The 54805-nt window shown below is 58.4% G+C and overlaps 1 protein-coding gene and 1 long non-coding RNA gene across 4 annotated transcripts; one reads left to right on the top strand and one right to left on the bottom strand.

Annotated features, from left to right (window-relative positions):
* Positions 1-18451: 18451 nt before the first annotated feature.
* Positions 18452-32474, top strand: LOC142823100 (zinc finger protein RFP-like). 3 transcript variants are annotated; one of them, XM_075913397.1, is made up of 7 exons: positions 18453-18929; positions 19996-20091; positions 20674-20904; positions 21323-21345; positions 25456-25571; positions 28605-28652; positions 30146-32472. In XM_075913397.1, exons 1-7 carry the CDS (start codon positions 18513-18515, stop codon positions 30733-30735), a joined length of 1521 nt encoding a protein of 506 aa, XP_075769512.1. In that variant the 5' UTR covers positions 18453-18512; the 3' UTR covers positions 30736-32472. The 3 variants fall into 3 exon arrangements, with proteins under 3 accessions (XP_075769514.1, XP_075769512.1, XP_075769513.1); XM_075913399.1 differs by lacking the exon at positions 19996-20091 and having other exon boundaries at positions 18452-18929; positions 30146-32474; XM_075913398.1 differs by lacking the exon at positions 28605-28652.
* Positions 32475-46098: 13624 nt separating this feature from the next.
* On the bottom strand, positions 46099-51550 carry LOC142823111 (uncharacterized). Its single transcript, XR_012898439.1, has 3 exons — positions 50127-51550; positions 48092-48178; positions 46099-46569 (listed from the first exon to the last, which is right to left on the bottom strand). It is a non-coding gene; the product is annotated as an uncharacterized LOC142823111 (long non-coding RNA).
* Between the last annotated feature and the right edge of the window lie 3255 nt (positions 51551-54805).

Raw genomic sequence — 54805 nt, 5'->3', positions numbered from 1 at the left:
TTTGCCCCAGGAGCTGGGGGTCTCGTTAGCTCCTCTCCCCAGTGGCTTCAGCGGAGGGATGTGGGGAGGGAGGCGCCTGGCCCAGGGGGGTTGGGAGCTGGCAGCAGGACTGCCAAAAACCAGACTCTCCAGTAGAAAACTGGACACCTGCCATCCCTAGCCGGCTGCAGGACACTGATGGGCCCCGTCTCCTCCCTTCCATCCCAGCTCAGCACAGCCCCCACTAGGGAGCTTGGGGCCCAGCTGGGACTGTCCCTCAGGGGCCCAGCCGAGGACACCGGCCGGCCGGCAAGGGAGGGTCCTGACCCCTGTGCGCACTGCTGCTGCACTAGAGGTGAGGGACCCCGCTGGGCAACGGGCCCCCAAGTGCTGACACCGACAGACGCCAGGCCGGGGGCCCTGCTGAAGTGTCGCCCCCCCCGATCCCGCCCCCCCCCTGGGAATGGGAGCCTGGTTGCTACACACCAGACCCTCTGGGACCAGCCCCACGGGAGGGTGAGTCTGTCTCTCTCCCCTCCCCCACACTCCATGTAGGACCAGCCCCTCCCCAGGCCCCAAGGCACCTGCTCTTTGTGGGGCCAGGGATGCAGCCCGCTGGGAACCCAGCCCCAGCCAGGGCCCTAGGGCACCTGGACGCTGCAGGGGAACAGCTCGGGGGAGAGGGGCATCACCAGCTCCTGCACTGAGAGCCCGGGAGGGGTCTGGCCCTGGGGGCACTAGAGAGGTGCTGCGCCCATCCCAGGGCCCAGCTCCCCCTGCCCCCTGGTTCCCAGGCACCGCGTCTGACAGGCCCTTGCTCTCTTGGGACAGGAGGAGCCCGGCCACGGGGACACGCCAGCTCCCCTGGTCTGACCCTGGCCCCAGGTGCCTGCAGCTCGGCAGGGGCTGCCCCAGGGCAGGTGACGACAGCTGGGGAGGGAGCCGCCTGCGATATCAGCACCTCGCTTTCCCTGCTCACGCTGGGAGTGGAGCCGCAGCCGCGGCCGGGCACCGGGGAGAGGGAGGGGCTTCCCCCCCCCCCGCCGCTGGGGACAGAACCATCCACCCATCTCCTGTCTCTGGACAGGGACCTGCACAGCCTCGTGAGTCAAGGCCAGCTTACGGACTACAGCCGCTAGGCTGAACTGCCTGACTAAAGGGGCAAAACACTGGCCATTGGGCCACACCTCCCAGAGGAGAGGGGCAAGGGGCTAACTCCGGCCATTGGGCCACACTGCCCTTAGAAAAAGGGGAAGGTGGTGTCTGGCCATTGGGCCATACTGCCCAGAGGAAAGGGGCAAGGTACTGACTGGCCATCGGGCCACACTGCGGTTACGGACTCCACCCACTAGGCTGCCCTGCCCTATGCTGGGCTCTGCCAGAGGGAAGCTGGGAGCCTGCAGGCTTTGTGGCCAGAGAAGCTGCCGTCCCCTCGGCACCAGGCGCGAGTTGGACCCAGGGGCCGGATGGTGACGATTCCAGCCCAGGGACGGGGCGTGTCATGGCACAGACTGAAGGCTGAAGAACCAGCCCAGAGGCCAGGACCAGGCGAGGTCACACACGGGACCAGGGCAGCGGAGGAGGAAACCGATCGGCCAGGGGAGAGAGGCCAGACGGGGGCTGCACCTCAGGACCTGCTGAAGCCTGGATCAGATGAAGGGGCCTCCCCGTTGCGCCGCTTCTCCCAGAAGACGAGCTCAGCGCCCTTCAGCCAGGACGCCGGGCATAGAAGCCACCGCGAACCCGGTGCCTCGCAGCCCTGCCCTGGGCGTCGGAGGCCTGGCCAGGCCCTTCCCAGGGAGACTCCCATCCAGTGCAGAGCCCTACGGCGGGGGTGGGGAACCTCAGGCGCGGGGGCCGGATGCAGCCCCGGCTGGCGGGGATCCGGCCCCTGAAGGTCGGGGCTCCCCCCTGCATTGGGGGCCCACGCTGGGGAGGGGAGGGGGGCTGTTTCTCACTTGTGTGCAGCCCCCCATGGATTTCTCTGTGGGTCAGTGGCCCCGACCCAGCAAAGGTTCCCCACCCCTGCTCTGCGGGGGGTAAAGGTCCCTGGGAACCTGACTAGGGCCCCACCCATTTCACAGCCAGGAGACGTGCAACGGGTGGGGAGGAGGGGGGGTGGCGAGGGGAGTCTGAGCTCCCCACGTGGCGAGGGGTCTGGGGCACCAGCTGCTCACCTGACTCAGCCGGGATGGGACAGGAGTTGTCCTGCCCCGACACGGGCACTCTCGGAGGGGGCAGATCAGAGCCACCCTGAGGGGCAGGGAGAAGTGAGGGTGGAACGGCTCTAGCCCTCCCTGCAGGCTGCTGGGAAGTGAAATTGGCACTCTTGGGACGCCCCCACCCCCATTGCACACAATCCTAGTTAGGGCCAGGACCCAGCCGGTCAGAGAGCCGGGAAATTTCCCAGGGAAGCCCCCGGAAGTGTGCCAGGGAGCAGCGTGGACACGGTCTGGCTGTGAAATGGGCGAGGTTGCAGGGGGACGCGATGGGGCCCTAGTTCCGGCCTATTCCTTGGAAGTTGTGGGAAAGGGTCTGCTAGAAACTCCTGGCCCTGTTGGTATCCAGGGTCATTGGGGAATCCCCTAGTGCAGCCTTTCTCCAGCTGGGGCTCCCCACCCACAAGGGGGTCCCAGGGCCAGGGGAGGGGGCTCCCGAGCAGGGTCACTGGCCGCCTGGGTTTTCCCAGCCATGACCTTGTCTTCAGGCCGCAAATCTTCCTCTGGGCAGATGTTTGGAAATATTAAAAACTGTTGGATTTCTCCCGGCTTTCCCAGCTGAGTGGCTGGAGAGCAGCAGCCGCTGTCTGGGTACCCGGTTCGGATGGTAGGGCCACTGCCAGCAGCAGCACAGGGGGAAGGGAGGCCTGGTCTGGTGTTGCCACCCTTCCTTCTGCACCGCTGCTGGCGGGGGGGCTGCCTTTCCATCTGGGTCGCAGCAGAGCGGTGGCCCCTGGCAGGTCACCCAGCTCAGAAATCAGCGCCACGCCCAGCCGCAGCCCAGATACAGTCTTGGCTCGTCCCCTTCTGCAGGGTGTGGGGCTGGCTTTTGAGCTGGGTGGCCAGGGAGTGGTGACTGCTGGCCAGGGGCCCAGATCACAGGACGGCGTCCCTGCCAGCAGCAGCACAGAAGCAGGGTGGCTCCGTGTGGTGTCACTCCTACTTCTGCACCACTGCTGGCGGTGGCCCTGTCCTCCGAGCTGGGCACCCCAGGAGCAGCCACGACTCTCTGGTCACCCGCTCGGCCGTCAGTGCTGCCCCAAGAGCGGTGCAGCAGGAGGTGCAGGAGGGGCGGGATTGCAGCACTTCCTTCGGCACCGCGGCGGGTGTCAGCCCTGCCTCCCAAAACGGGTGACCAGAGAGTGGGTGCCACTGGCCAGGGGCTACCTCAGAGGGCAGCACCGGCGCCAGCAGCAGCACAAACTAGGGATGTCAATGTGTGTCGTCGGCTACACGATTAACCGATACGCCTGGGCTTAGTGGTTAATCCTGTCGACTCCACGCACCCCTCCCCCGGCTGCCTCATTATCAGAGGCAGCAAGGGGTGGGAGTTGGGAGCTGGTGTCTGGGGGAGCCGGATTTTAAGCTGCCTCCCCATAAGCACCAGATGCCACAGAGCTGCCTGGCCTCCTACCCCTGTGCGGCTGCTGATCAAGGTGCAGCAACACGGAGGGTGAGGGGGGCTGGCGGGAGCTGGTGCACGCGGGAAGTGGCTTTTAAGACAGCTCCCCATGTGTATCAATTCCCATGGAGCCACTTCTCGCCCCCCCCCCCCATCCCACTGCTGCCTCGCTATCAGAGGTAGCAGTATGTGGCGGGGCAGACAGGAGCTGGTATGTGCGGGGAGCCACCTTTTAAGCAGGTTCTCCACCCATGCCACCTCTGCAGAAGCCCCCTTTTCCCCCCTTGCTGCCTCCCACAGAGGCAAGGGGGGAGTGGGCATAGGCAGGGGCTGGGGCTCCGGGGTAGCTGGCTTAAGAGTTGGTTCCCCATGAGCACCAGCTCTTTAAAGCCGCCTGCTCCTGCCCCTCACGCTGCAGAGCAGCCTCTGTCCGGGACTGTCCCAAGCTCTCGGCACACAGAGGCTGCTGCGTGGGATGCAGGTGCAGCCTCCGTCTGCAGGGAGCTCGGATGCCCTGTGGACAGGGGCTGCTTCCACCCCGCACTGCTGCCTCGTTATCAGAGGCAGCGGCATGGGGTGGTCAGGGGCTCCCCGGGATTGGGGCAGAAGTGCACTGGCCCGGCAACTCTCGAATAACCATGGAATTGCTACAGCTTGATGCAGTGCCCCGATTATTCAATGACTCCCTGTCTGACATCCCTAATGGAGAAGGGAGGGCGGCCCTGGACAGTGCTACTCCTCGTCCTTCTCTGCCACGGCTGGCGACGGCGCCACCTCTCCCGCCGGCAGCCGGACAGTCAGCGCCGTGGCTGGTAGCCGCGCAGAGGAGAGGGTGAGCCTGGTGCGACAACACAACTAATTGATGGGCACTTTGAAATGTACAAGGGCCCCAGGGGGGTTGGAACATGCACAGCCAGGGACATCCGGAGGCTCTTCTGCGTTTCAAACAGAAGAGCCTTCATGGAGCCTGGGGTCCGCGGGGGATCAGAGTCCCCCATAGACCCCGCGCTCCATGCGGCGCTGAAGTTTCCAAATGCCAGGCAGAGCCCGGGGTCAGCGGCTCCGCACTGCATTTCCCCAGAACCCAGGATAAGCTGGGGACCCTCCAGCTGCCCCCAGGCGCTGGAGCCCGGGATCAGTGGGGGAGCCCCCAGCTGATGATGGGTTCCGGGGTAATGCTGCATGGAAACGAGGTCAGCTGGGGACTGCTAATCCCAGTCACCGCTTGGCATTTCCAAGCAGCAGCCCCACTCGGAGTCTGGGGTCTGCTTGGGATCCCCCAGCTGACTCCGGGTTCCATGTGGCGCTGCCGCTTTGAAGTCCCGTCTGTTCCCTCCCCTTTGCCACCTCTACCTGATAGAGGCAGTAAGGGGGGAACTGCCGAGCCGACGTGACTATCCAATAAGCATTTGCTTGTCAGCTAGTCAGCTAGTCCTTAACACTCTCACTGCAGGGCGGCAGCCCCTGGCCAGGCACCTGGCTCGGAAGGCAGCAGGGTCACCAGCAGCAGCGCAGAACACAGGGCGGCATTCGATGGCGTCGCTGCCCTGACTTCTGCGCCCGTTGGTGGCAGCTCCCTCTGCCCATGTGGGCGGGTGGAAAGGCAGCACCACCCCCAGCAGCAGTGCACAGGGAGGGAGGCCTGGCGTGGTTTTGCCTCCCTTCCTTGTGCACCCCTGCTGGTGGGGGCGCTGCATTTTAAGGGGGGGGCGGCTGGGAAACAATGCAATGGGTCGGGCACGTGGCCAGGGCAGCAACTCCGGCTCCAGCAGCAGCACAGAAGGAACGTGGCCTGCTCTGTGACTGCCGCCCTCCTTCATTGCCACGGCTGGGGGCAGCCCGACGTTCCGCGCCGGGGGCTGGAGAGTGGTGGCTGCTGGCAGGACACCCAGCTCGGAAGGCCACACGGCTGCCAGCAGCAGCGCAGAAGGCAGGAGGTGAGATCTGTTGTTGTCACTTTCCCTCCTGTGCTGCAGCTGGGTGTGTGGCCAGAGACGGGCCACTGGCCAGGTGCCTACCTGAGAAGGCAGCGCCAGCACGAGCAGCAGCGCAGAAGGGAGGGCGGCCTGGTGTGCGGGTGCCTCCCTTCCCTCTGCACTGCTCCTGGTCATGGCACTGCCTACTAATGGGGAGGCTGGGGGCAGTTACAAGGGTCCAGGTGCCCAACCTGGATGGCACCCCCACCGCCAGCAGCAACACAGGAGGGAGGGGAGCTGGTCTGATATCACCACCCTCCCTGCTGTGCCGCTGCTGGCCGTGCGTCTCACTTCTCAGCTGGGCAGCTAGAGAGCGCAGGCACCATGTGCACAAGGCTGCCTGACCCAGCAGAGCCACCCTCCCTTCTGTGCCACTGCTGGGGGCAGCCTGGCCTGCCACACAGAGTAGCCTGAGAGTGGCCCATGCTGGCAGGACTCCCAGCTGCAAAGTCAGCGCCAGCAGCAGTGCAGGAGGGAGGGAGGCCTGGTCTGGTATCTCAGCCCTTCCTTCTGTGCCGCTGCAGGCGGTGGCGCTGCCTTTGGACCTGGGCGGCAGCAGGGCAGCGGCTGCTGTTGTGGGGCCCAGATCGGAGGGGGCCCCACTGAGCAGCGAGTGAGGGGTGGTCACTGACGGGTCCCCCAGCTCAGAAGTCAACGCCGCCCCAGCAGCAGCGCAGAGGCAGGGTGGCCTGGCATGTTGTTGCCACCGTTCCTTCCGCACTGCTGCTGGCCGGGCTGCCTTCTCCGCTGGGGACCACAGAGCAGGGGCCACAGGGGAGGTGCCCAGCTCGGAGGGCAGCTCCGCTCCCAGCAGCAGCGCAGAAGGAAGGGGGTATGGCTGCCATTGCATCCTTCCCTCTGCCCCCCTGCTGGGGGCATCGCTCCCTTCCAAGCTGGGTGGCCAGAGCGAGCGGGATCCCAGCTGTGGGGTCAGTGCCAGCAGCAGCAGCAGCGCAGGAGAAGTGGAGGCAGCGATGCCGTTGCCACCCTTCCGTCTGCGCCGCTGCTGGCCAGGTTGGGGGCAGAGAGCAGCTGCCCCTCCAGCCGCCCAGCTGGGGAGGCCAGGAGAGATCAGGGACATTTCTTCTTATTTCCAAAATCCGCCGGGATGGGGACCTGGGGACTGAACACGAGGCCACGGCTGGGAAAGCCCAAACGTCCGGTGCCCCCGTGAGCGACCCTCCTGCCCTCGCCTTGCCGCCCCCTTCTGGGCAGGGACCCCCAGGGGGAGAAACGCTGCACTAGGGGATTCCTCTACGACCCCGAGGGCCACCACGGCCAGGAGTTCCCGGCAGCCCCTTTCCCACCACTTCCATGGAGGAGGCGGCAGGTTCTCAGGGGAGGTTTCCCCAACTCAGAGATCTGCCTGGATGAAGAGTGGAGGAGCAAAGGGAGGGCCTGGCCAGGAACGCCCAGGGCCAGGGCAGGGCTCACACGGCAGCACCCACGGCAGGGAGTGGCCAGAGACTCCTGGAAACCGACGGGTGTGAAAAGAAACCTGCTGCTCAGCCAGGCCCAAAACTCTGTGTCTGCCGGCCACTGGAGCCAGCCCAGATGTATCCAGCCTCCCGCTGACTCTGGAGTCCCTGCTGCCTTCTCCTGCATTGCTGGAAAGAGGAGAAGTGATTCGTGGTGTCCGAGAGATGCTCCTTCAGTGCCAAAATCTCCACCCACCTCAGGGGTAGCAACAGCAGGAGCTAAGTAAAAAAATTGTGAGACTGGTTTAAAATAAAGAGATTGAAGAGAAATCAACCAATAGTGGATTGTATGAGCTTTGATTTCTGGGCCTTAAGCGCACGCGGGTGGGTCTCAGCCATTCCCTGCAAACCGAAGGACTTGAAACACTTTTCCCATGACAGCCGAGGGGGCGGCTACATCCCAGGGCCTGTGGGGACAGAGCGGTGCCAGCAGAGCCCCTCACTGGGCCCACAGGCACAGCCCCCTCCCCAGGCAAAGCCCTCCCAGACTCCTGGCTGGAGCAGTCATGCCTAGGAGTCAGAGCAGGGGCTGTGGGTCATAGCTGGGGTCAGGAGTCCCAGAGCAGCCCAAAGGCCGGTCTCATGGGCTCAGACTTGAACGGCCGAAGGAACCATCATGAGCATCTGGTCTGACCCCCAGCACCTTGCAGGCCTCAAAACCTCCCCCACCCCTCAGGCCCCAGCCCCACTTGCCCCCCAGCCCCACTTGCCCTGGCTGTTACTGACGCCCTCACGTCACGGCTCAGCAATGGCAAGGGATGGAGAATCCCCCATTGCACGACTTGGTCTCTGCAGAAGGGGGCAGCCGCATCCACCCAACCCCCACAGGCTCTGCCCGTCTGACCCCTTGACAAGCCCTTCCCCCCCCCAACACGGGGTCAGGCGGAGCAGGCGTGTTCTGGCCGGAGCCCCCAGCCACACGGCGGGGAAAGAATTGTCTGAGCAGCTCAGCACTGGGGAGCCCACGTTTCCCTCTGCGGAGCGCGGGGCAGCCGGTCCAATTCCTCCCACCCATGTCAGTCCAAGGGCCGCCGATGGGAGCTGGCAGCACAAACGCTCCCATTCCCGCCCCGTCGCCTGAGCCCCCGTGTCCCTGGGCCCAAGCCCTGGGCCCTGCTGGCCGAGGAGCAGGGACTCCGACCGCCACACGCTGAGCCCCCAGGAACAATCCCCGCCCTGGGCCCCTTCCTAGCAGCCCTGGCGTCTCTCCCCTCACGCGGCCTGTGGGCACGGCCCGTCCGAGGGCCTCCCTGGCCACGGCTGCTGCTGGAGGCTCCTGCCCCCTCGTCTCCCCTGGGCCCGGAGCTCCCTGCGCATCCTCCTCCTCCTGCAGTCGGCCCGGCCTGAGCGGCTCCAGAGGCTTTTCTACTCCGCTCCCTCGGGGGGCAGGCCCAGCAGGACGGGGGGCTGATTCGCAGGGCAGGGTTGATGCCCCCCAGCCCCCGGTCATCTGAAGCAGGGGGCTGAGCCCGCCAAAGCTCATGATCCCACCTGCATGTTTTATTGGTCTGTAAAGTGCTACCAGGCCATTTGTTGTGTGACCAGAGCGAGGGCTGAGGAGGAAGGTCCGGCCTGGGGCTCACAGCCGGTTGTGCTGGGGGTGTGTGAGGCAGAGGATGCAGGCCAGGCAGAGGCCTAAGAGGGTCTGTCCATGGCCAGAGAGGGGATCCCAAGGAGCGACTGTCTCGAGTTGCAGCTGGGGAGCTCTGGGGTGGGTATTAGGGGAAACGATTTCACTGAGGCTGGTGAAACGCTGGAGCGGGAGGCCTGGGGAAGGGGGGGAATCTCTGTCCTGAGAGGATTTTAAGGCCAGACTGGACAAAGGCCTGGCTGGGGTGAGTGAGTTGGGCTGGGCCCTGCTCTGAGCAGGAACAGGACGAGCTGACTCCTCAGGGCCCTTCCAGCCCAGTGATTCTAGGACTCTGCACAGGGGCAGAGAGGGGGGTCCCAGGAGAGGTTCCCAGGAGCACCAGGCCTAGAGGCTAGAAGAGGGATGTGGGGGGTGCACTGGGCACTGGAACTAGGACGTGGTTTCTCCTGGGCGTGTGTGTTGCTTTTGCTCACACTCAGCTGAACGGCAACATTTCCTCCATCATCATCGTCATCATCAGACTAGTGAACACAACAGCCCCGACCTGCTCCTGGGGGGATGCTCAAAGGAAGCACCAGAAACCAAGTCGGCTGGTCCAGCTGCCCCCGAAACACAGGCCAGGGGTGAAGATTTTCTACCTGTTAACTCTGCATCCTGTATCAACAGTGCACACACAGCCCAGCACTGCCTGTGCCCCCCGTCCAAACCCCACCCCCGTCTCCCGCAGCCTAGAAACTTCCCCACCCAGACACCCCCACGAGACCAGCTAGTCTCCTATTATCAGTCATCAGCCTCACAATGTACCTGAAAAACTGCCAGTCTGTGCCCCACACACACAGCCCCCTCTGCCAGCCACTGCCCCACATCCCTGACTAACTGCCAGTCTGTGCCTTAGAGAGCCCATCGTTCCAGCACCTATCCCATGTTGCTGACTGCCAGTCTGTGCCCCACACACAGAGCCCCCCTCCCCCTCACCAGACCCAGTAGTACAGGGTGTACGAGGCTCATGGGCAATTTGCCCTCCCCCCTGGCTTCTCTCCATGGCTGCTGAAGGGCTCTGGGATCACCACTCCCTGCTGTGTCCTGTCCAGCCGCAGGCCGAGGGGGAGCCGCACCTGGCTTGATTCCTGCTGCCCTGAGCCAGAGCTGAGCCAGGGGGTCAGACGCTCCCTGCAGCCCCCAGCGCCCAGGAGAACATGGACAGTAAGTGGGGTTGGGGGCCATGGTTGTGGGGAGCTGCCGCTCTCAGGGGAGGTGGGGAATTCCCGGTACCTCGACCCCCGACATTCCCAAGAGGAGCGGGCAGGGAGAAATCTCTGCTGTCCTGCTCATGGGCATGGAAACCTCAGCCCTGTCCTTCCCCCCCACACACACACAGTGGGGACCCCAGAGTCATCTCTGCCTCCCCTCTGTTCAGTCCCTTCTCCCTCCCAGCCTGAGTTCCTGTCTCCCCTCCTCTGCCAGGCTGTTCGCTGCCTCTTCTTGTCTTTGCAAAATATCCTGTGAGGCAGAGACTTTTTGTGGGTTTTCCTGCATCCAGCCACAGTTTGGGGCCTCTGGATGCCCCTGTCCCTGCCCCGCCCAATGCAGGATGATTTAGCCCATTGTAATATGTCACGGTGTCAGCCTGTTTACCCACCTGCACCCCTGAGAACTTTCTAGATCCCCCTCCCTCCAGGGAATGTGGTTCCCAGCCTTGGGGCTCAGTGCGGATTCTTGCCATGTCCGCCTGTGATGTCTGAAGGGAAGTTGTGACGTTGTGGGGTCTGTGTTCACTCTGTTGCCTTGTGGTGCTGTATGTGATTCTACTGTCCTGTGCTGTTCTGTAATAACTCTCTGTGTGTATGTGCCTCAGTTTCCCTGGGCTCTGCAACACGGCTTGGCTGAGGAAGGGAAAGGTTGGACATGACTCACTGTGGAGGTAAATGCATCTCTCCTGTCTTGAGTCTTGTGTCCTAAGGACCAGGGGACTGCACCTTTGGCCAGGAAGGGAAACAAAGGGGAGTGGTGCTGGCTGGGAAGGGGAGGGGCTGGAAACAGCTAACGGGGGAGGGGGGCAACGGGGCTGTCTGGGGGATGTGGGGGGGCAACGGGAAGCAGGGCTAGTTGTGGGGGAGGGGTTTGGCGGAAAGGGGCTGGCTGTGGAATATCAGGGGAGGGGGACTGGCCAGGAGGGGGGCGGGACTGCCCGGGATGAAGTTGGGGGGCAGAAAGCAGAGCTGGCAGGGTGTGTGCAGCGGTGCTGGCTGGGGGAGATTGGGAAGAGGAACTGGCCAGTGGGAAGCAGAGGTGGAGGTGGGAGATTGGGGGCTGCAGGGCTGGCTGGGAGGAAGGGGGAGCGGGAAGCAGAGCTGGTGGGGTCCGGGGCCACGGTGCTGGCCACGGGAGATCAGGAAGAGGAATGGGCCAGTGAGAAGCAGAGCTGGGGGGAGGGTCAGGAGCCGTGAGGCTGGTTGGGATGCACGAGCGAGGAGGAGGTGCCGCCCTCCTCCTCACACTCCTCCTCACCCCCACTTCCCCGCCTCCTCACACTCAACCAACCCAGGGCTCCTGGAAGCAATCGCGGCCCGTCTCCCAGCTGGGACCCCAGCCGCTCCCCTGGTGCGCAGCTGGAAAAATCAGAAAATAGCAGACCTTGCAAGTGTTTGGTATTTTCCGATTTTTTTTTTACCAGACAGAGCAAATACCGGACTGTCTGGTCCAATCCTGGACACCTGGCAACCCTATTGGTAGGAGGATGGTGGGAAAAGTCTTTAGAGGGGAGTCACATGAGACCTTTGAATTCTGGTCCTGAAACGAGGTGTACCGGTAGTTCGGAATAGGCACCCTAGTCCGAACTACCTAGTTCGAGCCCCGTGTAGCCGCGCTACACGGGGTTCGAAGCAGCGGGGATTTAAAAATGGCGGCTCCCCACTTATGCTAATGAAGCCCGGGAAATTCAAATCCCGGGCTTCATTAGCAAGTGCGGTATGCATACATTACCCTCCTAGTTCGAACTAGGAGGGTAGTGTAGACATACCCCCAGAGTGTTACCTCGAGGCCCGGCTAATGGGGGTCAAAGTGCACTTTAAAAGATTCCCTGGGTGCACCCCCTGCTGAATGCTGCACGCGCCTGTGCATGGACTGAACCCCCAAGAATGTGTCTAGTTCTCTTAAACCGTGTTTCCCCCCCCACCTGTACCGCCCCGGGGGCACAGCCTGCAGCCCCGCCCCGCAGCGCAGGATCGCACCAATCCCGGGCTGGCAGGACACGGGGGTGGGACTCGCCTCCGCATCAGCCGCCCTCGGGCTGGGTCCGGGGGTTCGCTCCGCGCTGCAAGGGGCTGGTGAGAATCCGGGCTGGGGGGTGGGAGCGGGACCCATGTCCGGGCTGCGGGGCGCTACGGGGGGCAGGGGAGGAACTGGGGCTGGAAGACGCGCGGGGGGCTGGGGAAGGGCAGGGGGGCGCATTTTGGGGGCGGGGCTCACGCGGACCCCAGGATAATGGGGGGGGGGGGTTGCTCTCCCTGGGGCTGGGGCTGGGCCCGAGCTGCCGGGAGCGGAGCTCCACTTGGGAGGGCGTGGCCAGGGGGGCAGCCCCACAGGCAGAGGGAGAAGGGAGGGGGCGAGGCACAGAGCGCCCGGGGGCTCGGCCCCCGCTGCCTCCCCCCGCGGCGGGGTGGGCGCCGATCCGAGCCTGGTGCGGGCGAGCGGGGTCGAACGCGCTGCCCCGGGGCTGATGCTACTCCAGCAATGCGAGATCAGGGGGAGCCGGGTACCGCAGAAAATGAAACCCTCCTTTCTCCAAGAGGGGAACGCGCCGCGGTGCCTTTGAGCCAGGACCAGGAGAAACCGGGGGACACGCTGTGGCAGGGAACTGAGCCCCCTACAGCATCCCTGGGCGGTACAAGCCCCCCGAAGATCATCAAACCGCTCAGCGGGACCAAAGAGGTGGGTTAGTTTCCCTTCAAAAATGGCTCCTCGCTGACAGCCCCTCCCGCCCTGTGTCCTGTTTGTCCCGGGGCAGATGGAGCTTTTCTTACCCCATTAAAGCCCCAAATACATTGGAAACAAAAACAGGACTTGCTTCTTGTGCAATTGTGTTTCATTCCACAAGTGGGCTCTCACTGTTCTCAGAGATGTCAGAGGGAAATCGTCACAAAATGACTTCTGGTGTTTGGAAAACAGAAAGCAATGGGGAGGGGAAGGGAGATGAATTCTCTTGTGCCTCATACTTACAAGGGGGAAGGGAAAATTATTTCCTGGGTGAATCAAAGCAGAAACTGGCATCTTGCTCTCAAGGGTGTGTCTACATAGCACCCTTAACTGGGAGCAAGCTAAGCAATTTGAGCTAAGCAAATCACATAGCTTATTTCAATCTGATTTCTAAGTAAAGCGTTATTCTGGAATGTCCCTTAGCCTTTGTGGAATGAGGGTTACAAGGACCTTGGAATAGTGCGCCTGTTATTTTGAAATAAGGGGTTAAGAAGACATGGAATAGCTCTTCAGGGATCCCGGAGGTAACCCAACATAGTGCGGCTGTCGAGAGGTTGCCTTCCTGAAGTGGGGGAGATTCCGCATGTCCCTGGAGCAGGCTTGCCATATCTTAGTCTCCCAAAAAAAGGAAATTGCTGGGGGGGAAGGGTGCAACAAGGGTGAGGGAGAGAGACACAGGAAATGACATCGAGGAATTTCACCCCTCAAAGGGCTGTTTTCCTTTGGCAATGAGGGGCTAATGAAAACATCCAACACTCAGGGTGGATGAAAATAGGATTTGATTTTTTAATAACTTAAATAAACACTTGAATTTAAACTTGGGCTTTTAAAGCAAGTTTTTTTTAAAAAAATAAGTAATTTCAAAATTTTAAAATCATAACAATCCAAGGTAAATGATAAAGATCTATACTCTTGTAAAATCATTTAAATTAAATATACATAAATTAATGTGCAAATAGTACATGGGTGCCGCAGAAGTTTTACACAAGCCACTGAACTGCTAGAAATTACTGACTAAGCTCCTAGAACTGTTATGCGGACACAATTCTGTCATTCAGACACTCTGGGGGCACCCACTGTTACCCATCTTTGGGCTCAGGCATAACCTTACACTCTATGGGTTTTTAGGGTCTTTTGTCAGTGAAAGCACCTTACACAGTAATATCCTCCTTAATGGCTGTTTATGAACCGTCACCCAAAGCAGACGGCATGCACTAAGCATACAATGCTCAGCCCTCCCAATAAAGCAGAGGAGCATTTCTGAATGGCCAGTCTGGATCAGGTCCATTTGGGGCACTGCTGAGCCTGCATTTTATCAAAGCACAGAGTCAAGGTTCAGCTGCTGTGGGCTTGGAACTGTGTCTTGGAGCTTTCTTTTGGAGCCCAGTTTATACAGTGAAATTTGAGCCCTGCTTAGCTATATAAACCCAGGATAGCAGTTTTCAGGTATCTAAAAGGGTGTCATAAGGAGGAGGGAGAAAACTTGTTCATCTTGGCCTCTGGGGATAGAACAAGAAGCAATGGGCTTTGCAGCAAGGGAGGTTTAGGCTGGACATTAGGAAAAAGTTCCTAACTGTCAGGATAGTTAAACGCGGGAATAAATTGCCCAGGGAGGTTGTGGAATCCTCATCTCTGGAGATAGTTAAGAGCAGGTTAGATAAATGTCTATCAGGGATGTTCTAGACCCGTGGTCCCCAACCCAGTGCCCGCGGGCACCATGGCACCCGCCGGGCCCTTTACGTGAGCCCGCGGAGCAATCTGGGCTGGCCCCACCCCCGGGCATGCGGCAGGTGCCAGCCCCGGGCGCATGGCCAGCCCTGGCCCCAGGGGCCCCGCAGGTGTCCTTGCCGGCCCCGGCCCCAGCCCCGCGCGTGCCCTTGCTGGGCCTGGTCTTGGCCACGGGGGGCGGGGCTGCTCATGTGCTTGGCCCCGCCCCCAGTCATGTGGCCTGTGAGTGGCCCCGCCCCCATGCGCCCAGTGTGTGAGCGGCCCCACCCCCAGGCGCCCGGCAGCCCCAAAACGTTTGGGACCACTGCTAGACAGTAGTTGGTCCTGCCATGAGGGCCGGGGACTGGACTCGATGACCTCTCGAGGTCCCTTCCAGTCTTAGTATTCTATGGTTCTATGATATGTGAGCTAGTTATTTTACTGCAATTTTACTAACCAATCGCACCCCACCACTTTCATTGATTTAGACCTAGGAAAATTAACCATGCAACAGACAGAAACAATTAGAGAAACGAGATCGTACAAACACTAGGGGAGAGGGGACCATAATGACAGAACAATAAAGAAATGAGGATTTCACAACCCTAACTATTGATAAGCGGTTTGTTGCCAGCCAAAGTGCAGTTTCACTAAGTTTTCTTTACTCATCTTGAGTTCTGTTTCTTTATCTACTGATACTGGGTGTCATTAGCACAGGGTCTCCTTGTGGTTCTAAAGTGCTTTCATATAGATCACTCAGGGTAGGTCTACACTACAGTGTTATTTTGAAATATCTTATTTCGAAATAGTTAATTCAAAAAAGCTTGTTTTGAAATAACACATCTACACACAAAGGCTACGTCTACACTGGCCCCTTTTCCGGAAGGGGCATGTAAATTTCACCAGTCGTCGTAGGGAAATCCGCGGGGGATTTAAATATCCCCGCGGCATTTAAATAAAAATGTCCGCCGCTTTTTTCCGGCTTTTAAAAAAGCCGGAAAAGAGCGTCTACACTGGCCCCGATCCTCCGGAAAAAGTGCCCTTTTCCAGAGGGTCTTATTCCTACTTCAAAGTAGGAATAAGACCCTCCGGAAAAGGGCACTTTTTCCGGAGGATCGGGGCCAGTGTAGACGCTCTTTTCCGGCTTTTTTAAAAGCCGGAAAAAAGCGGCGGACATTTTTATTTAAATGCCGCGGGGGATATTTAAATCCCCCGCGGATTTCCCTACGACGACTGGTGAAATTTACATGCCCCTTCCGGAAAAGGGGCCAGTGTAGACGTAGCCAAAATGCATTTCAAAATAACATTTTGCTCTTTCGAAATAGCGCGTCCACACTGAGTGGACACTGAATTGCATTGAAGGCCAGCCGGAACCAGGTCCAGCAGGGAATCAGGTCAGGAGTTTATTTGTGTGGCTGCTGCCTGAGGCTATCTGAGGCTTGTGCTTAAAGCAACCCCCACCCCAGGCAGCCGGTTCTCAGCTTTCCCTGCTTGCTTGCCTACATGGATGAGAGACAGCAAAGCATTTTGTCTCTGTGTACTCTGGTTGCCCTCACTCAGGACACCACAGCACTTTGCAACATGGAGCTGGAGCTGCCTCTGGGCACTCTGGTGCTTCTCGTGAATGCATTGCTGCCAATCTGGTTGCACTTTCTGCAGGTTGCCATCCAGGAGGCCCATCGGGAGGCTGTCAGTATCCAGGAGGCCCTGTGGGAGAGCTTCCACCCTGAGGATCACTAAGATCCTCCCTGGTCTGCCTCACTGGGGGCTTGTGCCTCATTCCTCCCCCACATTCTTCCACTTACCCTCCCAGCCCCCCTTCCTGATGTCAAATAAGATAGACGTATTTTCATGAACACAAACTCTTTATTTAACAAAACGGGGGGAGGGGGGATGAGACTGGAGAAAGGAGGTGGGAGGGGGTGAGAGAAACCTGGGAGGTGGAAGGGGAAAGCAAGAGGAAGAAGGGGGAGGGGAAGTTGAGGGTCTTGCCAGACCAACTTTATTTTCATGCGAACTTGCTCCTGGGTTTGCATGTGGCCTTTGGTGGCCAGGATGGCAGCTAGCCTGATATAGATGGCTGCGTTCCTCTATTTAGTGCGGAGATCATGGACGTTGGGGGCATCCCCCACAAACCTGAGTAAGGTCCACCCTGATCTCCACCCTGGACCAGGAAGGTGCTCACCTTCTCCAGGCCCTGGCAGGTTCCTGGGAGCTGGCAAGACTGCTCCTGGGGAGCAGTGGAGGGCTGGCTGCCAGTGGCTTGCTGGCTCATGTTTTGGGGCCACTGAGTCAGGGGCAGTGACTGCTGGCTCTGGGCTGGCAGGCTTGGAGCTGGCACAGGCACTGTGGCCAGACTCTACCCCTTTAAGAGCTCAGGGGAAGGAGAGGAGTGTTCTTGTTTGAGACTGGAGTGGCCACCAGGGCACCCTGGGAAGGTTGAACATAAGAACATAACCGCTGTTGATAACCAGTCGGCTTATCCGGATAAGCAAAGTGCTAAAGTGCCTAGCCTTTAGTACAAGGGCTGGAGATGGATGGCAGCCGATAAATCACTTGATCATTGTCTTCTGTTCTCCTTCTCTGGGGCACCTGGCAGTGGCCACTGTCGGCAGACAGGATACTGGGCTAGATGGACCTTTGGTCTGACTCAGTATGGCCATTCTTATGTTCTTATGTTCTTATGCTCCATGGCTGTGCCGTGGAACAAATCCAGTCCTTGATGCCACCTTAAATGATACACCAGCACTCTGAAGTGGATAAGTGATGCATTATAAGAAGTAGCAGAACACTGGATTTCATTCATTCATTTTCTGTGTTCAACAGACCAGCTATGGCTGTGTCTGCACTGCCGGAGGTCTATCCAGAAATAACCGAATTGAAAGACCAATGGAGCCCCAAACCTATCTGTTTTCTTCCTTGTTGCTTAATAAGTGAGATAACGAAGGTGGCTTTTTAATACAATGTTGTTTTATGTGGTAAATGCGCACGGTGGGGGGGTAGGCGGGACTGTCTGTCTTTAGCCGGCAATTCCGGGCAGAGAGGCTGGGAAAGGAAACAGGCTGATCCGCTGGCAGGGAACAGGCCCCAGCGCTAGTGAGAGGAGGCTCCAGCAGGCAGAGACTGCGCTGGGCCAGCCTGCGGGGAGGGGGCTCTGGCCTCCTGCTTCCCTGCCCCCTCTCAGCTCCCTCCTTCCCCGTGGGCTGAGGAGGACGTAAGCCCAGAGCCCAGCCTGCCCCAGGGGAGGGGAAGCCAAGTGCAGGGATGTGGGATGAGGCCTCGTCTCTGGGCCTGAGGCAACAGGGCTTCCCCTCCCCTCTGAGCGTGTGTGGAGGCGAGCGACAGGGCCCGGCCGCAGGGTTTGCGCTGGGGCTTGAGCCCGAGCTGTGAGCCTCGGCCGGACTTCATCCTTCCCCGCTCACTGCTCCCCCTCTGGCGAGCAGCGCACAGGAGGAGCCGGCCTCCCGGGGCAGGGGAGACCGAGGCACCTGCCTGGGAGAGGGGACGGGCTCACGCCAAGGGGCTTTCTGTGGTGCCGGGAGGCGGAGGGAGGCCAGGCACAGGCCAGCGGGAGAAGGGGCAGCGTCTGCTGGGACAGAACAGGAGACACCAAGAAAGAGACACCACGTTTCTGCCTGGTCCCATCAGGGGCCTTTCTGTGTGAGAAGCACCCGGGAAAACCTGCTACGCTGGTGAGCTCCTCTGCCCCGCCCCTGGGATGCCACCCACTTGGGTGCCACTTGCAGATGGGCCAAACTGGACATGGCCTGTGAGCTGCAAATTCATTACTCCCCAGTGCTTCCTGGGTTGATAAGTAATGCTCCCCCATCGAGGTAGCTCATCTCCATTAGGGGAGCCTGCCTCAGACTCATTCTGAGGCTTCCCTGCAGTGTAGATGGTCGTATTTTGGAATGTATCTTCCAGAACAGCTTATCCTGAAATACAGGGCAGTGTAGATGCACCCTGAGCACCCAGGCCTAAGTTTGGGGCCTGGCAGATGTTTCAGAGGAGTCACTGTCAGTCTGGACTCATCACACTTCATGCAAAGGCTCCATAGAGTCTGAAAAAGGAAAGAGCAGGAAAACACGCCCAGAAAGGCAGAACTGATTGATACAAACTGCAACCCGCCCATTTCCCAGCGGACGAAACTGAAACTAAATTCTCTGGTCTCCCCTGCGAGTAGCCATGGCTGCTGCGAATCCAGCAAAGACACTCCAGGATGAAATGACCTGTCCTCTCTGCCTGGAGTATTTCAATGATCCGGTGTTTCTCGACTGTGATCACAGCTACTGCCGAGCCTGCATCACCCAGTGCTGGGGGGGGCTCACTGCAGACGTCTCCTGCCCCCAGTGCAGACGGACCTTTCCCCAGGGGAACCTCAGGCCGAACAGGCAGCTGAGGAGTATTGTGGATGCAGCCAGAGCACTCAGGTTGCTGGCAGGGAAGGAACCAGCCCCAGAGAGACTGTGTGAGAAACACCAGGAGCCTCTCAAGCTCTTCTGCAGAGAGGATGAAATCCCCATCTGTGTGGTGTGCGACAGATCCAAGGGGCACCGAGCTCACACCGTGATTCCTGCCGAGGAAGCTGCGGAAGAATTCCAGGTAGGGAAATGCCGACTGCGATCCCTGCCCTCCTGGGACGGAGGGGAGCACTGGGGAGCAGCTCCCGCCCGGGGAATCTAGCCGATAGGATCAGGGGTGGGACTGCAGGCAGCAGGGACGGCCTGGTGATAGGGCACCGCAGTGGGGTCATTGCCACCCGAGTGCCCCTCATGGCATGGGGTAGTCCTGCCTCAGTTTCCCAAAAAAGACCCATAGTGGCATTTTGTGTGGCCAGTAACAGCCCTGCTCTCCCAGCCGGGACTCTCAGGACTTTGAGTCTGGAGTTTGCTCTTATCATCCTGAAGAAGATCCAGGGTCTCCTCTGTCTGCTCCAGGGGCCTCCTCCCTCTGGCTTTCCCTGGGCCTGTTTGACATCTCTCACGCTGGGTTAGATCCCAGGATCCCTCACCCTGCCCTTCATTGTCCATTCCTGGGGAGAAGAATTGATTGTGTCTCAGGCAGGGCTGACAACCAATGTTCTTTCTAATATTTTCCATCCATGTGTGGAAAAAATTTTGTTCTCTGCACCAATGCATGTGTGTCTGAGCAGCACTTGTAGAAACACCTGCTGCCAGCTGTGGGTGACTGGGTGCTCTGCTAATCAGCTGGGCTGCACTGGAATCTCTCCTGGGTGCTGCCCAAGCGCCCGGCTTACAGGGACCCTGCTGAGAGCTCCTCCCTTGAAAGGGCAGCCAGCCTGTGCCCAGCCTCCTCCCCCCCCCACCTCTCCTGAACCACAGGGACCTATGATTATGTGACCCCAGCTCCGACAATTTCAAACACTCTGAAAACACTCCCAGTGTCTGTTACTGTGACTCTGTGTCTCTGAACCCATAAACCTGCCGGGCTCTGCAGTCGTGAGTACAGTGCGTGTCTGTCCTGGGCCAGCTCCCCTCCCTCTAGTCCTGAAACTAACAAAAACAGAAACAAAACTAAAAACCTAAACATCTTCGCTGGCAGGACATTACAGAAATGGGTTGAACCAAAAACGATCTATTTTATAAATTATAAGCAAAGCTCACATTTGATTTTTGTTTAGTCACATGGAATGTTTCTGCGTCTCCAGGGAAGGCTCCAGGCCCATCTGAAGACTCTGAGAGTCAAGAGACAAAAGCTGCTGGGACTGAAAGTGAGCAGGGAGAAGACCAGCCAGGAATACCTGGTAGGTGCCCGGCATTATGACCCTGCCTTTCTAGCGAGCCAGAGGGAGCTGATCCCGAATCAGACCTAAGGAGCAGCCAGGACAATCTAGTGACCAGATTATTGTTTCCCTTGGTCAGCCGGGGAATGAGCACCCAGAAATCACAATTCATTGTTTTAGCAGGATCCCTCCTTAGAGTTGGGCCCTAAACCAGCCACTTCCACCCTCTGTGAATTTGTGGACTTCTTTAGAAGTGTCAAAGTGAGGTTCCCCTTTGAAAATTGATTGTCTGTGTGAACAGCTGAATTCTATCCAGTGCTTTTTAGTCCAAGTCTTTTACTGACATGGTCCATGGCCCCAAAGGCACAAAGACCACAAGTCGGAAACCACTGTCACACCCACTGTAAACTGAAGCTTCTAGGAATAGCCAACTTAGCCTGTAACAGGATACACTTAAAAAACAAAAAAATAGGCTGGTAGCACTTTAAAGAGTAACACAACGGCTCCGTCTACACTGGCATGATTTTCCGGAAATGCTTTTAACGGAAAAGTTTTCCGTTAAAAGCATTTTCGGAAAAGAGCGTCTGGTTCTTCTTCTTCCAGAAATGGACACAAGCCGAGCGGCAGAAGATTGTGGCCGAGTTTCAGCAGCTGCGGCAGTTCCTGGAGGAACAAGAGCGACTCCTGCTGGCCCAACTGCAGAAGCTGGACGAGATGATAGCAAAGGAAGGGACTGACACTGTCACCAAACTCTCGGAGCAGATTTCCCATCTCAGCGAGCGGATCCGGGAGCTGGAGGGGACGTGTCAGAAGCCAGCGAGTGAATTCCTGCAGGTGAGACTGAGGGGGAAATTTTCCAGCTCCCACCACAGAGACAGGACAGCCCCTAACACAGGGGTTCTAAAACTTGTGATACCGCAACCCCCCTCTCAGCTGTTTGCGATCCCCCGGAGGGTCAAGATCCACAGTTTGAGAAACGCTGCCCTAACAGGTGGGCACAGCAGTCAGAGGTCACAGGGCAGCTCCGTGTGCGCCCTCCTGGCATGGGAATTGTTGTTTTGTGCAGACCCACAGGCACAGAGAGACTAGAGATGGCAAAGCCCCATTCGCTCAGGGGATCCGTGGCCCTGGGGCCAGGCAAAGTCTAGTTTCCCCTCACTCGCCAAATCCCTCCCTTGGAATTCACAGTGTGTGTCAGGTGGGACTGAAACTCTCTCTCTCATTCTCTCTCTCTCTCTCTCTCTTTCTCCAGGACGTCAGAAGCACCCTGAGCAGGTAGGTGGCTCTCACCCCCTCACAGCGCTGGGGAAACACTGGGCAGTGAAGTTGTCGCTGCCTCTCCCCAGGGCTCCACAGCAGAACGTGCGGGAAGGTCACATTTGGGATTCAAATCTCTGACCCATTTAACCCTGAGGCCCTCGCCCTTTTAGAGACGACTCTGCAGTTACCCAGGGAAAGGCGCAGACTGGCCTGTGGTACATTCTACCCATGTCACCTCCCTGGGGACTGGCTGCCCCAGGACTGAGGGCTGGGACGTGGGCCTGTCCCTGCTGGGCGCTGGGCACCATTCAGCACAGGGCAGCAGGGATCCAGGGTCTTTCCTGCCCGAGGGCTGTTTGGAGACCTGTGTGTGTTATGCTTAAAAGAAGCACCCGGGATCTTTTTCAGGGGGATAAGGCAACAGGCCTCATTTACTGAACATACATAGATCAATCAACACTTTATCATATGCATATGATATATTACACTCACGCACTCACACACACAGACACAACCACACTCCATCCTGTTGTTACCAATAGTTGCTCCCCCTAACTGCACTAGCCAGGTGAGTTAGATGGGGGAGGGGTGGAGCCAGGCTTCTGCCTATCCGGATCAATGCTCCTATGTTGACAAGACGAAAATCCGGGGTCCCCCTGCAAGATGCCTCCTATTTATCCCGCTCATGGATCCAGTTAGTCATCACCTCACCTTTATAATACTTCTAAGAAAGTTCTTCCAAGGGCAGGCACTTGCTTCTGGACTCCCAAGGAGTCTGTATGTCCAGTCTTCTTAATGAGCTCACTGCACAGGTATTGTCTTGGGTCTGGCTCCCAGCCCATCTCCACCTTTGCAACTGCTGCTGAAGGTGCTCCCCTTTCATTCTCCATTCACACCTCATTCATTTCAACAGGGCAATCAAGGAAAGGGGAGAGTTCAAAAGACATTTTTTCTTTACCTTATACAAAGTTTCTTAATACCAGGGATTCTATAAGAAGGCCTACAAGATCTATATATATATATAAAGGAAAGTTTCTCTTAATACAAAGTTATATGAGAAATGTTACAGAGATTCTATAAGAACACTTAAAGATATGTCTAAAAGGATAAGATCTTAATACAAAGTTATATGAGAATGATAATATTACAGGGATTTAGCCACATGGGTGGGATGAGCTGGGGAGGGGGGAGCTGGTCTGTCAATCTAGTTCAGTGGTCATCAATCTTTTGAAGCACGAGATTACTTTTTTAATTTAAGTGCAATCCAAGATCTACCTCAAACCCAAATAAATTTGCCCCACCTCCTTTATACCCCTTCTCCAAGACCCCACCCATTCTCCCTCCCTCCCCCATCCTCCCTCCCTTTCACCAGGCTGGGGCAGAGGGTTGGGGGGCAGGCTCTGGTCGTGGATTAAGGGATTTGGAGTGTGAGAGGGGCTCTGAGCTGATCTTGGGGCAGACGGTTGGGATGTAGGCGGGGGGTCTAGGTGCAAGCTCTGGGAAGGTGTTTGGATGCGGGGGTGCTTGGGGCGGGAGTCTGGGATGCAAGAGGGGTTCATGACTGGGGTAGGGTTTCAGGATGTGGGCTCCAACTGGGCACTACTCACCTCAGGAGGCTGCTGGGGGGTGGTGCAGTGAGGCTAGGGCAGGCTCCCTGTCCTGGCCCTGCACCACTCCCCACAGCAGCCAGCAAACTCCATCCCAAGTACTGTTGTGCCCCCTCTCTGCTCTGTGGAGATAGGATACAGGATGAGAGAGCAGGTATCTTGACATCAGCACTCCCTCTTCTCCCTGCCCTGCCCAGAAAGCAGGAGGCTTCTAGGGGTGGGGAAGGCAGCTCCAAGGCAAAGATAAGGAGACGCAAGGCAGGGGGGAGGGGCAGCTAAAATGCCAGCGCTTGACAGCCTCTCGGCCAAACCAGTCAGGATCACCTGTCAGAGGCTCCAAGATCTACTGCTTGGTGACCACTGGTCTAGTTCTTTGTGGGCAGATTCCTACAGCCCTTCCCCTGGGAACCTCCGGTCCCTCCGCGCCTGGAGGCCCAGGAGGGAGTTGGCTGTGGAGACTCAAATACCCACTAACCAGAACTTAAGAACTGAGTCACTCAAGGCAGGATCACAGCGGGTCCCAACCTGTGGGCCACAGACCCCTGTAGGGTTGTCAGGTGTCAGGTATTGGCCCAGACAGTCCAGTTGCAGCCCCTGTCCGGTAAAATGTCTGGTATTTTCTATTTCTCTCAGTTGGAAGGCTGCTTGGGACATTTCCCCCTATGTCAGGTGGGGATGTGGAGAGCAGGGAGCCTGGGGATTTAAAGGTGCAGTGACTTTTTTTGTGCGCTTTTTTTTCTTAACCAAATTTTTTCCTGCCATGTGAGGGGGAGGTGTTTTTTGTGAAAGTGTCTGGCAACCCTAGACTCTTGATGGTCCGTGAAGGTACTGCAGGGGATCTGTGGAAAGTCCAAAAGTAAGGATTGAGCCCATGGCGGTGGACATTGAAATGCTGAGGGAGATTAGAGAGGCTACCAAAATAGAGAACTCTGTAATAATGGGGGATTTTAATTATCCCCATATTGACTGGATACATGTCACCTCAGGTAGAGAAGCAGAGAAAATTTCTCAATGGCTTAAATGACTGCTTCTTGGAGCACCTGGTACAGGAACCCACAAGGGGAGAGGCAATTCTCGATTTAGTCCTGAGTGGAGCGCAGGATCAGGCCCAGGAGATAACCATTACAGGACCGCTTGGGAATAGTGACCATAATATAATAACATTTAACATTCCTGTGGTGGGAAGAACACCTCAGTAGTCCAGAACTCTGGCATTTAATTGCAAAAAGGGGAATTACACAACATTGAGGAGGTTAGTTAAACAGAAATTAAAAGGCACAGTGACTAGAGGCAAATCCCTGCAAGCTGCATGGAAACTTTTTAAAGACACCATAATAGAGGCCCAACTTAAATGTATACCCCAAATTAGAAAACATAGCAAGAGACCTAAAAAAGAGTCACCGTGGCTTAACCACCATGTAAAAGAAGCAGTGAGGGACAAAAAGGCATCTTTTAAGAAGTGGAAGTCCAATCCTAGTGCGGTAAATAGAAAGGAACATAAACACTGTCAAATCAAGTGTAAAAATGTAATAAGAAAAGGAAAAAAAGATTTTGAGGAACAGCTAGCCAAAAATTCAAAAAGAAATAACAAAATGTTTTTAAAGTACATTAGAAGCAGGAAGCTTGCTAAAAAACCTGTGGGTCCCCTAGACGATCGAGATATAAAAGAAGCAATCAAGGACGATAAAGCCATTGCGGAGAAGCTAAATGATTTCTTTGCATCAATCTTCACAGTTGAGGACGCTAAGGAGATTCCCAAATCTGCACCGTCCTTTATGGGTGATGAATCTGAGGAACGGTTCCATGTTGAAGTGTCATTAGAGGAGGTTTTGGAACAAATAGAAAAACTTAATGTCAACAAATCTCCGGGACCGGATGGCATTCATCCAAGGGTTCTAAAAGAACTCAAATGGGAAATTGCTGAACTATTATCTGTGGTTTGTAACCTATCTCTTAAATCAGCTTCTGTACCTAATGACTGGAAGGTAGCTAACATGACACCAATATTTAAAAAGGGCTCTAGACAAATTCTTTTATTAAAACTAATAAAAGAAAGTTTTTCTTCACACAGCATGTAGCCAAACTGTGGAACTCCTTGCCAGAGGAGGCTGTGAAGGCTAGGACTATAACAGAGTTTAAAGAGAAGCTAGATAATTTCATGGAGGTTAGGCCCATAAAAGGCTATTAGCCAGGGGATAGAAATGGTGTCCCTGGCCTCTGTTTGTCAGAGGCTGGAGAAGGATGGCAGGAGACTAATCACTTGATCATTGTCTTCGGTCCACCTTCTCTCTGGGGCGCCTGGTGCTGGCCACTGTCGGCAGACAAGCCACTGGGCTAGATGGACCTTTGGTCTGATACAGTACGGCCGTTCTTATGTTCTTTTTCTTTTCCTTTTCTTTGTTTCTCCCCCAGGGAGGGGAGGGGGTCCGTGAAACGTTCATGGATTGAAAAGAGGTCCATATGCTTGAAAAGGCTGGGAACCACTGCATTGTCACCATGGGATGTTGCTTCTCCCCAGGTGTGAGAAAGGACAGGCCCAGCAGCCAGAGGAGATGGCTCCTGAACTGGAGAAGCGAGTCCATGGTTTCTCCTGGAAAGTTATTGCGCTGTCGGAGACGCTGAGGGAGTTCAAAGGTACCTTGGGGGGATGGAGGAGGGGAAAGTGGGACCCTGGAAGGAGAATGGCGCAGGTCAATTGGTTCATAATTAGATGATGCTCCCATATAATTGCAGGGTGAATGGCACAGACTTGGGTTCCAAGACACTCAGGCTGATTAATTCAAACCCTTGTTTGTTCAGAAGCAGCCTTTGCAATTTCAGTGAGTGTGAGAGTGAGAAACGCCAGAGAGAGAGAAACACGCCCAGTTCCCTTCTCCTGGGGCATAGGCGAGTCATGGTGCATTTCTCCTGTGATAGCAGGATGACCCCTGACAGTATCTGACCTGTTAGAACCATCCAGATTATACCCGGATGAGTTCTGTTCCAATCTCCTTTGTGTTGGGGACAGTCAGTACCTTGTGTGACTTGTACATGGCTCACACAGGAACTTTCAATTGCTGGAGGGTTTTTGCTGCCCAAGCAATTTTCAAGTTACTCTCTTTTCTGATGTGCACGAATCACTTCTCCACAGGGGGGTTCTGGACGTTGCTCCCTGGCCTGGGCAGGTCACGCTGGGTGTCTGGGCAAACACCTTATGTGAGCAACACATCTGGGTCCTGCGGAGCAACTCAGGAACACGGCACTTTAAGAGCAAGGTCACTGTAGAAAACTTTTCCCTTATGGCAAGCACACGGCTCACCAGGCCCAAGCAGAGCCAATCAGCATCAATGCTGGGGGGAAATAATTCTTGGTGGGGGCCACTACAAGATTTTGGAAAGTGGCCAAGGCCCACACTTTGCTATGGTGGGGGTGCAGGGTTTAGGGTGGGTGTTGCATACAGAAGGCCATACAGGGTAAGGGACTGGGGTGCAGGAGATGGTGTGGGGTCTGAGAGGGAGTTTGGGGTGGTGACCTGGGTTGCAGATTGGGGTGTAGGGTCAGGGAGGGGGTCTGGATGCAGGTGAGGATTCTGGCCTGGGGGAGAAGTGTAGGAGGGGGGTACAGGTTCGGGGAGGGAGCTGTGACCTGGGAGAAGGGGAAAAGGGGGGTGCAGACTGCAGAGGGTGTGGGTGGTGATCTGGGGCAGGGGAATGGGAGGAGGTGTGGATGTAGGAGAGGATTCTGGCCTGGGGGAGGGGTGCAGGAGGGGCTACAGGGTCTGGGAGGGAGTTATCACCTGGGACAGAGGGTACAGAGTGGGGGTGCAGGAGAGGCTGGGGTGCCAAAGGCAGCTCTGCAGCACCCCCAAGGCAGGCTGAGCTCCCTGCCTGCTGCAGCCCCAGATCACTTTAAACTGCAGACTGCTCCCTCCATGTGGCTCTAAGGCTTGTGCTACCCCCACCCCCAGGCCAATCTCTCAGTTCCTATTGGCCGGTTGTTTCCAGCCAATCGGAGCTGAGGGTTGGGCTGGGGGTGGGGAGATCACATGAAGCCCCCCCCCTCGCTGCAGAGCCCAGAGCCGTATGAACTGAGCTTTAAACCACAGCAGCTGCGTGTGCCTGAGAGTCCCGGGATTGGGGTCCCCAGGCCGGATTTGGGGGCTTGGTGGGCCAGATCTGGCCCCTGGGCCGTATATTGTCCAGCATAAATACCCAGGTTCAGTCTCCAATCGTGTAGAGAGCAACGATCCTGGTCCCAGTTCTCAGCACTTCCCCTACTAGCCAAGCCGAGGGAGAGAAGGAGACTCATGGATGGTCACAACCTTCTGGCCCAAATTCAGCAAAATCCCTTCGTTTTGGCCCCTGCGTCTCTCCCAGCCAGAGGGCTGCAGGGCGGGTGTCCCAGGGCCGGGACAGAGTGGCCCGGCGAGATACCGGGAATTTCCCCGTTGGCCGAAGGGCTGAATGGCGGCTGCTGAAGGAGGAGGGGGAAACCCGGCAAGCGGCTCCTGGAAGCAGCTGCCGGAGTTGTGGCTCTGCCCGGCCCTTTCTCCCCCATCCCCTCCCCACTCCAGAGGTATGGCGAAGGAGGGGCGGCGGGACAGTTACCTCTGCCCCCTAGTGCCGTGCTAAGGGGTGGGCCCCGGGCTGGGGTGAGTCCAGGAGCTGCCCTCTGGCTACATGCTGCTGCAGCTGAGCCAATTCTCTTCAAACTGCAGCTGAAGCAGCCAGCTGGGTGGGTGTGATGGCGCGTTGGGGGTCCCCCATCTCCTGCACCCCGAAATGGCACCAACAGACTCCACCAGCCAGTGGAATTGAGGGTGGTTTATTGCTCCTCCAGGATACAGCACAGCACAGATGTAATCTGGTTACAGGAACTGGGGCTAAGAGGCCTCAGTGCCCCCTTGAGATAGGGGAGTCCCAGCCCCCCTCCCCAGTTCCTTCTCCCCTGCTTTCCAGACAGGAACTCCCTAACCCTCCTCCAGCCCTGACCCCCAGCCAGAGCAGCATTCCACCTTCCTTTGTTCCTCTCCATGGGGGGTGGCTGGCCATACTCGTTTGCATAGTGACTCATCCTGTTTTGCTGGGTCGTGGCACGGCAGCCAGTGGGGGTTACCCCAGAGCCAGCAGCATAGAAACCAGCCAGGTACCCCCACTACGTCACAGTGGGAGGAGCAGTAGTTTTCAATCAAGGCTGCCCCCCCACCCTGATCTCCCCCAGCCAGCCCCGCTGTCCCCGACCCTTCCCGTCCCCTCCAGCTCTGCTTTCTTCCAGGTGCCCATCCCCCAATCTCCCCCGGCCAACCCCACTGCCCCTGAGCCCCCTCCGCCAGCTCTGCTTCCCGCCGGCTGCCCCCCCCGATCTTTCCCAGCCAGCCCCGCTGCACCCGAAGCCCCCCTCCCACCAACTCTGCTTCCCCCCCCTCCTCCCAGCCAGCCCTGCTCCCCTCCTGGATGGTCCCTTCCCCCCACCCCCATCAAGTGTGTCCAGTATTTTTTTTAGACTGCCTGGTAACCCTAATCAAGGGGCTAAAGTGCCAAAAGCTGCTTTGATGCCAAAGTCTCTGCAGGGCCTGGGCCTAGGGAACGACAAAAGGCGGGAAGTGAACAAGGCCTGAGTGTGTCTGTGACGTGACAACCCGGCTCTGGGCTCCCCGTGCAAACCTGAATCTCCTCTCTCCTCCCCCAGACACTCTGCCGGATGCACTGGAGGGACCCCTCAGCCTGTATAGACCAGGTGAGCTGCCTCAGGCCTCATGCCCCCCTCAGAGCCAGGCCTGCTGCCAGGCGCAGTGCGGTGCCAAGGGACAGGCACCGGGCAGGCTGTTTAGCACCGCTGGCCAGGCCCCAGCCATGGGAACAGAGCCACAAACTGCCCCTCCCCCAGCTTTCACCGGCACAGGGGCCTCCTCCTGCCCCCAGACGCCTCCTCCTGAGCCACCCCAGAGCCCCAGCCCAGAGTCCAACCCCCCAGCCCAGAGCCCTTTATCTCCAGGGCTCCCCCAGAGCCCTCAGCCCCTCCAGCACCTGAACTCCCTGCCTCAGCTTGTACCCCCCCCCCCCCGGTATCCAAAACCCTCAGTCCCCCCCAGCCTGGACCCCCAGCTTGGAGACCTCCTACATCCAAAACTCCTCTCGGCCTTGGGCTCCCCTTGTTCTCTGGCGCGGGAGAGGTGGGGGGGTCCAAGTGGGGAGTTTCCCTTCCCCCAGTGACTGAGGGGCGGTGCCCAGCATGGACTCTGGGGCACTCGGGGACGTTGCTCTGTCTCCTGCCCCCGGCAGAGGACCCAAGAGTCCATGGGAGGGTCCCTGCTCTGCCGAGGGAAGGGATGGATCAGACCCCAGAGCACCAGGGCCCGGGGCACAGACAGGGGCAGCCCTGGGCCCATGGCAGGCAGCTGGGGAGCTGCTGAGAGCAGAGCTCTGGTCCTGTTCCCCTTTTCCTCTCCCCCCGCGTGAGCTCAGCTTCTCTCTCCCTCCGCCCAGCCCCCGCTGGGACCCCCCTCAGCTCCCTGGGGCCCTCTTCCTTCTGTCACCCCTGAGTCAGCCTCCTGCCATGGCTGGGACAGAGACACCCCCGTTCCCTCCGCACGGCGCCTGGGCACCCCCAGTGCAGGACTCGCCTTGTTCAGCCTCTTCCCGCCCAGCCCAGCTGGGGCCGGTCCCTGCCCCTCCCTGCTGGCTCTGCGGGGTCTGGGCGCTGGGCCGGAGGCTGAGCAGCCTGGTGGGGGGCAGGTCGGAGCTCGGCCCAGAGCCCCAGTGCGGCGGGAAAGGAGCCGAGCCCAGACGTGCCTTGCGGGGGAGACGTGTCACAGGGGGAATCACAAACCCTGCCCAGAGGCAGCTGGGACCCAGGGACATTTCAATGGGGAGGGGCCCAGCCGAGGGCAGGGCCTGGATTCAGCCAGCCCTGACCAGGCAGTTTCCATCCCGTCCCTCTGGGGTCCCCGGCCCAGAGTCGCTTGTCCCCAGACCAGGGAGAGGGGGCAGATTCCCAGTGTCAGGGCCCCTCTGACCCCTTCTCTCTGCTACGGCCCCTCCCTGCGGGGGAGTGAGCTGCCCCTTGGGCTGGGCCGAGTCCTCAGGGCTGCTCCCCACTCAGAGCCGGGCGCCCCTGGAGGCAGGAGAGTCCCTGAGTCACTGCCCAGCTGGGGCAGATTCTGTCCCTGACGCCATCGACCCCCCCCCCCAGGGCCGAGCTCTGCCCCTCACGCTCTGATTCTCCCCCAGCCAACGTGACTCTGGATCCAGACACGGCGCATCCCCAGCTCGTCCTGTCGGAGGATGGGAAACGTGTGAGACAGGGAAACACACGGCAGCCACGGCCCGACACCCCGGAGAGATTTGACAGTGTGTCCTGTGTACTCGGCCGTGAGGGCTTCACCTCAGGGAGACATTACTGGGAGGTGGAGGTGGGGGATGGGCAATACTGGGCTGTGGGGGTGGCCAGAGAGTCTGTGAAGAGGAAGGGAGAGATCATTCCACCCCCCAAGGAAGGGTTCTGGTCTCTGGGGGTGGCCAGACAGTCTGTGAGCAGAAAGGGAGGGATCAGCCTGAGCCCCAGAGAGGGGATCTGGGCTGTGGGGTGGTGGTGGGATCAGTTCCGGGCTCTCACTGACCCTGCAACCCCCCTGCCCCTGAGCCCCCCCAGCAGGATCCGGGTTTGTCTGGACTGTGACTGGGGGCTGGTGACATTTATCGATGCTGCTGCCAAAGCCCCGATCTTCACTTTCCCGCCGGGCTCCCTCCCTGGGCAGAGCATCCGACCCTGGATCTGGGTGGGGTGGGGCACAAACACCGAGCCCCGACTGTCGTCCTGACAGCAGCCCCTCTGGCCTCACACACCCCAGTCTGTGTGACCCTGGAGGACTCCCCTGTACCCAGCCCCTGGCTCCTCACCTCTATGACCCCTGGAAGCTCCTTCCCCTCCCTCCCTGCAGCTCCACTTAAGGGAGGTAGAAGAAACCTACTGCAGCCCTAGGGAGCAGACAGGCCCTGAAGGGCAGAGATGGGGGCTGGGCAGGGACAGAACTAACAGCCGGGCTGGGGACAGGCAGAGTTCAGATCAGGTCACACAAATCGACCAACCCAACGGCTCTGCCCCTCACTAGTCCCCACCCGCCTCCCCCACCTTGGGTCTCTGGGGCCAGGAAAGCAGCCGGCCCCAACTCCTGAAGCTGTTGCCTGCTGGGAACGTTGCTCTCCCCTGCAGAGCTGGAGACAAGGAGCGAGCTCCAGGCGGGGGCTGGGCTATTGCAACGCTGAACGGCGCTGCCTGGAATTGTAGCTGCCCAGAAAATCCCTGGCACGATGCTGCGAGCCCCCAGCCTGAGTGACGAGGGATGGGAGTGTCTGGGACAAGCCAGCAGGCCCGGCAGGGAGCTGCCTGAGCTAGTCTATGGGGGGCGCTCAGCAGAGAACATCAGAGCAGCCAGACTGGGTCAGACCAGAGGCCCATCCAGCCCCGTGTCCTGTCGGCCCACAGTGGCCAGTGCCAGGTGCCCCAGAGGGAGGGAACAGAACAGGGAACATCCAGTGACCCCTCCCCTGTCACCCATTCCCAGCCCCTGGCAAACAGAGTCTAGGTTCACCATCCTGGCTAATAAGTACTGAACGATCTAACCCCCATGAATTTATCCAGCTCTTTGTTGAACCCTGTTAGGATGCGTCTCCACAGCAGGACTTATCTCAAAATAAGCTACACAAAATGAGCTACATCAGTTTCATATCTTATTTCAAAATTGGGAGCGTCTCCACAGCACCTATTTTGAAACAGAGCTCTCTTCCTCCACCTTCCCTTATTCCTCGTACAATGAGGGTTACAGCAGTCAGAGTAAGAAGTCCTCCAGCGTAACGGTATTTTGACACTTTCAAAATACCTGCAGTGTAGACGTGGACTAAGTTATTTGGGAATAAAGTGGCCGTGTAGACACAGGGTGACTGTGCGCTGTGTCAAGAAAAACTTCCTTTGTTTGTCTTAACTTGCTACGTATTAATTTAATTTGGTGACTCCTTGTTCTTCGGTTATGGGAATAAATAAATAACTTTTCCTTATTCACTTTTTCTGCACTAGGCATGATTTTACAGACCTCTATCCTACCCCTCCTTTGTCTCCTCTTTTCTATGCTGAAAACTCCCAGTCTTTTTCATCTCTCTTCTTATGGGACCTGTTTCAAATCCCAAATCATTTTTGTTGCCCTTTTCCGAGCTGGGACATTTGCTCACCCCCCTGTATTCTGGGGTAGATCTGTCCCTGCCATCACACCAATCCCTTTGCATCTGATGAGAAACAGTCACATTCCACATACCCATTGTCCTGGCACCAGGGCCGGCCTTAGGCCGATTCGGTCGATTTCGGCCTGTGCACCTAAGGGGGCCCTGCGCCCCTGAACCCGGAAGTGCCGGCAAGTAACTATTCAGAGCCGGGGGCCCTGCTCCACCAATATGTGGAGCTGGGTCTCTCCCCTGGCTCTGCCTGGAGTGGGCCCGGCCCCCCCTGCCAGCTCCCCTGCGCATTCTCCCACCCTGCCCCCAGAGCATCCCCCTCAGCCCCAGACCGTCCCTAACGTGAGCGGCTCCCCCTCGCCGCCTGCTGCTGCCATGCGCAGCGTTGCAGGTGGGTGGGGCCCCGGCGTGATGTGACGTCACGTCCCGGGAGTTTAAAACTCCTCGGAGGAATGTTGCGTGGCTGCCTCTGGGTTCGGACTCCGGGGCCTGAGTGCTAGGGTTGCCAGGGTAGACCCCGCTAAAAAACTGGACACGCTTGTCCGGGGGAGTGGGAAGGATGTTCTCATGTCCTCGGCAGGCCTCTGCCTTCTGCGCCCGACGTGCCAATTCAGGAACAGCCTGGGCAGTGCGGAGCCGGCACGGCTTTTCCGTTGGCCGGTGGGAAGGGGCGAGTGAGTCACTCTGCTAGGGGCTGTGGGCGGGAGGGAGAGGCAGAGGATAGGTAGGGGCGGAGTAAAGCAACCCCTTGCCTCGTCCTTCTGACTGCTCCAGCACAGGGCCATGTGAATGGGGACCCCGGTTAGCCAAAGGATTCGGGGGGAGTGTCCTCCACCCAAGAGCTGAGTTCAGTCTCTCAGGTCCAGCTCAGCCACTCCCATGGCTCGCCCAGGTAAATGTCCCCCCTTCTGCCCCAGGATTTTACATTCCTCTCTGCAGCTGCTCCCCTGGCAAAAGGCAGCAGGTCTGGTTTCTGCCTCTGGGCGGGGCCTGCGGAGGGAGGGGCCGCAGCTGTTTCTGCGGAGCCAGAGAGGAGGGAGACCCTGGAGAGTGGGTGGGAAACGCAGCCCAGCCCCCCCCCCCCCCCCCGTAAAGCCCCTCTCGGCAGCCCTGCTCACGGGGACAGAGCAGTGTCACACGGGCGCTGGAGGTGAGATGGCCCCAAACCACCCCCCCCCCCGCAGCATGGACTGGAGTGAGGGGGCTTTGCCTGCCCCGGGGGAAGGGGCCTCGTGCTGCAGGGTGGAGCCGCCGGGCTGGGTAAATCCCAGGCTGCTCGCAGAGGGGACACGGGGAGGCCAGTGGCACTGGAACCGGGGGAGGGTCGGACAGGCTGGGTCTGGTCACTTTGGCTCCCACCCCCTCCCCTTCCAGACCCGAGCGGCCGTGCGAGGTGTCTGCACACGGGCTGGTTTGCAAGTTCCGTGTCTGTAGGTTTGTGCCCCCTTTGCACTGGGAGCTGTGGGGCTGCGGGTGTCTCTGAATGTCGCCCTGGCGCTGTGCAGCAGGGTCACACCCCACACAGAGCGGCATCAGCCCGGCCTCCCCGCTCGGGGCTCCAGCCAGGGACATGAGCTGTGCCCCAGCCCCAGGGACAGACCAGGGACGGCAGCGCTGGGCCAGCAAACCAGGCAGGGCCTGTGCGGTGAAGCTTGTTTGGGACACAGGAAGTACCAGCCTCTGCCACAGAATGGAAAAGGCCCCGGCAGCCCCTCGGCTTGGTCCTCGCTCCTGCACCTCCCTCAGGAGCAACCTGGCTACAAACCTGCCTCTGAGGGGGCAATGGAGGAGAGGGGGGATTTGGGCTCCTGTGGGGGAGGGGACCGGAACAGGGGCAATGGGCCACCCAGGCCCAGCACTGGCAGGGGAGCCTTTCCCGTGTTTGGGGACCAGCAGCCTCCAGAGCCCTGCCCCAGCCGGCCACTGTCTGACGGGTGCACGGCCCCGGGCACGACGGCCAGTGTCCCCTTTGGGCCCCGCTCCCAGGCAGAGTCGGCAGCCACAAGGGCTGGGTCAGTGTCTGGGGCTCCCCTGCTCATGGGCCCCAGGACAGGCCTCCCTCCCCAGCCACAGCAGGGCCGGTCCTGGACTGGGTTGGGCCAGAGCAGGGGAGACACAACAGGTGTGAGAAGACCGACCATGGCTGGGTTCACACCAGGTAGGGGAGTCTGCCCGGGCAGGTCTGGGTCTGGGGATTCGGGCTAGGAAGGGGTGACCGGCCCATGGAAGATCCCAGCTACAGCAGGATTGGGACCAAGGGTGAGGGAAGGGACATGTCCAGGCACCCACAGGTCCCGGTGTATTGGCTGCAGCTGGGTTCGGGCTGGGAGCCCCCAAGCCCTTCCTCCCTTCTCTCGCTCTGCCCAGCCAGGGGAGGGAAGAGACGCTCCCCTTGGAGCCAGAGTCCAGCCAGCCCCCGAGGGTCACTAGCTGAGCGCCCGCTACAGCCCTCGCTCTGCCAGCCGGGCTATGGAAGGGTCTGTGGGGGCCGCCACTGAGCAGGCAGCTCAGGTTTAATCCTCAAGCACGAGCACAAACCCTGCAGCCAGGCCCTGTCACTTGCCTCCGCACAAGCTCAAAGGGGAGGGGGAAGCCCTGTTAACTCAGGGTGGGGGGAGGAGACAGGAGGCCCCATCTCGCACATCCTGGCTCTTTGTTTCTGTCACGGGCTGTGGGGGGGGGGTCACCGGCCTGCACCCCCATCCACAGCCAGACGTGACTCTCAATTGGAAGTCGAACTGAAGGTTTATTTGAAACAAAATACAGGACTATGTAGCACTTTAAAGACTAACAAGATGGTTTATTAGGTAAGGACCTTTCGTTGGGCCAGACCCACTTCCTCAGATCAAATAGTGGAAGAAAATTGTCACAACCATATATACCAAAGGATACAATTAAAAAAATGAACACATATGAAAAGGACATGTAGCACCCCCTCTCCACCTGGTTACCTTCTTTTAAAGCCAATCTCCTTTCAGGTTTGGATGGATAGGTCTGGGTTCTTCTGGATCCCGCCACCCACTCAATTTTATTCTTTCTGATTGATGTACTTGGCGGTGCCTCCACCCCCCTCACTCCTTCCTACCAGGGTCACCAGGGCAGCTTGGGAGGAAAATTCTAGCCCAGGATAATCCCCACATATTTGCCAGATAGTTGGAGACTCCCAGAAAATAACACAAACACATACACTATAATAAACATAATTATATTAAACAGGAGACAATTAGAACAGGGTAAAACACTATTTTAGGGTCACCGGTGCCCAGCAACTGTAAGGTCAGTGTCCTGTTGGTACATGTACTTTGTTGGGGCCCTTGATGACTGTTGACCACACAATCCTTCTCTGCAGTGGTTTAGCAGTGGGGCTGACTAGGTCCAGTACAGCCCAAAGGACTCACAAATGGGAGAAGGCAGTAAATCCCTCCACAGTTTAATATGCTGCAGGTAATAAAATCCCCAAACAAATTCCCTGACTTACTAACTAAAAATTGGTGCACTCGCACACTCCATGGATGAGCCTCAGGTTGAGAGATGACTCAGTCTCTGCAAAGGGCTGCTCTCTTCTCACAGGGGTCCTCTTTAAGCAGGAACCAGGCTGCTTCGGTCCCAGAATTTCCCCTCACCGCGAAGGGGTGCAGGGCTCAAGATGCAGACCCCACAACTGCACCAAAATTCAAACTACAGCCTCCCAGCCCAGCCTCCAGACCCACACAGCAGGCAGCAGCCCTGAACTTGCTGCTAGAGCTGAGCTGACCATGCAGTGACTCTCTCACCCAGGGAGCTGGAGCCAACTCAGCCTGGCTGGGGAAGCCTCCCAGCAAACTCCACAACTGGGAATCACCAGTGGAGACATAAACCCAGCTGAGGGATCCTGCCTTCTGGTCCCAAGAGGCTAGTTCTCAGGGGGAACCCTGCATGCAGGCCTGGGGCTCACTAGCTCCCTCACAGCCAGCTTCCCCTTCCCTGGCTGGCTCCAGACTCCCCTCAACAATGGTCTCTCCTTCCCCCTGGGAGGGGCATCTCACTCCCTATGGGTTGCCGGGCAGACTCTGGCCCTGGTAGGGAGGGGGAGCCAAGGCAAACTCCCTGCGCCTCTCCCTGAGCTGCCAGCAGACAGAGCCCCAGGAATCCAAGTAATCTCCTTGGGGCTTACACTAATCAAATTTCAGAACAGAAAGGGGATGGGGGGAGGTAAATGTCTGTGAGCTAATGATATTAGAGGTGATAATTGGGGAAGCTATCTTTGTAATGGGTACGGTAATTAGAGTCTTTATTTAAACTTAAGTGTAAAGTGTTGAATTTGAGCATGAATGACAGTTCAGAGGATTCTCTTTCAAGTGCAGTCTTAAAAGGCCTTTGAAGCAGGATGCAGGTGATCAAGTCGTTGAGACAGTGTCCTTTCTGGTTGAAATGGCAAGAAACTATTTTTTCTTTGCGATCCTGTCTAATATCTGTTTTGTGGGCATTGATCCTTTGGCAAAGTGTCTGAGACGTTTGTCCAATGTACATAGCAGATGGACACTTTCGGCACATGATAGCATAGATTATATTTCTGGATGCGCAGGAATATGTGTTCTTGATCTTATAACTCGCTTGGTTAGGTCCAATAATGGTATCAGCAGAGTGACTATGTGGACAAAGCTGGCAACGGGGTTTATTGCAAGGGAAGGTACCAGGGTTGGTATTAGTGTGGTATTTCCTGTGGTTGTTGGTAAGAATCATCTTGAGGTTAGGTGGTTGTCTATAGGAGACTATGGGTCTGTCTCCCAGAGCCTCTCGGAGTTTAGTATCCTGTTCCAGGATAGGCTGTAGTTTATAGATAATGTGTTGGACAGGTTTAAGTTGGGGGCTGTAGGTGATGACAAGTGGTGTTCTATTGCTGGTTTTTTTGGGTCTGTCTGAAGTTGATGGTTTCTAGGTATTTGTCTGGCTCTTTCAATTTGCTTTTTTATTTCTCTGGGTGGGTAGTTGAGATTTATAAATTTCTCCCTGCCCGCTCCTCTTGGGAATGTCGGGGGAGATTTCGCTGGGGGCCAAGGAACCGAGAATTCTCTAGCTCCGCATGACCATGGCCCCTGACCCCACTTACCATCCACATTCTCCTGGGCGCTGGGTGCTGCAGGGAGTGTCTGACCCCCCGGATCAGCTCTGGCTCAGGGCGGGAGGACTCCAGCCGGTTGCGGCTCCCCCTTGGCCTGTGGCTGGACAGGACACAGCAGGGAGCAGTGACCCTGTCGCCCATTGCAGCCTGGCCCTGAGAGCTGGGCCCAATGTGGGAGGTTGCAAGGGGAGCCCCTCAGCAGCCATGGAGAGAAGCCAGGCGGGAGGGCAAATTGACGCTGAGCCTCGTACACCCTGTACCACCGGGTCTGGTGGGAGGGAGGGGGGCTCTGTGTGTGGGGCACAGACTGGCAGTCAGCAACATGGGATAGGTGCTGGAACGATGGGCTCTCTAAGGCACAGACTGGCAGGTAGTCAGGGATGTGGGGCAGTGGCTGGCAGAGGGGGCTGTGTGTGTAGGGCACAGACTGGCAGTTTTTCAGGTACATGGGGGGTTGGTGACTGATAATATGAGACTAGCTGGTCTCGTGAGGGTGTCTGGGTGGGGAAGATTCTAGGCTGCGGGAGATGGGGGGTGGGGTTTGGATGGGGGGCACAGGCAGTGCTGGGCTGTGTCTGCACTGATGACACAGGATGCAGAGTTAACGGCCTGTGTTTCGGGGGAAGCTGGACCAGCCGACGTGGTTTCTGGTGCTTCCTTTGAGCATCCCCCCGGGAGCAGGTCGGGGCTGTTGTGTTCACTAGTCTGATGATGACGATGATGATGGAGGAAATGTTGCCGTTCAGCTGAGTGTGAGCAAAAGCAACACACACGCCCAGGAGAAACCACGTCCTAGTTCCAGTGCCCAGTGCACCCCTCACATCCCTCTTCTAGCCTCCAGGCCTCCCGCTCCAGCGTTTCACCAGCCTCAGTGAAATCGTTTCCCCTAATTCCCACCCCAGAGCTCCCCAGCTGCAACTCGAGACAGTCGCTCCTTGGGATCCCCTCTCTGGCCATGGACAGACCCTCTTAGGCCTCTGCCTGGCCTGTATCCTCTGCCTCACACACCCCCAGCACAAACGGCTGTGAGCCCCAGGCCGGACCTTCCTCCTCAGCCCTCGCTCTGGTCACACAACAAATCCCCTGGGAGCACTTTACAGACCAATAAAACATGTCGCTGGGATCATGAGCTTTGGCGGGCTCAGCCCCCTGCTTCAGATGACCGGGGGCTGGGGGTGCATCAACCCTGCCCTGCGAATCAGCCCCCCAGTCCTGCTGGGACTGCCCCCCGAGGGAGCGGAGTAGAAAAGCCTCTGGAGCCGCTCAGGCCGGGCCGACTGCAGGAGGAGGAGGATGCGCAGGGAGCTCCGGGCCCAGGGGAGCCGAGGGGGCAGGAGCCTCCAGCAGCAGCCGTGGCCAGGGAGGCCCTCGGACGGGTCGTGCCCACAAGCCGCGTGAGGGGAGAGACGCCAGGGCTGCTAGGAAGGGGCCCAGGGCGGGGATTGTTTCTTGGGGCTCAGCGTGTGGCGGTCGGAGTCCCTGCTCCTCGGCCAGCAGGGCCCAGGGCTTGGGCCCAGGGACACGGGGGCTCAGGCGACGGGGCGGGAATGGGAGCGTTTGTGCTGCCAGCTCCCATCGGCGGCCCTTGGACTGACATGGGTGGGAGGAATTGGACCGGCTGCCCCGCGCTCCGCAGAGGGAAACGGGGGCTCCCCAGTGCTGAGCTGCTCCGGACAATTCTTTCCCCGCCGTGTGGCTGGGGGCTCCGGCCAGAACACGCCTTCTCCTACTGACCCCGTGTTGGGGGGGGAAGGGCTTGTCAAGGGGTCAGACGGGCAAAGCATGTGGGGGTTGGGTGGATGCGGCTGCCTCCCTCTGCAGAGTCCAAGTCGTGCAATGGGGGATTCTCCATCCCTTGCCATTGCTGAGCCGAGACGTGAGGGCATCAGTAACAGCCAGGGCAAGTGGGGCTGGGACCGGAGGGATGGGGAAGGTTCTGGGGTCTGCAAGGTGCAGGAGCTCAGATCAGATGAGATGATGATTTCTTTGGCCCTTCAAATCTGAGCCCATCAGACCGGCCTCTGGGCTGCTCTGGGACTCCTGACCCCAGCTGTGACCCACAGCCCCTGATCTGCCTGCTAGGCATGACTGCTCCAGCCAGGAGTCTGGAAGGGCTTTTCCTGGGGAGAGACTGTTGTCATGGCAACAGAAACTCCCCTTCTGTGCCTGTGGGCTGCATGCATCGCTCTGTCCCCACAGGCCCTGGGGTGTCGCCTCCCCCTCAGCTGTCACAAGAAAAGTTTTTCAAGTCCTCTGGTTTGCAGAGAATGGCTGAGACCAACCCGAGCATGTGCTTAAGGGCAAGAAAGCAAAGCTCGTACCATCAATGATCGGGTTATTTCTCTTCAATCTCTTTATTTTAAACCAGTCTCACATTCTTTTACTAGCCTCCTGAGGTGGGTGGAGATTTTGGCATCGAGGGAGCATCTCTCGGACACCACGAATCACTTCTCCTCTTCCCGGCAATGCAGGAGAAGGCAGCAGGGACTCCAGAGTCAGCGGGAGGCTGGATACATCTGGGCTGGCCCCAGTGGCCGGCAGACACAGAGTTTTGGGCCTGGCTGAGCAGCAGGTTTCTTTTCACACCCGTCGGTTCCCAGGAGTCTCTGGCCACTCCCTGCCGTGGGTGCTGCCGTGTGAGCCCTGCCCTGGCCGTTCCTGGCCAGGCCCTCCCTTTGCTCCTCCACTCTCCATCCAGGCAGATCTCTGAGTCGGGGAAACCTCCCCTGAGAACCTGCCGCCTCCTCCGTGGAAGTGGTGGGAAAGGGGCTGCCGGGAACTCCTGGCCGTGGTGGCCCTCGGGGTCGTAGAGGAATCCCCTAGTGCAGCGTTTCTCCCCCTGGGGGTCCCTGCCCAGAAGGGGGCGGCAAGGCGAGGGCAGGAGGGTCGCTCACGGGGGCACCGGACGTTTGGGCTTTCCCAGCCGTGGCCTCGTTTTCAGTCCCCAGGTCCCCATCCCGGCGGAGTTTGGAAATAAGAAGAAATGTCCCTGATCTCTCCTGGCCTCCCCAGCTGGGCGGCTGGAGGGGCAGCTGCTCTCTGCCCCCAACCTGGCCAGCAGCGGCGCAGACGGAAGGGTGGCAACGGCATCGCTGCCTCCACTTCTCCTGCGCTGCTGCTGCTGCTGGCACTGACCCCACAGCTGGGATCCCGCTCGCTCTGGCCACCCAGCTTGGAAGGGAGCGATGCCCCCAGCAGGGGGCAGAGGGAAGGATGCAATGGCAGCCACACCCCCTTCCTTCTGCGCTGCTGCTGGGAGCGGAGCTGCCCTCCGAGCTGGGCACCTCCCCTGTGGCCCCTGCTCTGTGGTCCCCAGCGGAGAAGGCAGCCCTGCCAGCAGCAGTGCGGAAGGAACGGTGGCAACAACATGCCAGGCCACCCTGCCTCTGCGCTGCTGCTGGGGCGGCGTTGACTTCTGAGCTGGGGGACCCGTCAGTGACCACCCCTCACTCGCTGCTCAGTGGGGCCCCCTCCGATCTGGGCCCCACAACAGCAGCCGCTGCTCTGCTGCCGCCCAGGTCCAAAGGCAGCGCCACCGCCTGCAGCGGCACAGAAGGAAGGGCTGAGATACCAGACCAGGCCTCCCCTCCTCCTGTGCTGCTGCTGGCGGTGACTTTGCAGCTGGGTGTCCTGCCAGCATGGCCCACTCGCAGGTCACTCACGGTGGCTGTGTCTACACTGGGCCACTTATTCCGGAAAAGCAGCCGCTTTTCCGGAATAAGCTGCGAGCTGTCTACACTGGCCACTTGCTTTTCCGGAAAAGCAATGACGATCTAATGTAAAATCGTCATTGTGTTTCCGGAAAAACTATGCTGCTCCCACTCGGGCAAAAGTCCTTTTTCTGGAAAAACTGTTCCGGAAAAGGGCCAGAGTAGACAGCACAGTAGTCTTTTCCGCAAAAAAGCCCTGATCGAAAAAATGACGATCAGGGCTTTTTTCCGGAAAAGCGCATCTACATTGGCCACGGACACTTTTCCGGAAAAAGGGCTTTTCCGGAAAAGCATCCTGCCAATGTAGACGCTCTTTTTCCGGAAATACTTATAATGGAAAACTGTTCCGTTTTAAGCATTTCCGGAAAAGGGTGCCAATGTAGACATAGCCGGTGTGTCTAGACTACAGGGTTTTGTCAACAAAAGTGGACTTCATCTACACTGCCGCTGAATTCTGTCGAAACAACGTCGACAGAACTCAGCAGTTTTGTCGAGGGCTGTAAACCTCATCTACGAGGAATAACGCCTTTTGTCGAGAGAGTTCTGTCAACAGAAGGCGCTATTGCATCTCCACTGTCCTTTGCGTCTACACTGTCATGTTAACAAAGCGGCTTGCTTTGTCGACAGAACTAGATTTAGTCTAGACACTCTTTGTCGACAGAAGCTTTCTCGACAGTATGGCTGTGTCTAGACTACATGCCTCCGTCGATGGAGGCATGTAGATCAGACAGATCGGCAAAGGGAAATGAAGCCGTGATTTAAATAATCGCGGCTTCATTTAAATTTACATGGCTACCGCGCTGAGCCGACAAACAACTGATCAGCTGTTTGTCGGCTCAGCGCGCTAGTCTGGACTCTCCCCTGCCGACATCAAAGCCCTTTGTCGGAGCCCCGTTATTCCTCGTGGGATGAGGACAGAAGCCTGTAGTCTAGACGTACCCTCAGTGTGGCAGGCAGGGCTTCCCCCAGCAGTGGCACAAAAGGGAGGGCAGCAGCCGCAGACCTTATGTGCGTTGGCTGGGGGCAGGCGGCCTTGTGCACATGGTGCCTGCGCTCTCCAGCTGCCCAGCTGAGCAGTGAGAGGCACGGCCAGCAGCGGCACAGCAGGGAGGGTGGCGATATCAGACCAGCTCCCCTCCCTCCTGCGCTGTTGCTGGCGGTGGGGTTGCCATCCAGGTTGGGCACCTGGCCCCTTGTAACTTCCTCAGCCTCCCCATTAGTAGGCAGAGCCTCTGCCCGCAGCAGTGCAGAGGGAAGGGAGGCACCGCCACACCAGGCCGCCCTCCCTTCTGCGCTGCTGGTGGTGCTGGCGCTGCCTGCTCATGGGAAAAGGTGTGAAAAGGGAGTTCTCCAAAGGAGCAGCGCCGCATGGACCTCGGGGTTCCCAGTGGTCTGAGTCCCCCACTGACTCCAGGCTCCATGCAGGTGCTTCCACTCAGAAATGTACAAGAGCCTCCAGGATCCTGAGCCTTTCAAAGCGGAAGGACCCTCGTAAAGCCGAGTCAGTGGAACTTCCTGCTGGCCCCGGGCTGCACACGGAGTTCCCGTTTTGAAGTGCACAGGAGGCCCTGCTGGGGCCCTTGTCCAGTTCAAAGTGCAGAAAGTGCCCATCGACTAGTCGAGTAGCCAATGGAAATTCCATCGACTCCTCAACTTGTCCATGAATCGTTATTTAACATCCTTACCCAGCAGCAGCGGCGCGGAAGGCAGGGAGGCAAAGCTGCAGCAGCCCGCCTGCCTTCTGCACTGTTACCGGAGACAGCACGGACTGTCCAGCTGCCCGGCGGGAGTGGCGGCGCTGTTGCCAGCGATGGCAGAGAAGGACGAGGGGAGCACCGTCCAGGGCCGCCCTCCCTGTTTGCTAGGGATGTCAGACAGGGAGTCACTGAACAATCATGTCACTGCATCAAACTGTAGCAATTCCACGATTATTCGATAGTCCCTGGTGCCTGAGTCAGCAATGAGGGGCTGCACCGGCATCCCACACAGCAGACAGAGGCTGCACCGGCATCCCACACAGCAGCCTCTGTGCGACGAGAGCTTGTGCCAGCCCCGGACAGAGGCTGCTCTGCAGCAGCCTCCTCTGGAGTGTGAGAGGCAGGAGCAGGCAGCTCCGCAGAACTGGTGCTCACGGAGAACTAGATTTTAAGTCAGCTCCCCTCGAGCAACTCCCCATCCCCCTCGCCTCTATGTGAGACAGCGAGGGAGGAAAGGGGGCTCCATGGAGCTGGCCTGTGTGGAGAGCCGGCTTAGAAGATAGTTCCTCGAACATCTCATCTCATGTCTGCCCTGCCCCCACGCTGATAGGGAGGCAGCAGTGGAGGGGGATGGGTGAGACGTGGTCCCATAGGAGCTGATACACATGGGGAGCTGTCTTAAAAGCTGCTTCCCGTGTGCACCAGCTCCTGCCTGACTCCCTCACCCACCGTGTTGCTGCATCTCTATGAGAAGCAGCAGCCCATGGTGCGGGCCAGGCAGCTCCATGGGATCTGGTGCTCATGGGGAGGCAGCTTAATAGCTGGATCCCCGCAGACACCAGCTCCCACCTTCCCCCCCTCTTGCTGCTTCTGTTCCTGAGGCAGCCGGGGGAGGGGTGCGTGGAGGCGACAGGATTAACCAATAAGCCCAGACGTATTGGTTAATCGTGTAGCCAGCTACACACGTTGACACCCCTAGTTTGTGCTGCTGCTGGTATCGGCGCTGCCCTCTGAGGTGGCCCCTGGCCAGTGGCACCCACTCTCTGGTCACCCGGTTTGGGAGGCAGGGCTGACACCCGCCGCGGTGCTGAAGGAAGTGCTGCAATCCCGCCCCTCCTGCACTTCCTGCTGCACCGCTCTTGGGAGCAGCACTGACGGCCGAGCGGGTGACCAGAGAGTCGTGGCTGCTCCTGGGGCGCCCAGCTCAGAAGACAGGGCCACCACCAGCAGTGGTGCAGAAGTAGGAGTGACACAACACGGAGCCACCCTGCTTCTGTGCTGCTGCTGGCAGGGACGCCGTCGTCTAAGCTGGGCCCCTGGCCAACAGCCACTGCTCTCCAGCCACCCAGCTCAGAAGGCAGCCCCACACCCTGCAGCACTGCCCCCTTCCCTCTGCGCTGCAGCTGGTGGTGGCGCTGACTTTTGAGCTGGGTGACCTACCAGGGGCCGCTGCTCTGCAGCCACCCAGATGGAAAGGCAGCCCCCCCGCCAGCAGCAGTGCAGAAGAAAGGGTGGCAACACCGGACCAGGCCTCCCTTCCTCCTGTGCTGCTGCTGTCAATGGGGCTGCCCCCAAACCGGATGGCCAGACAGTAGCCACTGCTCTCCAGCCACTCAGCTGGGAAAGCCGGGAGAAATCAGACAGTTTTTAATATTTCCAGACATCTGCCCAGAGGAAGATTTGAGGCCTGAAGACGAGGTCATGGCTGGGAAAACCCAGGCAGCCAGTGACCCTGCTCGCAAGCCCCTTCCCCTGGCCCTGGGACCCCCTTTTGGGTGGGGAGCCCCAGCTGGAGAAAGGCTGCACTAGGGGATTCCCCAATGACCCTGGAGACCAACAGGGCCAGGAGTTTCTGGCAGACCCTTTCCCACAACTTCCAGGGAATACGCCGGAACTAGGGCCCCATCGCGTCCCCCTGCAACCTCGCCCATTTCACAGCCAGACCGTGTCCACGCTGCTCCCTGGCACACTCCCGGGGGCTTCCGTGGGAAATTTCCCAGCTCTCTGACCGGCTGGGTCCTGGCCCAAACTAGGATTGTGTGCAATGGGGGTGGGGGCGTCCCAAGAGTGCCAATTTCACTTCCCAGCAGCCTGTGGGGCAGGGCTAGAGCCGTTCCACCCTCACTTCTCCCTGCCCCTCAGGGTGGCTCTGATCTGCCCCCTCCACGAGTGCCCGTGTTGGGGCAGGACAACTCCTGTCCCATCCCAGCCAGGTCAGGGAGCAGCTGACACCCCAGGTCCCTCACCACGTGGGAAGCTCAGACTCCCCTCGCCATTCCCCCATCCCCTCCTCTCCCCCCGTTGTACGTCTCCTGGCTGTGAAATGGGTGGGGCCCTAGTCAGGTTCCCAGGGACCTTTACCCCCCACAGAGCAGGGGTGGGGAACCTTTGCTGGGTCGGGGCCACTGACCCACAGAAAAATCTATGGGGGGCTGCACACAAGTGAAAAACAGCCCCCCTCCCCTCCCCAGCGTGGGCCCCCAATGCAGGGGGGAGCCCCGACCTTCAGGGGCCGGATCCCCGCAAGCCGGGGCTGCATCCGGCCCCCGCGCCTGAGGTTCCCCACCCCCACCGTAGGAATCTGCACTGGATGGGAGTCTCCCTGGGAAGGGCCTGGCCAGGCCTTCGACGCCCAGGGCAGGGCTGCGAGGCGCCGCGGTTGCTGGGGCTTCTGTGCCCGGCGTCCTGGCTGAAGGGCACTGGCAGCCCGAGCTCGGGTCTCGGGGAAGCGGCGCGACGGGAGGCCCCTCCGTCTGTTACAGCTTCAGCAGATCCCGGAGGTTCAGCAGGTCCCTCTCTGTCCTGGCCGGCCAGTTTCCTCCTCCGCTGCCCTGGTCCCGTGTGTGACCTCCCCTGGTCCTGGTTACTGGGCGGGTTGTTCAGTCTTCAGTCTGCGCCGTGACACTCCCTGTCTCTGGGCTGGAATCGTCTCCATCGGGTTGCTGGGTGCAGCCTGCACCTGGTTCCGAGGGGACGGCAGCTTCTCCCGCCACAAAGCCTGCAGGCTCCCAGCTTCCCTCTGGCAGAGCTTGCCTTAGGGCAGAGCGGCCTACTGGGTAGAGTCTGTACTGGCCCCTTTTCTCAGGGAAGTTTGGCCCAATGGCCAGAGTCAGTAATTGCCCCTTTTCTAAGGGCAGTGTGGCCCAATGGCCAGTGTCAGTACCTTGCCCCTTTTCTAAGGGCAGTTTGGCCCAATGGCCAGAGTCAGTAATTGCCCCTTTTCTAAGGGCAGTGTGGCCCAATGGCCAGTGTCAGTACCTTGCCCCTTTTCTAAGGGCAGTATGGCCCAATGGCCAGAGTCAGTACATTTCCCCTTTTCTCAGGGCAGTGTGGCCCAATGGCCAGTGTCAGTACATTGCCCCTTTTCTATGGGAAGTTTGGCCCAATGGCCAAGATCAGTTTCTTGCCCCTTTAGTCAAACCAGTGTGGCCCAATGGCCAGTGTCAGTACCTTGCCCCTTTTCTAAGGGCAGTGTGGCCCAATGGCCAGAGTCAGTACATTGCCCCTTTTCTAAGGGCAGTGTGGCCCAATGGCCAAGGTCAGTTTCTTGCCCCTTTAGTCCAACCAGTGTGGCCCAATGGCCAGTGTCGGTACCTTGCCCCTTTAGTCAGGGCTGTGCAGCCCAATGGCTACAGTCCATAAGCTGGCCCTGACTCACTGGGCTGTGCAGGTCCCTGTCCAGGGACAGGAGATGGGGGAGGGGAGGTTCTATCCCCCGCGGGGGGGAGGGGCAGCTCCTCCTTCTCCCCTGGTGCCCGGTCCAGGGCCGGGTCGGGTCCGTGGCTCCAGTCCCGGCGTGAGCAGGAAAAGCTCCAACTGATGCTCCTACTCTCGCTGGCAGCTCCTTCCCTGCAGGCAACACCGGCCCTGGAGCCAAGCTGGGGGTGGGGGAGCTGGTGCATCCCCGTGGCCGGGCTCCTCCTGTCCCAAGACAGCAAGGGCCTGTCATATGCGGGGCCCGGGACCCAGGGGGCAGTGGGGGCTTGGCCCTGGGCGGCGCCTCTCTAGGGCCCCCAGGGCCAGACCCCTCTGGCCTATCACTGCAGGAGCTGCTACCGCCTCCCCCCCCCATGCCAGCTGTTCCCCCACAGCATCCGGCTGCCCCAGGGCTCCCATTCAGGGTCCCAGGTGTCCAGTGTCCGACCAGACAGTCCAGTTTTTGTGCCCTCTGCCCGGTGAGAACAGTCAGAACTCACCGGGCACGAGCAATGTCGGGACTTTCTGGTTTTCCGGCTGGGCGCCCGACGGAAGCCTGGTGGGGGGGAGGGGCTGGGAGGGGGCGCGATCGGCGCTGGGAGCCTCTGGTTGGAGTGACGCCTTGGGGGGAGGGGAAGCCCCGTCTGTGCTCCTGAGCGCTGGGCAAGCGCCTTGTGCAGCCGCAGCAGAACTCACTGGCGCTGCGCCAGGACCGTGTGTGGAACAGGCAGCGCCCTGGGATCTGCACATGCCCGGCTACGTCCCGCTCCCCGCCGGCCGATTCGCTCCCCCTGACCCTCCCGACAGCCAGTTCTCCCCACTTCTCCTCCTGATCTTTCCCGGCCAGTCCCGCTGCACCTGCCAGCCTTGCTTCCAGCGGCCAGTTCTTCCCCCCTCCCCCCGATGTCCCCCGGCCAGCCCCGCTGCACCTAACCCACCCAGCCCTGATTCCCATCGACTGGTTCCCCCCCATCTCCCCCGTCCAGTCCCGCTGCCCCCGACCTGTTCCCCCCCCCCCGTCAGGCCTGCTTCCCACTGGCCGCCCCAACCCCCCTCCCTCCCCCGGCCAGCCCTGCCTCCCTCCCGGCCCGGCCCCCCACCCTCATCTGAGATCAAGCGTGTCCGATATTTTTTTACTCACCTGGTAACCCTACTCCCATTGCAGGTGGGAGCCTGGGCGGGTCATTTCCACAGGGCCCCCGGCCTGGCATCTGCCGGTGTCTGCTCTAGCAGCCCATTGCCCAGCGGGGTCCCTCACCTCTGGCCCAGCAGCAGTGGGCATAGGGGTCAGCCCCCTCCCTGGCCGGCCGGCCGATGTCCTTGGCTAGGCCCCCGAGACCCTACTCCCAACCCCCCTGGGCCAGGCGTCTCCCTCCTCACGACCCGTGCCCAGCCTGTGCCAACGAGCCCCCATCCCCATCCCTGGGGCTGGGCCCTGGTGCTCAGGGGAGCGAGTCGGATCCATGGGGCCTGGCTCTTAGGAAGGGCCTTGTCTCTCCAGACTAGGGCAATGTGGATGGATCCCATAGTGGGGGGGGGGGGGGGGAGTTGTGAGGGGGAGGGGATGGGATTTGAGGTTCTTGTTCCCAGAACCAGCCAGGCCCTGAGATCAACTTCCACTCCCAGCCCTGACCCTGGAGGGGGAAGGGCCCAACACAGCCCTGACCAAGGGTCCCTGTCTCCCCTTTCCCACCCCCACCCCCCAGTGCTAAAGGAAAACAGCCTCCCCCTGCTCGCCCATGCTCACCTCCCCGCTGTCTGAGCGCCCGTGTGGGGCTCTGCCCGCAGGTCCCCCCGCAGGGCCGGCCCGAGGCCAGACCCCGCCGTGCAGAGCCTGCAAAGGAAGAGGAGCCGGGGTCACAGCTGGGAAACCTCCTCCCTCACCATGGCCCCCTGCTCAGCCAATCAGCAGTGAGACTGGGAGAGGGGGCGGCCGAGAGGTCTCAGGGGACGTCCCAAGGGCTGGCCCAGGTCACCCCCGAGGGGTCGGTCTCAGAGCGATTCCAGCCCCGCCTCTTTGGGGGCTCCCACACAGCCAGAAAGGGCGGGGGGGGGGGGGTGTCTGAGGCTACCCTGCCTTGCAGCTGATGTCAGGGGATCTCCATGAGCTCAGCCCCCCCGCCCCCCCAGCTCCTTCCCCCCCACAGGCCTTTGTGGCATCACCGTCCCCTCCCCCCACACGACTGGTGTCCTGCCCCCAGCCAGCACCTTGGGACACTTGGACAATCAGAGCCCAGAGCTGTACAACCAGCCACAGCCCAACCACTGCTCATGGGCACCGCCAGCAAGTGTGTGAGCAGCCCTGGCCCTTAGAGAGACTCGGGAACTGCCCAGAGATAGGTAGGTAGAGAAACAGCTTGATCACTCCCCCTCCTGCCGACACACACACACCTCCCCCGCAAGCCCTGCTGGTCTGGGACTGATCAGTCTGGTCTGTGAATCACAGAACAGTAGAATGGGAAGGGACATTGAGAAGCCATCAAGTCCAGTTCCCTGCCCTCACGGCAGGACCCAGCTCCGTCTAGATCATCCCTGACAGGTGTCTGTGCAACCTGCTCTGAAATATCCCCAGTGATGGAGATTCCGCAACCTCCCCAGGCAATTTGTTCCAGTGTTTCACAACACTGACAGGAAGTTTTCCCAACAGGCAGAAACATTTTGCAAATGTCCAACCTAAACCTCCCTTGCTGCAGTTTCAGCCCATTGCTCCTTGTCCTGTCCTCAGAGGCCAAGGAGAACAGTTTGTCTCCCTCCTCCTTGTGACACCCTTTTGGGTACGTGAAAACCGCTCTCGTGTCCCCTCTCAGTCTTCTCCTTTCCAGGCTAAACAAGCCGAGTTCTTTCACTCTCATGTTTTCTAAACTGTTCCACATTTTTGTTGCTCTTCTCCAGGCCTTCTCCAATTTCTCCAATTCATGCTTAAAACATGGTGCCCAGAACTGGAGACAAGACTCCAAGTGAGGCCTAAGCCGCGCAGAGCGGAAGAAAGACTTCTCCTGTCTTGCTCACCACACTCCTGTTAGTGCCTCCCAGAATCATGGTTGCTTTTTTTTGCAAGTGTCACACTTTTGACTCCTGTTTAGCTTGTGGTCCACTCTGGCCCCTAGATCCCTTTCTGCAGGACTCCTTCCTAGAGAGTCACTTCCCATTCTGTGTGTGAAGTGGATTGTCCCTTCCGAAGTGGAGCACTTTGCATTTGTCTTTATTAAGCTTCATCCTATTTACCTCAGACCATTTTTCCAGTTTGTCCAGATCACTTTGAATTCTGACCCTTCCTCCAAAGCACTTGCCACCCCGCCCAGCTTCGTATCATCTACAGACTTAATAAGCGTCCTCTCTATGCCAAGATCTCAATCACTGATGAGGATTGAACAGAACCGTCCCAGAACAGGCCCCTGCAGAGCCCCTGCAGAGCCCCACGTGTTAGGCCCTTCCAGCATGGCTGGGAGCCATTAATAACGACCAGTTTTAAAGAGAACAAAAAGCCATAAGTCTCCCCTGTCAGTAACCACCCACTCGACCAATCTGCACCGAGACTGAGAGCGCCGATTCAGCAGGGGCAGGGGACAGGGATCCACAGATGTCCAAAAGGACGGGCCAGGTCACCTCCGGCTCCCAGCGCTCTGCCAGCTCAGCTCTGAGTGAGGCCTCCGACTGCCCCGACCCTCCAACACCCACCCACCCTAATTGGTGGGGCAGGGAAAGGGGGGGAAGACGCAAAAGAAGGCGAGACAGAGGGAGGGGAGGGGGCAAAGGGGAACCAAACTGAGCAGGCTCCAAACCTCTCTGAGCTCCGACCGTCTCACCGGGTCCGGCACTGCCGGCCGCAGGGAAGTAGAAAACGCCGACGAGGCTCCTCCTGCCCCCGCCCCTCGGTCCCAATTCTCCATTCTGGCCCAGCAGAGACCCTGGGAAGGGGCCGCGCTGCTGCCAAACCGCGGGAATCTCTGAGCCTGCCCCGGCCTTGCACCTCTGTCCTGATTGGCTGTTGTCAGGGTCTCTCTGAGGTCATCCCTGTCCCCCAATAGGCTGAGGTCCTGCCACAGGCCTTTGTGATGTCAGTGCCACCCCCACCCCTCCCCTGCAAGGCTGGTGTCCTGGCCCTGGCTGGCCCCTCTGGATGCTTGAGGGGTTCCCCCGGGCCCCACTGAATGGCAGCTGGTTGTGGGGCCGAGCGGGCTGGGCAGTAACGCCCCCGGGGCTGCTCCCTCGGCCCCACCCAGCTTGTTGGTCCTTAGCAGAATGTAAGGCCAGATCGGTCCATTCTGGAATCACAGGGAAAGTTGCCCCTCCCCCATCGGCACTGGCCGCCCTTGGGACTTAGGGTTGGCCAGAGGGCTCTGGGAGAGATACAGCCCCCGTCTGACAGCCTGGAATTCGCCTTCAGTTGCAGACCACGTGCCAGGCCAACACCAGAGATGTCAGACCAGGGTAACTAGGGGGGATTGTTAACGATACTGGTCTAAGCCCTGGCGTGGACACACGGGCACTGCTATAAGGGGCCCTTCTTTTGCTAGAGTGTAATGTATGTCCTGAGCTGGAATCAGTCCCTGCCAGAAACTTTCACATGGGTAGGACCAACTCCCTGGTAGTTTTTTCCTTCCCTCACTTTATCAGTAGTTGAATGATACATTGGCAATTGCCTCTAGCTCGCCTCATCCACAGTGCTCAACCGACTTCCCAAAGGAGAGTAGGTTCATTATAGGGAAACTGAGGCATGGAAAGGGGCAGTACCTTGCCCAAAGTCACCCCACTGGAAAATGGTAAACCCAGGTCTGCTGAGTCCCCATCCAGTACTGGACACGCACCCCTCAGTCAGGAAGGGCCAAATTCGTGACCCTCTGAGCATGGGTTCTTCAGGCTCTAGAGCCGTGGTCACCAACCAGTAGATCTCAGGGGCTCTAAGAGTAGCTCTTGAGCCCTCTCTGAACTGCACGCCTCATTTGAGGAGCAGCTACTCACCGAGCAACAACACAGGTGAGTAGCTGCAAGGAATGGTGGGAGCTGAGCGATCGGAAGGGCTGAAACACCCCAGCCAGCTGACTGTGGCTTTCAGCTGAAAGGCTGCCCCGCGCTCCAGCTATCGTCAGCTTCTCCTCTGCACCTGCCCACGTGGAGCTTGGTGCACCCTGGCTGAGCGCCATGGCCAGCTGGCCGCTTCTCTTCCCTCCAGCCTGGCTGCCCTGTGCTCAGCCCAGGGAAGCTGCCTCTAGCTCCAGCTGTGCTGGAGCAAGCTTCCCAGGCTGAGCGCAGGATCACAGATGCCCATCTGATGGACTGTATACGACTAGCAATCTCAGACTACAACCCAGACACTGTTCAGTCACAGGTGTCACACTGAGATTTTATTGGAAGAAAAAATATATAATTATCAATACTTGATTTTAGATTTACAAAATAGCAGAGAACAAAATGTATCATTGTAAATTCTTCATTTGACATTTAAATAGCATGAATTAAAAACAGAGCATTTATTTCATAACTATAAACGTGATTTTAATTTTATATATTGCATAATTTAAAAATAAACTGTTTAACAGAGTGTATAAGAGCTGGGGATAGCAAGTGATGGACAGGAGAATAGAGAGGGCGGAGTTTCAAGGGCAGTAGATCTTCGCCTGGTCTGAGACTTAAAAAGTGATCTTGGGTGTAAAAAGGTTGGAGACCACTGATCTAGAGGCTGGTGACTTAGAGTAAAGGACCCTGGATGAACTGGAAAAAATTCAGAACCAGGGGCCAAAGATGACAAAAACCATGCAATGGGTCCGTATGAGGAGCAACTAAAAGCATCAGGCTGCCCAGCTTAGAGACGACACAGCTACCAAAGGATCTGAGGGATGTCTATCAAAGGACGAAAGGTGCAGAAACACGTGGGGAGAGAAGTGGGATTGACCTGTTCCCACAATACAAGCCAACAGCACAGAGGGAGTGGGGGTGTCGGCTGATGAAACTTGTTATGCTTATAAGAAGCACACGGGATCTTTTCCAGGGGAGAAGGCAATACCCTGTGTTTATTGAGAGTACAGTAGAGAAGCTGTTAGCATATATAAAGACAGACACAAGGACTATGTCTATGTAGTGCCCATCTTCAAAAAAGGGAAAAAAAGGACGATCCAGGAAACTGTAGGCCAGTCAGTCTTACCTTGGTTCCTGGAAAAATCATGGAAGGGATCCTTAAGGAATCCATTTTGAGGCACTTGGAAGAGGGCAAAGTGATCAGGAATAGTCAGCATGGATTCTCAAAAGGCAAGTTGTGCCTGACCAATCTGATTAGCTTCTATGATGAGGTAACTGGCTCGGTGGACAGGGAAAAGTCAGTGGATGTTATATACCTTGACTTTAGCAAGGCTTTTGATACGGTCTCCCACAATATTCTTGCCAGCAAGTTAAGGGAATGTGGATTGGATAAATGGATGGTAGATGGATAGAAAGATGGCTAGAAGGCCAGACCCAGCGGGTAGTGATCAATGGCTCAATGTCAGGATGGCGGTCAGTTTCTAGCGGAGTGCCCCAAGGTTCGGTTCTAGGACCGGTTTTGTCCAATATCTTTATTAATGACCTGGATGAGGGGATGGATTGCACCCTCAGCAAGTTTGCAGATGACACTAAGCTGGGGGGAGAGGTAGATACGCTTAAGGGCAGAGATAGCGTCCAGAATGACTTAGACAAATTGGAGGATTGGGCCACAAGAAATCTGATGAGGTTCACCAAGGACAAGTGCAGAGTCCTGCACTTGGGACGGAAGAATCCCAAGTATAGTTACAAGCTGGGGACCAATCAGTTAAGTAGTAATTCTGCAGAAGAGGACCTGGGGGTTACAGTGGATGAGAAGCTGGATGAGTCAACCATGTGCCCTTGTAGCCAAGAAGGCTAATGGAATATTAGGTTGCATTAAGAGGAGAGTTGCCAGCAGATCAGAGATGTGATTATTCCCTTTTATTCAGCGTTGGTGAGGCCACATCTGGAGTATTGTGTCCAGTTCTGGGCCCCCCACTACAAAAAGGATGTGGACTCATTGAAAAGCTCATGATATCATCTACATGTTTTGTTAGTCTATAAAGTGCTACCAGACCAGCCCCTGACACTCTGGAAAGGCTCAGGTGTAATGCTGAAGAAAGACCAGTCCAGCCTTCCCAGGACCAATTGTCCAACACTCCTGTTACGAGCCTCGTCCTGCTGGAGTCTCCTTTGCTGCTGTAAGTGCTTTTGGTTTGCTGCAGATCCAGCGTCTCTCACTGGTGCATCGCAGGCTGCTGACCCCAATGTCCTTGTTCAGATATGCGCAGCCCCCATCTCCTCCGATCACAAACCTGCAGGGCAGAAACCAGGGAGCGGGTGTGAGGCAGGAGCTGGGTGTTTCCCGTCGGTCACAGACAGGGGGCGACACTCCCACAGGGCAGGAAGCTGCTGCTTTCACAACCCCTCAGTTCCTTTTCCCGCACCCTGCCCCCAACCCCGGCCCCCAGCCAAAAGAGACAGTTCCACAGGGGGCAGTGCAGCCGCAGGGCCAAGAGAGATTCTAAGAGGAACTGACCTCCATGGAGCACGTATACCAAGGGGATGGTTTAACTCCAGGTCCTGCTCCCCACCCCACCCAGCTGTAGGGTTGCCAGGTGTCTGGTATTCGGGCTCTCTGTCCAGTAAAAAAACCCAGAAAAGACCAGACGTGCAATGTTCGGTATTTCCTGGTTTTCCGGCTGGGCGTCGGACGGAAGGCTGGTGGCGGGGGGGAGTGGTTGGGAGGGGGGCGTGATCAGCGCTGGGGGGCCTCTGGTTGGAGTGACGCCTTGGAGAGGAGGGGAAGCCCCGTCTCTGCTCCTGAGCGCTGTTCCAGCGTGTGATGGAGCCACAGCCAAACTCACTCACAGGACCATGCGCGGGACAGGTAGTGCCCTGGGATCTGCACGTGGCCGGGCGCTCCTCCGCTACCCTCCCAGCCAGCTGGTTCTCCCCCACTTCTCCTCCCAATCTTCCCCGGCCAGCCCCACTGCCTCCGCCAGCCCTGTTTCCGGAGGCCAGTTTTCCCCTCCTCCTCTCCCAATCTCCCCCAGCCAGCCCTGCTGCACCCAACCCCTCCCCCACGCCAGCTCTGCTTCCTGCTGGCCAGTTCTCCCCTCATCCTCCTCCTCCCCCTCCTGATCTTCCCTGGCCAGCCCCGCTGCCCCTGACCCCTTCTCCCCCTGACCAGCTCTGCTTCCCGCCAGCCGCCCTTCCCCAGACCCCCCTCCCCTTCCTCCCAGCCAGCCCCGCTCCCCTCCTGGCTGGTCCCTCCTCCCCCACCCTGTTTTTTTTTTTTTAAGACTACCTGGTAACCCCACCGAGCTGCCCCAGCACCCAAACTGCCCCAGGCACGGGCTCCAGGGGAGCAGCAGTGACACCGCACAGGAGAGCTGGGGTCAAGGCTCCCCAGGCACTTGACATCAGCTCTCAGGCCAGGTGCCCGGCCGACCAGGCTGCGCTG

This window comes from Pelodiscus sinensis, chromosome 32 (assembly GCF_049634645.1).
Source record: "Pelodiscus sinensis isolate JC-2024 chromosome 32, ASM4963464v1, whole genome shotgun sequence".
Classification (NCBI taxonomy): Eukaryota; Metazoa; Chordata; order Testudines; family Trionychidae; genus Pelodiscus; species Pelodiscus sinensis.
The sequence above is the reverse complement of the archived record's forward strand: the minus strand, read 5'-3'. Positions and strand labels throughout refer to the sequence as shown.

What these genes read in the sequence shown, in the direction of transcription:
- LOC142823100 (XM_075913397.1), top strand. Translation starts at nt 18,513, where the DNA reads ATGGCTGCTGCGAATCCAGCAAAGACACTCCAGGATGAAATGACCTGT. An exon ending in AGACCAGCCAGGAATACCTG is followed by an intron (nt 20,092 to 20,673) that starts GTAGGTGCCCGG and finishes TTCTTCTTCCAG; the next exon opens with AAATGGACACAAGCCGAGCG. An exon ending in GTCAGAAGCACCCTGAGCAG is followed by an intron (nt 21,346 to 25,455) that starts GTAGGTGGCTCT and finishes GCTTCTCCCCAG; the next exon opens with GTGTGAGAAAGGACAGGCCC.